Genomic DNA, 72089 nt, shown 5'->3' on the forward strand with positions numbered 1-72089 from the left:
ATCGCAGGTGAAGTAAATTCATAAACCTTCATTCAATTTTTTATTTTATTTTCAGTGAATAATAGTTTGCAACTCTACTGGATAGCATGTGCAGAATTCACAAGGAGGGGGGAAATTCTAACAAATCAAAGAAAACTTACTTTTGAAAAATTTAAAAATAATTCTTCTATACCTGATCTTCCAACTTGTCACTGGCACAGGACTCAATATTTTCAACTCTGCACAAGAGTAAATCTGGGAGTGGTGGAGATTTTACACTTGGGAGGCAGAGAAGAATACGGAGGAATTGTTTCTACGGGACTTTGACTTTGTTTTTTAAATGGCAGCTGTTTGAAGCTGCTCAGAGGGTTGGAATGTTAGAGTGAAAGTGCATAGATCCATGTCCTTTATCATGTAGCTCAGCGGTTTAGTACATGGATATCTACACTACATACAGAGTATGGGTGTTAGAGACCATGAGTACATACAAAAAGACAACCATAAATGCACATAATCTTTAAATGACAGTTGATGTCACCAAACACCCAGCCTCACCTCTCTGACTGTTAGTACAAATACATGCCAATGATCAGTATAACATTTTAAAAATTAGATTAATGCAGACAAGATATTTATTCATCAATCATTTGCAAGACAAAATAAATAATAGTGCCATATTAAAAAAACTAATCTCTTGGAAGAACAGCTAAGAAAGTTCATCATGGAGAAAATATTGGTGCTCAAGACAACCACATTTGTTCTTGGGTATTCTTTTTTGTATGGGAGTAACTTCACATTGAAAAATTTCACTTGGGATTAAGTGGGAGACAAAATTAAATACACAATTTAATACAAAGCAGGAGGATGGATTTTTAGATTTCATCAAGACCACAATTAGTGTAACGAAGATTAATTAGAGTTTATGGTATTACCCATCTGTTGAATTTTACAAAAGCACATCTTATGATATGTGATCTCCCTTTTGAAGACATACAGGATCAACTGATAACATCTCCCTGTATATTTTGGTTTTGCCACAAAATCCAATGGCAATGAGGAATATTATGAATGCATTTATCAGGGTAAAGTATTTTACTTTACCATGTAAACCACAATAATGAATTACACCAACTAATAAAATGAATGTTATACGGAAGTGGCTGACAATTACACTAGCTAGAGTGAAAAGGAAATCGAAGACAAAAATGGTATCTGCTAAAAATGGGAAAGCTTACTAATGTCAAACTCACTCACTCAAACAGCAATAGTTTGACATTCTACTGAGAAGATGAGACTCAAGGCACAGATATGGAAGACAGACAAATCCAGAGCAAATATGGAGTAAGGAGCTGAGAGGAGAGGGAAGTCTAATGAAAAATACATACTTGTACCATATTATAAAACATCTACTTGTGGCAGCCTAAAGTTTAGGATGTTTGTTTAGCTCAGAAGTATGGAATCAATTTCCCTTTAGCCAGCATATCCTTTAAAAAAAAAAAAAGTTTAATTTGTTCCCATTGCGACAGACTGACAATATCCTGAACAAACTTTATGGAATTAAGACAAAAAACTTTGCTGTATTAAGTTAAACCTTATTGAATTAGATTTAACACCTTTGTGGTCCATTGTGTTAAAAATGCAGCTGTGTTTGTGTTATTGTGGAATGGTACATACATAACTTCTCTAGTAGGAAGGGGATGCTAAAGCAATTCCTCTAGTTATTAGCCTTTTGCACACCTCTTCAGGGGATGGCTTAATATATTAGTTACAACTGGGTCCTCCAGGGACCAACAGACAAAAAATAAATTGAATAAATAGCCTGGATTTTAAACAGATGCAAGGCCTTCTTCCTGATCCAGTAAAAGAGACAGGACCTGTAGTCCACAAGAGCCCCAATCCTTATGGAATGGTGGGGAGGACTGGGCCTACTGATGTCCCATAAGATTGAGTGCTTGTTCTGAGCTGAATTTGTGATGAAATTGAAACCACAGGGAATCCCACATGGGTGGGGTATTGAAGGACAGCTCCTGTCAGAGCCCATGTTAGGGTTGGGGTGATCCCTGGTAAGCTGATTAGCCTGCATGTCGGTCCTTTCATTGTTTTTCATGTTTTCTCTGTAGTGCTTATTAACTTAGGAATAAAACAGGCTTGTATAGGAAGTGCTGTGTGGGTAACTTATAACGGCAAGCAAATTCTCTATTAGTCTCGGAGAAGAAAGTAAGCAGATCTGCTTAGGCAGAGCCTCTTGCTGAGAACAACACAGTGAGGCCAGGAAACTGTTCAACCTGGAAATACCTCATCAAAAGGGAGAGAGACATGAGTCTCCACCAAAGAGAGACAACAGCCAGTAGAGCCGGATGCCCTTGCTGCTCCACAGAGGGGGAATACAAGTGCAGTTGCCTTGAACTGTGACACCCATGACTATAGATTACAAGGGAAAAATATCAAAGTTATTTTTGTGAACCCAAAAACTAGTTTTCAAAGTTATGCCTAACTTCAAACTCCATGTCATTCACTACCTCCTGCCCCATAACATCAGGATGAAAAGACCTGTGTTTTACTAAGCTGAAGCATCTTACAGCAGGAACCTGATAAAGAAAACACAGATGACCTATCCCAGCTTAATAAAATAGGATTTCCAAAGTTCACTAAGACAACAAATACAAGGATGCAGGTGGCATGTACAACATTATCTCTGGGATGGGTAAATTACATCAATTTACCCTGTGCCATTATTTCAAGTTTGAAACCCTTGTACTAAAGTAACCACATTCTCAAATGTCTGAGATGTTGCCATTCAAGCCCTGTGTACATGGTATATGCACCACATATTTAAATATACAAAAAGGTTATGCCCAATAAAGATTTGTCTTCCGTAATGATTTTTATAATTATAAAACAGTTGTAAATGTGAGATTAAACATACATACACAAATTTTGTAATTAGATAGAATTACACTAATTATGGAAATACACAACAATCAAGTAAAAATTTACATGGAGAAATTCACAGAGCACATCAACATTTATTCTGTGCATGGCCAGCAACCATTTACATGCATTGTTTCATGGGGGCATTAGTTACAGGAGTTTCAATCGAAAAAATGATAAAGGACAGATTTCCCCCGTCCTCCCCAGTTCACATAGCCAGACAGGTAAAGAACATTAAAGTTGAGAAACAAACAAGGAAATTAAACCTTCAGTGGCTAGCTCAAGAGAGTGTTACAGTAGTGTAGCTTTATCATGGAGTTCTGCATTGTGTGCAGGTTTCATCCTTATCTCTACTTTTCCATTTCACTTATTTCACAGCCTTAATGTTCTTTTAATGTATTTTTTGTTGTGAAAATCAAAACAAAACATGCACACACTGAGCTGCACTGAACAGAAGATTCATATTCCAAGTGAGATACATTACTAAATTCCAATCCTGTTTAGTAATGTATAGTGCACAGCTATTAATGAAACACAAAACAAATGCCCACACCAAGAAAAATTACTTTCCTAAATCAACAAAAACGTATTCAAGGAAACAAAGCACGGAATGGGCTCAAGTACATTTCGGTATGTCAATTTGTAAACAATGCACTCTCAGTAGGAGGTTCGTCATACTCCTCTGATGGGTTTTTTTTTTAAATATGTTATTATGGTACCTTTCCTCCCTCCAGGACAACAGGCACAGCCACTGAGATTGATGAAATTATATTCGGGCATAGAGAACTGACAGCAGTGCTACAAAGCCAGCCAGAAAGGACAAGGCTTTTCTGTGATCAAAAACGCCCTTAGGCTTAACTTTCTGTCACAAGGTGTGAATACCGCTATTACATTTTCACTACTAGTAGTAGTTTTTTCCTTTTCCCTTAGGGGCTGAAACCAATATTGTTTGCCTGTGAGTTGGGCAACAAGGGAGGCTGAGGTAGTGAAATACTATGGCCTGTCACCAGAGTGCTCAGTGGTTTACTGCTTGAAAGCTGAATTCTACCACAGTACAGTCAATGGAGCTACAAATTACCTTCTTCCCTCCCTGCAGCAACACACACTAAACAACTAAGCCCAGTTTTTCCAGGGCTTCCCCCTGATGCCATATAGCAGTTTGATTTGTGAAAGATGTTTGCAAATCAAGGGCAAAGTTCTCCTCTCACAGCCACACAAGAGCAACTCTTGACTAATACAGTATTCTGCTTCCCCTACTAATGTAGTCCCATATCTCCCACAGACAATCAGTGCAAGAAGAGGAAGAGTTCAAGATTCACCAGGAAAATCAAAAAGGAAAACTTTGCTCTAGGGGAAAATCCCAGCCCCACAAAGGGCCAGAACTGGTGAGATTCTTCTGTGCAATAAGGCAGGATATGGCTAGCTGCAGGAAGTGCTACACACCTCTTGCTCAGCATGGAACTCAGTTCCTCCAGAGCAGTACCAAGGCAAGGGCAGGCCAAGAGAATGTGCTTGTATGAAGACCCTCCCTCTCCTGTATCTCACACTCCCAAACACATCTGAAGGGAATGCATAAGGACCACAGAATTATTGCATCTTCGAGGCTGCAGCAGCATCTGCTCTGGGGACAAGGGGAAGTGACAACGATTATTTACCTCCCCATTGCCTGTATATAATCTGCACTCAGGCTGGGAACTTGGCTGAGGATTTGCCCTTACTTGAAACCAATGGGATTTAAGCATGTGCTTAAGCACTTTGTTGAATTGGGGCTGAAACAAAACAAAATTCAAGACCAAGATTGCGTGAAATCCAGTTTTAGAAAATATGCCCCATCCCCACTCCTTTCTAAATGTACAGCTCTGAAACAGTGACGTGAGTACAACAGCATCTCTGCTTGACTATACAATATTTCACTAAAAAAAAAATCATGCATCCTATATTAGAGATGCAGTAGGTCATTTGTCCCCTCCAGTCTGCTGAGGCAGGACTGCTACTTTTGCTGAATATATACTGTTCTTAAGCACTTCATCTAACCTGTTTTTAACATCTCCACATGTTCAGGTATTCCTGATCTCTGTACAAAGAAAAAGACATTCATCACAAATTATGTTCTGCCTACAAACAATATCCATCTCCCCAGGCAACCTAAATATTGATTCTCATCACTTTCAGCCACTACAAGCAATGCTTGGAATTTCTGGATGCCTCGCTTGATATAAATATGCTCTGCTGGGAAGAGAATTGGAAAAAGCTGTGCATGCTAATTAAGAGAAATTCTACCTTGGGTACACGGGACTGACTGCATTAAAGTTAATAAAAGCTGTACTCACTTACATATGGACAGACTTTGGGTCTAAATAATATGTTAGAACAGGGTATGTTACTTAGCCAGTGGCAAAATCCAAAGATCATTGTGAAGGATGAACCTCAAGAGCAAGTGCTTTCAACCATCCAAGAAGTGCCACGAGCACTATTAAAGCATGTTCAAAATCCAATATTTGGATTTTGTTCTGGAACTGGAGGGTTTTTTTTATTTGGCTTGTTATGTTAGAGCAGAAGAATCTGGCCTGATTTTTCAGAAGTCAGGGTATGCTCAGCACTTCTAAACAATGGTCAATAGACCCTAGAGAAAGACAACAACCTTGAACTTTTAAAGAGGAGCGGGTCACTTGCAAAAGAATGAGCACCATCAAACCAGTAATCAGAAGCCAAGAGATGTATTGCATGGTATGACAAATGAATTGTTCACTCTTAAATGGATCCCAGTCTGTTGTTGAAAGAAACCTTATACAAGGTAGCTCAGGCAGGCAAGAGTTGAGTGGGGTATTTGTCCCCCTGGAAGTTTATGACTTAGTCAGAGATTTCTAATTTGTTCACTTGATTGTATAGTGAGGAGGAGATCTCAGCCAGGTACTCACGAGGGGCTGGTACATGGCTTTGATTTTACCAAAAAGGTTCCACAAGCCAACTACAACATGATTTCAGTGTCCAACTCCAACTTACTCTAGTGAAGTACAGTACTGAGCAAAATATGAACTACCAGCACAATAGGTAATATCTTGAGTTACATCAATACCTGTACTAAAAAATTCCCATGATATTAAGATAATTGAGAATAAGAACCTCAACAAATGCTTATTTAGGGACATCTGGCTATTTGCAAAAGAAAAAGAAGCACAACAAGATTCCAAAGAGCAACTAAGATTTAATTGACTACACGATCATTTTAGTGATGCATTTGGACAATGAAATATTGACAACAAATGAATAATTTTATCATAACTGATAAGAGCAATAATTTCTAGGCATAGTCTTAAGTTGTTTCATCATTGTCGTAAGATAGATATTTGGATGACAAGACTACATATAGAATCATAGAATCATAGATACTAAGGTCAGAAGGGACCACTCTGATCATCTAGTCCGACCTCCTGCACAGCGCAGGCCACAGAATGTCACCCACCACTCCTATGAAAAACCTCACCCATGTCTGAGCTATTGAAGTCCTCAAATCATGGTTCAAAACTTCAAGGAGCAGAGAAGCCTCCCTCCAGTCAACCATGCCCCATGCTACAGAGGAAGGCAAAAAAAAAAACCTCCAGGGCCTCTCCAATCTGCCCTGGAGGAAAACTCCCTCCCGACCCCAAACATGGCAATCAGCCAAACCCTGAGCACATGGGCAAGATTCACCAGCCAGATACCCAGGAAAGAGTTTTCTATAGTAAATCAGATCCCATCCATCTAATATCCCATCTCAGGGGATTTGGCCTATTTACCCTGAATATTTAAAGATCAATTACTTACCAAAATCCCATTATCCCATCATACCATCTCCTCCATAAACTTATCGAGTAGAATCTTAAAACCAGATAGATCTTTTGCCCCCACTGCTTCCCTTGGAAGGTTATTCCAAAACTTCACTCCTCTGATGGTTAAAAACCTTCGTCTGATTTCAAGTCTAAACTTCCTGGTGGCCAGTTTATACCCATTTGTTCTTGTGTCCACATTGGTGCTGAGCTTAAATAATTCCTCTCCCTCTCCTGTATTTATCCCTCTGATATATTTATAGAGAGCAATCATATCTCCCCTCAACCTTCTTTTAGTTAGGCTAAACAAGCCAAGCTCCTTAAGTCTCCTTTCATAAGACAAGTTTTCCATTCCTCGGATCATCCTAGTAGCCCTTCTCTGTACCTGCTCCAGTTTGAATTCATCCTTTTTAAACATGGGAGACCAGAACTGCACACAGTATTCTAGGTGAGGTCTCACCAGTGCCTTGTATAACGGTACTAAAACCTCCTTATCCCTACTGGAAATGCCTCTCCTGATGCATCCCAAAACCGCATTAGCTTTTTTCACAGCCATATCACATTGGCAGCTCATAGTCATCCTATGATCAACCAATACTCCAAGGTCCTTCTCCTCTTCCGTTACTTCTAATTGATGCGTCCCCAACTTATAACTAAAATTCTTGTTATTAATCCCTAAATGCATAACCTTACACTTCTCACTATTAAATTTCATCCTATTACTATTACTCCAGTTTACAAGGTCATCCAGATCCTCCTGTATAATATCCCGATCCTTCTCCGAATTGGCAATACCTCCCAGCTTTGTATCATCTGCAAACTTTATTAGCACACTCCCACTTTTTGTGCCAAGGTCAGTAACAAAAAGATTAAATAAGATTGGTCCCAAAACCGATCCCTGAGGAACTCCACTGGTAACCTCCCTCCAACCTGACAGTTCGCCTTTCAGTAGGACCCGTTGCAGTCTCCCCTTTAACCAATTCCTTATCCACCTTCTGATGTTCATATTGATCCCCATCTTCTCCAATTTAACTAATAATTCCCCATGTGGCATGGTATCAAATGTCTTACTGAAATCTAGGTAAATTAGATCCACGGCATTTCCTTTATCTAAAAAATCTGTTACTTTTTCAAAAAAGGAGATTAGGTTGGTTTGGCACGATCTACCTTTTGTAAAACCATGTTGTATTTTGTCCCATTTACCATTGACTTCAATGTCCTTAACTAATTTCTCCTTCAAAATTTTTTCCAGGACCTTGCATACTACAGATGTCAAACTAACTGGCCTGTAGTTACCCGGATCACTTTTTTTTCCTTTCTTAAAAATAGGAACTATATTAGCAATTCTCCAATCATTCGGTACTATTCCTGAGTTTACAGATTCATTAAAAATTCTTGCTAATGGGCTTGCAATTTCAGGTGCCAATTCCTTTAATATTCTTGGATGAAGATTATCTGGGCCCCCCAATTTAGTCCCATTAAGCTGTGGTATACGAGTGCTTGGTCACATGCCACCAGCCAACAGAGCAGTCTTTATGCAGCAGAGAGCTGGGGGTCGGGAGGAGAAATACTATTGGCTCTGCTAATGGGTAAATGCAGCATACTTCCCTTCCATACAACAATCAAGAATTCCAGATGAGAGGTATTTGAATCATAATTTCTTTCCAGAGCTGCTCCTGTGGTGACATAGCTCCTGTTGCAGGAGTCTGCCAGGGAACTCTCCATCTAGCCTTCTGTTTAGTCACAGATTTAATCACAAAGCAAATATCATCCAATGATTTCCATCTAAACGGACACCACCTATTAAATGCTATGCATAACCACTCTTCCTGACCCACTGCTCTGCTCATATAATGTCCATTCCTGCCATGTGCAGTATTCCTACTGGAGCAAAACCGGATCTATACACATGGAAAGGGCTTGCAGGATCAGATGAAGACAAAGGGAGCAGAACTGCATCAGTCTATCAAAATGTCTAACATCGCTCATAAAAATAATATACATTGGAACAGGTAGCCATACTCTTCTGCCAGCTTGTATCTGATTCTGTAGGTGTCTTGTTCTAACACTACCATATAGATTGGTGGAACAGCCATATAGAAAACATGGATGCACAGAGGTACAATCTGTCCAGCAGAAGTGATCCACTTTGAATGACTAAGACAATTCTATTATTTACTTGGTTTCCATCTCTGCTACTTAGGATGGTGTCCATTTTCAGAAACACTTCAGAAATACTTCTGAAGCCTAGGAAGGGTGGTGGGGAGTTTTCCTAGGCATTCTGTGTTATTGATGAGGAACACTGATGTACGACGACTTCTTTTGGATGGTTCAAACTGATGACCTCTACTCACTTCAGAAGCATTAGGTATTGAGAAAAGAATAAGCTAGCAATACAAGTTAGAGTAGATTTTCTTTGCAGAGCTATTTAATGACTTTTTTCCATGCTAGTATTAAAACAAGGATGTGTGCTTGAATCTTGCAAGATAAAGAAAAATCCTCCTTGGACGAAGGAATGTACAAAAGGGTATTCACAATATACTGAATTGTCTTTCGGAGTTACCAAATTATTTCTAGAAGTAGGCATGTGGCCACAAAATGGTTTTGTTTAGCTTAAATCACTTCCAAAGAGATGAGCTACATCAAAAAAGGGTCCTCTAAATCTCAGTGTCCACACAGGGAATTATACAAATAATTGCTCACAAAATGGAAATCTAGCTTACGAAAGCTTACATTCAAATAAATTTGTTAGTCTCTAAGGTGCCACAAGTACCCCTGTTCTTTTTGCGGATAGAGACTAACGCAGCTGCTACTCTGAAACAAATATAATTGTGTAGGCTCTGCCAGTAAATTTCCCCACCTACACAAGGCCTAAGGCTGTGATTTTTTTCAAAGGCGCCTACAGGAGATGTTTCCAAATCCCAATGAATTTCACTGGGAGTTGAGCACTTCACTCCATTAGGCTCCTTTGGGGAAAAAAAAATAATAATAATCACAGCCTTATATGACATTAGATGCTAGTCTGCCAGAAAATGGACAGCAAAAGCAGAACACAACGGTTCCCAAATATAAGCTGTGATCCACTAGCATCATTTCCTGCAAGTCTTGCCATTAACACAGATCTCAAATATGGTGACATAACATGCAGAATATAAACCTCTAAAATTGCCATTGAAGTACTGCACCGAAATGGAACTTTGCCCTAACCTCATGTTTGACATGGGCATTTCCAATAGAACGTGCAGTAGGTGGTCTCGCCCCTCACAAGGTTCTGGTCTGACATGAGATTCATTTAAGCACTATTTTAAAAACTCAAGTATTTCTGAGCTAGCTTAAATACAGAACAGTGATGAGTTTGGGGGGCTCAGAGTGGATTGAAGTACCACTTTGTTACTGGTTTGATCCCCAGTGCCCTCAAATCCCATTGAATTCACTAGGATTCCAGTTTGTTCAGCTCACTGCAGGACCTAATGCCTCTAGAAGGGTTCCTCTCTAATCTGAGGTCTGAATGCTACATTACCATTGGGCAACACACTCCTCTACTGTGCTGGAGTAGGGTACAGGTAGGCTGAAGCCCTCAGGGAGAATTCTCCCTGTGGCAGACTGAGTTCTTCCTGGGGACAGTGGAGGAGAACATTCTATTGCTCTAATATAGCTCTTGGAGAGGAGGGAGCTATTCCATATTCCATACCAGGACAAAGACAGGAGGCAAAGCCATGGCTCTGACTTCACCCAAGCCCCCTTTCAGACAATAGGTACCCAGAAGAGTACTTGCAGGGAGCAGTAACTGTGCTCCCCAGGGGGATGTTGGCCAGTCTATGCAAAGGGGCACAAAATGGGGAGGGGACCCTTGTGCCTTCTTCCTGTCCCCATCTTGCAGAGGCCAGCTACAACCATTTGTCCATTTACATTTTGAAACTGCTACACCTGAAGCAGTGATATTAGGGCTATAGCGTGGGTATTGCAGCTGAACACTAAGAGGAAAAGAATAGCTACCCTAAATATAATACTCAGTTCTGTTCAATTTATTCAGCTAAAAATACACACCTGATATTTTTACTCTCATAAGAAAACAAAAATACCAAGACAAGGCATGATGATTGCATTTACTTGGAATAAACCCCCTTTGTTCCCTTGGTCGGTGGCTAATTGCCAATTTGTTTCAGGAACAAAACCTGACACTGGAAAATAGAATCTAGCTATTAAGTTTGAAAGCTTTCAAAAGAATCAGGCTAGTGTTAAGCTTAAGGCAGAGTTACTCTGCCAGCAAAATTCAACATGCTGAGCAAAATCCTACCTTCTGTATCTTCTGACCTGAATTTAACATTTTTCCATTGGATTAACTCCCAGGAGAGTGAGTGTATTCTAAACATAAGGTCTCTAACAAAAGCCCAGCACTGATCCTGCCGTTGAAAAATATCCCAAATGGAGTGCATTGGTAACATGATAACAAAATCAGTTCTTCAGTCAAAAAGCTGTTTTGCTCCTCTGTTCTTTTCCTTTGGGGCATTGATATGAAGATCAGAGTCATCTGGATGAATAAGATTTAGAATTTGGATGAAAACATTAAGCGATACCAAACACTGTCTGGCCCTCCCAAATTTGTATTCAGCTTTCACTTTTGTTAAAGCTGTAATCACACTCCTATCAGTATTCAAGGGATTTGTGCAAACAAGGTCTCTTCTGTCAAAAATAGCAGTGAGTTAATGCAGTCACAGATTATTGCCTCAGAAAGAAGATGGAGCTTTGAATTTTGACCTGTAACAGCTTTATATATAGATCAGGCAGCCTCTTAGATGATTTTAATATCAGCTCAGCCACTGTAGCTCAAGACCTTTTACCCACACACAACTGAACTGAAAAATAAGGGACAACAGCAGAAGGGATCTGACTTAGAACCGCCATAATGAGGACATGCAGAGATGAAGCTGAAACTCAGCACCTTTGACTTGAGAGCATATGTACTGTTGGTTTAATTTCTCATACATCTTTCAGTGGCCTATTTCCTGCATGCTTGGGGCTGGACAATGATCTAATAAAGATCTTCTATCTCTAACTTCTGTGTCATTGGAACCCACTATTCATGTGTATTACACACTCTCCTCATATGCATGATGCACAGAGGCTAAAAATTGAGGAGCTAACTCGAACACACTATGGAGGCTCATGCTTTTAGCCCTTGTCATCTTTTGGGTCATAATTGGGATACGAGCCTGACAGCAGTTGTCACATTAAGGGCCAGATCCTGCTCGCCTTCAAAAAATTGGCTTCAATAAGATTCCTCAAGTAAAATGAGTAGGGATGGCACTACTTTACCTCACTGTGTTATCTATATCCATAGGAATTTAGGAGGGACAGCCTTATTTTCATTCTCTCACAAAGCAGCATCATATAACTGTTGGTCCCTTTCATGCCAAACTTTAAAATGTGCAATGCTGGATTCCCCCCATGTATAGACTAGTCACTATTGTGAGTCAGAAAAGTAACAATGGATATGCTAAACTGATGAAACAGATAAATAATTAAGGCCCCTCTCAGAACTCCACCCACATCTTTTCCAGCAGGGATATCATGACACAATCAACCAATAAAATACCAGGTTAGAATCAATACATCAGAACAAACTGAGTGGCTGGCTATATTCAGAGGAATTTATTAAAATTGCAATTTCCAAATTAACACTTGATGAGGTGTAGCATATCTATGAAGCACCTTATGAACTTTAACCAACACAATATCCGTTTGAATTAGGGAAGTATCACAGAGACAGGTGAATACTGTTTAAAAATAAAGGTCTGCCAATGTTTACATGAATTGCTTTGACCATGCTCATTTCTTTTATGTTTGCTTTTCACAAATATTCATGTCATTGATTGATTGTTACTGGCATAAATCCTTGCAAAAAATGACAATTTCAGAGTTATATGCTTCAGTGTTTGCCAAAAACAAGTCTCTCTCACACTCATGCAAAGGTTCTTATATAAAATTATATAGGCTATGGACTCAGCCAGCTAAGGAACAGAACGAATATCCTGTAATTTATCACTCCTAATCAATACTGCTCAAGTAGCACATAAAAAATAAATACTCACAGAATTGTCCTTATGATCGTTTCATAAATATAACAATATTTACTGAGTAACAAATACATCAAGAGTTGTTTGTGGATATTCTGCAAGCAGAAAAAGGATAAATCATTCATTGTGAATTATTTGTTCAGGTCTAATATTATTATAGCCAATTTACAAATGAGGAAATTGAAACATAGTAAATAGAATTTCATATAAAGGATTCATATAAAGGTCAATTTAGGCCTGACATTTAATTTTATAAGGGCTCTTATTCAACCTAACTTGATCAGAAATGAATAAGAGTCCTCCTGTTCCCCCACATACACACGCAGCAATCCAAACATTCCAGCATCCTGCTAATTTACTAGAACCAGGCACATTAGAAATGGACTATAAACAATAGCTCATTTTCATTGCCCAAGCTAACTAATACAGTACGACTGAGGGGGGTGATACCCTGCTCACATATACAGACTTGCACTAGCTCCATGGGAACTAGCACGAGTATAAATAGGAATGTAGCCGCATTAGCACTAGCGGCAATGGTACAGTGTAGCCATACAGGGTGCACACACACCTGAACCCCAAGTATGTACTCAGCATGGCTAAGCCCTTGCCACTGCAGCTCCACTGTTCTTTATACTGGCACTACCTCCCATCCGAGTAACATGAGTATGCGAGTAGCCCTCTAAGCTCACCCTGTAGATGTAGCCTTGGGGTATGTCTACACTGCAGTCAGAGACATGATTGCACCACACGCAGACATACCTGAGCTGGCTTTAATCTAGGTAGCACAAGTACCAAATCACAGTGAATGTACAGCAGCACAAGCTTCAATGCAGGCTGTACAGGCCTGCCCAGGCAGCCTGGGTACTTACTTGCACTGCTAGCCTGCACTATGGTCTGGACTACTGTGGCTTCAGTGCTACAGGGATTTTCAAACTTCATTGCACAGTGATGCCCTTCTGATAACAATAATTACAGCATGACCCCAGGAGGAGGGGGGACCAAAGCCTGAGCCCATCTAAACCCTGCCATCTCAGGCAGGGAGGGCCAAAGCCCAAGGGCCTGCACGCCAACAAGACTAACGCCAGCTCTGACAATCCCATTAAAATGAGGTTGTTACCCACTTTGAGGTCCCAATCCACAGTTTTCGAACCACTGAGCTAGATCAAAGCTATCTCGGGTATGTCTGCAGCTGCTACAAACACCCCTTTGATTTCAATGTAGACAAACAGATTTTGATTGTTTTTTGGGGTAAGTTCTTCAGCACAGACACCAGGTTTGAGCACATTAATAAAATATACATCATAAAAATGGAGAAAAAATAAGTAGGTATTTAAATTTTTGTCAATAGTAATAATTTTAGGTGTTACTAGTTAGACTGGTACAGAAATCTGTATTTAAAGAAATATATAAAATTAACAAATTAACTTGACTCTGTCCCTTTAAGTGACTTGGACAAAATTACACAGCATGGGACCAATCCTACAAAGATTTACTTACACGCTGAAATTTTTGTATAAGCCAGTGGAAAAAACTCAGAACAGAACTCGAGAGTTCTCTGGCTCACAGGCCCCTGGTTATTCACTAGATCACACTTAGTCTTTTAATTCATCTTCTACAAACCTAGAGCCCTCTGTTCCCGTTCCCATCCCCATGGCCTTGGTACAGATGCAAAAAACTGTTGCTTTTAACTTTCAGCCTTAATTAGAGAAACAAATATAAGCTGCAGTAAATGGGTCTTAAATTCACTTCATTTTTGTGAATAGAACGTTAGAAGTAGGCGATTGACTCTATAGATCACCGATTTCCCCGCCCCTTTCATGTTCCTGGCTGGCATGCCCTACTATTAATCTTCTTCCACACTGAGAATTAGCAGTTTATTCCCAGTCTGTGTTTCCTATATCAAAACCAATTTTCAATGCACAACAGGGCTCTTCTTCACACACAATGTTTACCCAAGATCCCTTAGCAGTCTTTTGTAAATGAGCATATTAAACGCCTTTTGAAAGTCAAAATAAATTATTTCCACTGGTTGGAATGCAGAGACACTCCTATATTGACCATTATGGAACTTCACAAGTCTTATTGCTGACTGAACTTTAATGCAGTCTTACGATTGAACAGTGGCACAAATGGTTTTTAAACACATCCAAGTTAACTTCATATTCTTCAATCTGCATCTAAATGAAGGTCCTGTGATTTAGAATTAGATCCTAACCATGCCTCTATCCAGAGAATCTTCCATCAAAAACAGGCCTGCCCCGCCAAAAAACAAAAAAAAACAAAAAAACCCTTAATCATATTTTGTTATTTAAGTAAAATCCAAGGGTGAAATTATAGGTTGTTGTAACTCTAAAGTATGAAGCCAACAAGTTGTACGCAGCTCTAATATGTAGATAAGCTGAACACTGTAGCCTGTTAAACTCCAATATGCAGACTTATTGCTAGGACAGACTGCAACTTAATTGAAATCTGCAATGTAATTCCTCACCTAGCCACAAGGGATGCAAGGGAAGCCTAATACAGAATGGAAACATAACATCCAAGGTGAAAACACAGCAATGAAACAGAACCAAAGTACTTACTGGGAAACAAAACAAAAGTGGTTTAGAGTTAGAGTTCAATGTGCAGCTGGGTGAGTTCATGATCAATCTTTATTCACAGTTCCCACACGTCACAAAACCATCACACTATTTGGTAGCCTTTGCTGGGGAGGCACAAGGATGGAATAGCAACAGTTGTTACAGGTCAGCATTAAAAGGGTAACAACAGTGCTTAGCCAATCAGTATAACATGGGGGTGATGGCAGGGGGGGAAATGGGTGAGAATAGTCAGGCACAGAAGGGAAAAAACAGAACAGATTCTAGCTACCTTAGTGGTTCAGACACCTCTAGTATCTCCATCTCATTACTTTTATTGTTAGTTTTACATTTATAGTGTGTCTTTTTGGCAGAAAAGCACCAAAGTTCTTTTCAATTAATATATTCTGTTGGAATCATTGCATCTACCATTAAAATGCAGCCATTTCTAGAGTAGCATGCGAGTGCTCTCTAACAGCACACTGCAATCTGACATAACCATACAGGTAATGAAGTTACAATTTGAACTTCAATTGAAGCTACAGTGGGAAATTTGGGGAAGTAGAATCTAGTCACCCAAACTGAAATTTGACAGTCATGTATCATCACATTGTCCTAACACCCCCATCTGAGCCAAAACAGTTGTGTAATCTACAATGACTAGGAATGAATGGTCAGTGTCTCAGTGTCATGGCTCATGTGAAAGATGGAAGGTCCTGCAGCAGAGCACCCTTAGCACTACAATGCAGAGACTTAACTCTGGCCTACACTCAGTTGCACCAGTTTAACTGAAAGTGTGAAAGTGCACCAATTCAGCTAAGTTTGGCAGCATTGTGTGTAAACGCTATTATATCAGTTTAGCTTGCCCCTGTTATTTTAACAGGGCATTTCCTCTTATTTAACAGAGCCAAGTGAAACAAGTGTAAGCCAGGTTTAAACCAACGTAAGTGTCCACACACAAACTTGTACCGGTTTAGGTTCAATGTTACATCCTTTAGGGTATGTCCACTCTGCAGCTGGAGGCTGAGTGCACAGCATGAGCAGGCAAACTCACGCTAGTTAGCACTAGTACCAAGTGAAGTGAAGCCACAGCGGCTCAGGATTAATCACAGGCTGTACAAGCTTGCCTGGGGCCTGGGTACTTATTCCGGCAGCTAGCCTGTGCTGAAATCCAGGCTGCAGCAGCTTCACTATATTGGTACACTCTAGCTAGAGTAAAGCCAGCTCAGTTGTGTCTAGGTGTACTGCCGTTATATAGCCCCATTGCAGAATAGCTAAACCAGTGCAATTTGTGTGCATGACCAGCCCACGTTTTTAATTCTCACTTAGTGGGAAATGTGCTACTTACTGAATCACCAAGACTTCTTCCTGCGGCACATATCTTCCCTGGAGCTCTCCTATTCAAGTGTTGACCCAGTGAGCCATGTTTAGTTTGTGAGACCAGCCAAGATTAATGCCCAAAGTGGCAGAACTGCTTTAACCTGATACAATGGTAATAACTCTTATGGTGTCATGATGCAGCTTTGTGGTCAAGTGAAGTTGCTGATGATCATTTTCTGACTCCTGAGATACACACCACTATAATAAATATCTGGAATGGCAGCTTGGTTTATTTATCTCTTATCTATAATGTGACTTGAACTTACTAAAAATATACACCCATTTAATATTAGAGAGAAGTATTGTCATAATGCAAATGGTAAAGAAATCCAGAAAAAGTTACTTTATTCTAACCACTGAAAAAGGAACTTTGTTAGAATAAGGAAAATAGTGTTATCCCCAAATTCGCTTCATTTCAGAACCTCTGCCTCCCTTCCTCATCCTGTCCACTTGCCTGGCTCGCTCTACAGATTTAAGTAAACAGTGCTACCTTCTCATTCCAGGAAACATATAAAGAAACCAGGAAACAAATTGTTCCTAGTGGAAACCCTGGTGCTACGTTCCCTCAGTCAAACTTGCCTGCAGAGAACAAAGTTAAGAAACTGCCCAGGTTTCCCACCATCCCATTTACAGAGTAAGTCACACAGGCAGGGATAGCATCTGATGAAAGAAATAAAAATGAAATTGATACACATTGTAACAGCATTAACAGGACAACCGAGAGGGTAGAAAGGTACATTGCAGACAAAGCATGATGTCTCTATAGTTTATTTATGTACTTATTTACTGAAATAGACTCTATCCACAAATGCTAATTAAGCCACAAGTATTTTTAAACATTATATAACAGGGTATAGCAAGAGGTTATTTTCTCCCATTTTCATCGGTCTGATTTAGCCACAGAAAATATTTTGATGCCATGGGAATTACATAATAGTTAAGGTTGTGTTGCCAAACTCAGATTAACAGGAGCTTTAAACCTCTGTTTTGTAAAAGGATAATTGAAATTGAAGAAACCAAGACACACAATATAAACTTTGAGCACCATTTGAATTTTTCATGGCGGTTTGATGAAAAATTAGTTGATGCAGGGAGAATTATACAAGTTTAAATATCACCCTTTGGCAGTTTTCCACTGGATTGTGTCACTTTTCTCAGTACCCATTTTTCAAAAAATTACTTGACGCTGGGACCTGTGTTTTGGCCACATCATGGCTTCTCATGTGTTCATTCCTAGAATATCAATTGTATATAGACAGTGTTTGTCTATAGAGTATTTTATAACATTTTAGCCAGAATGGAATATATGTGCACCAAAGTGAACCTGCCAAATTTAACTACAAATTCTGCTGAACCATGAACACATTTTAATGCAAAACTAACAATGACCTCAGCAGTGCTTAGGCAAAATAACTTCCCAATATCAATGAATGAGTGACAGCCTGATGTACTGATCTGTTGATACAACTGATATAAAAGCATTGGGGTCTACTGGACATGAAACTTTTTTACTACAATATGTGAACTGAGAGAGAGGGTTGTTTCTGCATTTCTTTACAAATTTTAAAACTGAAATCATTTGCTAACTTGGTGCGTGTAAACGCTCCCATTTTCATGATTAGTTGCTGAAATTTGACAGCAGGGTTCATCCTTCAGCAGCTGTCTAATCTGTACCAACAGGTTGACTGTAAGGGGTCAGGGAGAACAGGGCAAACCCCCTTCTGGAGGATAGACAGCAGTGCCAGGTCCCTCAGAGCAAGTGACTAGGGAATTGCTCCACTGGACACTTACAAAGGATCTAGCCCTGTGATGTCCAGATCATGTGCGGGGGGAAGCTAACTCTGTGTCTCTAAGAGCATCTTGGTTTAATACACTGAACTGAAGAGGAGTAAAGAGGAACAGAGGCAAATCCAAACCAATTCCACCTTTAAGGTGGAAGTCAGCATGTGATCTCAAATGCTTCCAGGCTCAATCCTACCCTGGGAACCTTTGCATAGCAGGAACAAATACAGCTCCCTGCCCCCCTGAACTGGCCAACCCTCCTGATTTATCTTCTCTTATGGAGAGGCCTAGATGTGACAAGCAGAAGGTCAGACAATAGGCCCCATTTGCTGAGTATGTGGGGGGATGCTGGAACTCACCATGTGAAAGCTTCTATCCCAGCTTGTAACTTCTAGTGCCCTACATCATGAGACACTAGTTTACTATTGCCTTTAAATAAAATCTGTCTGTAACATAAGCACAAAGGGGCAAAGATAAAGTTGATCTTTCAACCTTAACTTGGCATTCACTGAATTCTGACCCTTTAGTTTCACTGAGCAATAGGCAAGTTCCCAGGTGGCTGCAAACTGAAGTGTTTCATGGGGGACAATTTCAAATTCTGTCTCAACCTCCTGGTTTAGGTAGGAAGAGTCAGGGGAAAGATCAGGTAAGTAGAAGAGAGGGTTCCCAGGCAAGGGGGAGCCATTCCATCTCCAGAGCACTGAAGTTATATAGGCCAGCAATGGCTTTCCTTCATGTTCTGGGCATAGGTGCATGAAGGGCAGGGGTTCCCTGGTGTCTGGAGGCCACCTCTTCATCTCCAGTACACCATTAGCTGTACAGAGGCCAGGACTGATTTCCGTTAGTAGTTGGCTTAGTGGTGCACAAAGATGCAGAGGCCCTCCCAGCTTTCTGTAGGTCTATTACATGTGTGGGGCTCTACAGCACATGAGAACACCAAAAGTGTGTTCTCCAAACCTAGGCTAATAGTGCATAAGAAACTGGGCCACTCAGAGCATCTGGAGGGCATCACATTTCCCAGTCACAAAAGTGGCAGTTTGAAGATTCCTATCAGCCTCATGGTGCCCTAGATTGAGGCTGCTAAATCATTTCTTCTGTTGTGGCTGGGCCAGGAAAGGTTGGGTTGCCGTTGCTGCCTTGTTCACTCTGGTTACTAACTCATCTTCTCTTTGGACAGCAACAACAGAAGAGCCAATCGGACAGTCATTGACATCTGCACAGCAACACAGGTCTGATGTCAAGAACAAGGAAGACCAAGGAGGTTCTGTTGGACTCACTGATGAGTGAATCCCAGAAAAGCACGTTAGGCATCTTGACACCTTTTGGGATCTGGGCCATAGGACCCAATCCCAAAAATATATCTTCACATGTTATCATCAGTGCGACTCCTCCTGTGAGTAAGGGCAAGTCTGGAGAGCAAGGGCTCTCCAGAGTCATCAATGAAAACCAATGTTGGAATTCTACAGGATGTCAACAGACCTAAGATACAGTCCCTTGAAGGTTGCCTTATTAAAAAGGAGCTTGACATAGCTTCAAGGAAAGCAGATTTTAAATTTGTTTTATTAGGATATTAAATAAGGGGAAGGGAACAGTGCTGGACTTCAATTATTTAATAGATTGTGCTGTACATAAATTACCCAGGAAATCAAGCCAAAGGGGCCAAAGGAGAAGGGTTTTTCCTTTGAATGGTTCTTTAAAAAAAAAAACAGCTTTCCACCTTTGCGAGTTCCAGAGATTGCTTGGCCTTTCTTGACAGATGCCCTAAATCACAATTATGTATCAGTGACAGGAGGATGCTGATTAACACAGCTGTTGCTGTGCTGGGAAAGTGCTCAGGAGTGGGCAAATCTCCAGAGTGTCAGAAAAGCACCCGAATGTGCGGAGACTTCTCCGAACTGCATCTGAACCCTTCGTGCCTGCAGGCTCAGGCTGGAAATCCCTGAAGAGCTGGCTGTTCTGTGAGGTTCCTGGGGCATCCCACTTGCAGCCAAGTGGCACTTATCACAGTGAGGGTCTTTGCCTCATGCTTCTGCTTCCTGACTCGGCTGGGACACACAAATCTCAAAAATTAAACTCTACAAAATGTTTGAAATTCAAAACAGGTTCAGCTCCTATAATCAGTGAATGTTCACATTTGGGGTTGATTATTATTAACTGTAATTATTATTTTATCCAAACCAGGTGACCTGCTCCTGGCCCTCAGCCCATATGGTAGTCTAGAGTGCACAGAGTAATAAGCTTCTTCTAGCCAGTGCACCTCGATGAGCCCAGACCGTGTGGTCTCTGCGAATCTTCTGTCTCCCCATAACTGTACTTCTGGAAGGGACAAAGTCTTTGTGTATACTCCCTGTTCCCCACACAGAACCAGCTCCCAGGAGGGGCTGGAGGCTTCCCCGCAGAGTCTGGGTGATCACCACTGCTGAGGTACGGCCTTGCTAATGAAGAAATCATTAATACCATGCCAATGTTCAGCTTAGTCTTACCACCTGGGCTCAGCTGCTCCTAGGACTCCTCCCACAGACTTGCTCAGCCTGTACTCTCTCCATCTCTAGAGAGCCCCTCCCACGTGCCTTGTAGCTGTGGGGTTACAAAGCAGGCCTGGAACTGGGGAGTTCTCTTTGAAGCGCCACCTACAAACCAAACACCATCTACCTGAGGCAGCAAAATGAGAGGGCCACATGTTGCATTTTGCAGATGATCAAAATATGATCCTGAGGTCCCCCAAGGCAGGGCTTAGAAGGCACCTGGATGCCTGGCTGGGCTCCATTTGGCTTGGAGTCCTCTCTCTCAATTGCCCGGTCTCCTCCCCTCATTGTCCAGTCACCAGAGTGTCTTCCCAGGCACACAAGACCTCAACTGATAATGAAAAAAACAAGAAGAAAAACACACATTTAATACTGTAACCAGCCCTTTCCAGGCCCCCTTTATCCATCACTACATGGGAACAGGCACAAGGCAACTTTTCTTCCATCCACATTTTCCCTTTAGGCAGCATGCCCAATGAAGAGCCTCGCGAACCAGCTGAGCGGCAGCGGAGCAGCGGGGACAGCAGAGCAGCTCACAGCAGGAGTTTGCCTGGGACTTCGCCTGGAGTGAGCCCAGTGAGGCTTACATCTTGCCAACGTCTCTGAGGAAGCTCATAGTAGGTAGGTGATATGGAAGGGGGGGGTTCAGCTGTTGTGACCTGCACTGGATGTGCCATGTTTGTCTTTCTTCCACAGGACAGAAGCGACTTTGTCTGTACAAAGTGCAAGCTGGTCTCCATATTGGAAGAAAAGATTGAAGGTCTGGAGCAACAGGTAACGACCCTGCGTTGTATACGAGAGACTGAGGATTTTCTGGACCAAACTCAGGATAGCCTTCTAGGGGCACAAAGCTCTAAAGATATAGAGCAGGTTGCACAGAGGAGCCAAGAGGCCAGTGAAGAAGCTTGGCAACATGTGACCTCCAGAAGAGGTAAGCGGAATGTCCGGGTTCCAGTAACACAGACACAGGTAACTAACCGCTTTCATGTTCTCTCCACAGGTACCAATGCGGAGAGTGGACCAGATGATATGTCTGGGGGGAGAAAGCAGAAGGAGACTCCGCTGGTTGGGAGGCATGAGATGCGATGTCCTGAGGTTGGGGGTTCCACGACCACCACTCCCAAGAGGAGAAGGCGGGTGGTGGTGGTCGGGGACTCTCTCCTCCGGGGGACTGAGTCATCTATCTGCCGCCCTGACCGGGAAAACCGAGAAGTCTGCTGCTTGCCAGGGGCTAAGATTCGTGATGTGACGGAGAGACTGCCGAGACTCATCAAGCCCTCGGATCGCTACCCCTTCCTGCTTCTCCACGTGGGCACCAATGATACTGCCAAGAATGACCTTGAGCGGATCACTGCGGACTACGTGGCTCTGGGAAGAAGGATAAAGGAGTTGGAGGCGCAAGTGGTGTTCTCGTCCATCCTCCCCGTGGAAAGAAAAGGCCTGGGTAGGGACCGTCGAATCGTGGAGGTCAACGAATGGCTACGCAGGTGGTGTCGGAGAGAAGGCTTTGGATTCTTTGACCATGGGATGGTGTTCCATGAAGGAGGAGTGCTGGGCAGAGACGGGCTCCATCTTACGAAGAGAGGGAAGAACATCTTTGCCAGCAGGCTGGCTAACCTAGTGAGGAGGGCTTTAAACTAGGTTCACCGGGGGAAGGAGACCAAAGCCCTGAGGTAAGTGGGAAAGCGGGATACCGGGAGGAAGCACAGGCAGGAATGTCTGTGAGGGGAGGGCTCCTGCCTCATACTGGGAATGAGGGGCGATCAACAGGTTATCTCAAGTGCTTATATACAAATGCACAAAGCCTTGGAAACAAGCAGGGAGAACTGGAGGTCCTGGTGATGTCAAGGAATTATGACGTGATTGGAATAACAGAGACTTGGTGGGATAACTCACATGACTGGAGTACAGTCATGGATGGTTATAAACTGTTCAGGAAGGACAGGCAGGGCAGAAAAGGTGGGGGAGTAGCACTGTATGTAAGGGAGCAGTATGACTGCTCAGAGCTCCGGTACGAAACTGTGGAAAAACCTGAGTGTCTCTGGATTAAGTTTAGAAGTGTGTGCAACAAGAGTGATGTCATGGTGGGAGTCTGCTATAGACCACCGGACCAGGGGGATGAGGTGGATGAGGCTTTCTTCCGGCAACTCACGGAAGCTACTAGATCGCATGCCCTGATTCTCATGGGTGACTTTAATTTTCCTGATATCTGCTGGGAGAGCAATACAGCGGTGCATAGACAATCCAGGAAGTTTTTGGAAAGCGTAGGGGACAATTTCCTGGTGCAAGTGCTAGGGGAGCCAACTAGGGGGAGCGCTTTTCTTGACCTGCTGCTCACAAACCGGGTAGAATTAGTGGGGGAAGCAAAAGTGGATGGGAATCTGGGAGGCAGTGATCATGAGTTGGTTGAGTTCAGGATCCTGACGCAGGGAAGAAAGGTAAGCAGCAGGATACGGACCCTGGACTTCAGGAAAGCAGACTTTGACTCCCTCAGGGAACAGATGGCCAGGATCCCCTGGGGGACTAACATGAAAGGGAAGGGAGTCCAGGAGAGCTGGCTGTATTTCAAGGAATCCCTGTTGAGGTTACAGGGACAAACCATCCCGATGAGTCGAAAGAATAGTAAATATGGCAGGCGACCAGCTTGGCTTAATGGTGAAATCCTAGCGGATCTTAAACATAAAAAAGAAGCTTACAAGAAGTGGAAGGTTGGACATATGACCAGGGAAGAGTATAAAAATATTGCTCGGGCATGTAGGAAAGATATCAGGAGGGCCAAATCGCACCTGGAGCTGCAGCTAGCAAGAGATGTCAAGAGTAACAAGAAGGGTTTCTTCAGGTATGTTGGCAACAAGAAGAAAGCCAAGGAAAGTGTGGGCCCCTTACTGAATGAGGGAGGCAAGCTAGTGACAGAGGATGTGGAAAAAGCTAATGTACTCAATGCTTTTTTTGCCTCTGTTTTCACTAACAAGGTCAGCTCCCAGACTGCTGTGCTGGGCATCACAAAATGGGGAAGAGATGGCCAGCCCTCTGTAGAGATAGAGGTGGTTAGGGACTATTTAGAAAAGCTGGACGTGCACAAGTCCATGGGGCCGGACGAATTGCATCCGAGAGTGCTGAGGGAATTGGCGGCTGTGATTGCAGAGCCCTTGGCCATTATCTTTGAAAACTCGTGGCGAACGGGGGAAGTCCCGGATGACTGGAAAAAGGCTAATGTAGTGCCCATCTTTAAAAAAGGGAAGAAGGAGGATCCTGGGAACTACAGGCCGGTCAGCCTCACCTCAGTCCCTGGAAAAATCATGGAGCAGGTCCTCAAAGAATCAATCCTGAAGCACTTAGAGGAGAGGAAAGTGATCAGGAACAGTCAGCATGGATTCACCAAGGGAAGGTCATGCCTGACTAATCTAATCGCCTTTTATGATGAGATTACTGGTTCTGTGGATGAAGGGAAAGCAGTGGATGTATTGTTTCTTGACTTTAGCAAAGCTTTTGACACGGTCTCCCACAGCATTCTTGTCAGCAAGTTAAGGAAGTATGGGCTGGATGAATGCACTATAAGGTGGGTAGAAAGCTGGCTAGATTGTCGGGCTCAACGGGTAGTGATCAATGGCTCCATGTCTAGTTGGCAGCCGGTGTCAAGTGGAGTGCCCCAGGGGTCGGTCCTGGGGCCCGTTTTGTTCAATATCTTCATAAATGATCTGGAGGATGGTGTGGATTGCACTCTCAGCAAATTTGCGGATGATACTAAACTGGGAGGAGTGGTAGATATGCTGGAGGGGAGGGATAGGATACAGAAGGACCTAGACAAATTGGAAGATTGGGCCAAAAGAAATCTAATGAGGTTCAATAAGGATAAGTGCAGGGTCCTGCACTTAGGATGGAAGAATCCAATGCACCGCTACAGACTAGGGACCGAATGGCTCGGCAGCAGTTCTGCGGAAAAGGACCTAGGGGTGACAGTGGACGAGAAGCTGGATATGAGTCAGCAGTGTGCCCTTGTTGCCAAGAAGGCCAATGGCATTTTGGGATGTATAAGTAGGGGCATAGCGAGCAGATCGAGGGACGTGATCGTTCCCCTCTATTCGACACTGGTGAGGCCTCATCTGGAGTACTGTGTCCAGTTTTGGGCCCCACACTACAAGAAGGATGTGGATAAATTGGAAAGAGTACAGCGAAGGGCAACAAAAATGATTAGGGGTCTAGAGCACATGACTTACGAGGAGAGGCTGAGGGAGCTGGGATTGTTTAGTCTTCAGAAGAGAAGAATGAGGGGGGATTTGATAGCTGCTTTCAACTACCTGAAAGGGGGTTTCAAAGAGGATGGCTCTAGACTGTTCTCAATGGTAGCAGATGACAGAACGAGGAGTAATGGTCTCAAGTTGCAATGGGGGAGGTTTAGATTGGATATTAGGAAAAACTTTTTCACTAAGAGGGTGGTGAAACACTGGAATGCGTTACCTAGGGAGGTGGTAGAATCTCCTTCCTTAGAGGTTTTTAAGGTCAGGCTTGACAAAGCCCTGGCTAGGATGATTTAACTGGGACTTGGTCCTGCTTTGAGCAGGGGGTTGGACTAGATGACCTTCTGGGGTCCCTTCCAACCCTGATATTCTATGATTCTATGATTCTATGATCCTGTCGTAGACGCAACTACCGCTCCCCCAGGAGTGCCAGCTGTCCACTGTCCTGTGTTCCTCCGTTTTATCATCTCCTGTCATCCCCTGTCATTTCCCTACCACGCCACACTGCCTTTGCAGGGCTGCAGGCCAGTCACATGCAGAATGGCGGTGTTTCCTGTATGGGTGCAGCGTGCTAATCGAGCCCTGCCCACCTACGGTGCTGCAGCTGGCTGACCGTACAGGGATGAAAACCACTCCCACCCTGCATCCTCCACCATCTCCACTGTGCACATGAACGCAGGCTGTAGCCGGACCAGAACCAGATCTGCAGCAGCGGATGCCGTGGTGTGTTGATGGGCGCTTACCGGAAGACACTGGACACAAACTGCGCTGGCCCCCAGACATGTGGTCATGTTATCTGTGGGTAACGTAGAGAAACGAATGCTGACTGGTGTCTGGAAGACCTTCAAGGTTAAATTATATCTTGTTGTTTGTGGGTGGTGCATGTTTGCTGAAGTGTGGTTAATAAAGTTGCTAGCATTCAGAATAGCAATGGGGGTGAATCGATGGGTTTAAAACAAGATTCCTTGACCAGCAAGAAGCAAATCAAAATAAAGCTTGGCTCACGAGTCAATCCACAACTCACAATTCCACATGTTCAGGTAAAGAACGAAAGGGAAGAATATAGCGTACAAAAGCAACATAGCAGGGGCACAAGATAAAGGTTCAAACAACAGCACAGATACCAGCAGTAAGACAACCAGTGAATGGCTAAGGTATCATTCGTTTGTTTAAAAGCACATATCCTGCTAAAAAGCAATAAGCCAAAGTGCCCTGTTCATAAAATACACAAGCCAAGCATTTTTGACCCTGGCATCACTGGTACTGGAAACATTGCCAGTAATGGGTCTCCTGTCAGAAACCTTCACACCTCTCCTTCCCAGTCACCAGCTCATATTTCCCCCGGCTCTCAAAAGCACAGTGCAAATTACAACTAACAAAGAAATACGGGGCAGATGATCCACAGCTCATATCCACAGTTTATATATGTCAGACACTCTGTAACAGTGTTGCTTCTCACCACTAGTGCACCTCCTTGTGTCTACGTCTGGAAATTAATCCTTGATGCATCAGATGTCCAGTTGCTGTTCGTTCCTCACTCTGCAATAATTTGTCTTCTGGTAACTTGGGCCTCTGGCAAGGTCACCATTTAGTTCACCCCTTCCAGGGTTCAAAAGTCCAACAGGACCACTAACCAAATGCCTTCTCTAGACAGTCTTCAGTCCTGGCACAGGGCTCTGTGCCACTATACCAGCGGCTGGCAGGAGAACTAGGGCCCTCCTGATGTACCAGGTGCCAGCCCATGGACCTTACAACTAGCAATCCAGGTCCTCAGTCACAGTTTCCCTGGGCTCCTTCCTACTCAGCCTCTCTGATGGGTTCACCCCTAAAGCCTACTCTACTCCTTGTGGCTACGTAACTCCCTCCTAGCCCCTTCTAGGCTTTTTACTGCAGGGCAGGATTCTCTCCCTCCCCCACTTCCTCCTAGTTCTCTAGAGACCTTCCAGGTAGCCATTACAGACTCCTTCCTCGGCATCCCCCTTCTACTCTCAGCTTCCTGGTTTTATAGTGCTGTCCCAGCCTTTCCCCAGCTGGGCTTCGTTCTCAGTTAACCCTGCTCCTCCTTCTCTCAGGTGGCCTAACCAGACTCTCAGGCCCTCGTTAACTCCATCATAGTTGGTGTAGGGCGCACACTCCATCACACAATCCACTGCCCTTAGCCTACCAACAGCACAGTCCTATTACGGATTACTTAAAGGACAACGCAGAAAATCGACCGCTTTGAAGTCTGTCTCCCACCCCTGGAGAGCTGGCTAAAATATTGTTCTTCTTAAAGCCACAGGTCCTGGACTCAGGAGAATTTCAGCCTTCACCTTCTTAGCCTTCACGGTTGCAGAGAAAAGCTCAAACATGTGAGTTGAATGCAGCCTAAAGGCTCAAACACCCAGAAGGCAAAGAAAAAGAACTACACATTTCAAGTTATTTAAGTCATCTCAGGATTGGAAGGGAGCCTGACAGGATTTTTCAGGGCTTGGAGTTGCCAGCCGGGAGTCTGGCGAGTGTGGTGTCAAACAGCTTCCTGCCTCTGCTTCACGCAGGCTGTAGATTGAGGCAGACATCAGTGCATCACTTATACTCATCCCTGCCCTAGCTCTCACATACAAGGCACTAGGAGCCTTAGCACAGCAGCAGCACTTCAGCATAATACTGAAAGCATTTGGACTTCACAGGTCAGGAGCCAACCCTGGAATGGGAGGATCATGGGGAGACCACATAGGTCTCTAGGAAATTAGAAAGAAGGGAGAACGACCACACAACAGGGCGGCTCAGGCATGGAGACAGCTTCTGGGATGGACAGCAGGGTGGGATTTAGCAGAAGCTGGGACAGGACCTACATGCCTGCACCTCCCTCACCAGAGAGAAATATGGAAAACAAAAAACAGAGCCTCACAAAATCTAGACTCAGTGATCGTAAAGGGAGTGGTATATGGAAAACTGTGTTAAATTCACAAAAACTACCATTTCAAGTGGTAGGGGGTGTTCCTGTACTGCTTGCAGGCTATGGAGGCTCTGTAGGGAGCTGTGTGGCCTGAATTCAGCAGTCAGTCTGCAAAGAGCCAGCCTTGAGCAAGTTGGGGTGATTTGTGCCACTCTCCCTTATGGAGTAGCTTGCTTGGTCTCTGTTTTTTGTACCTGTGGGTTAGGATTCTGGATTCTAAAAAGCAAAATAGTATTACACTGCAACCTTCCAGCAAGAGCATTTTGTTTTTATCTAGCTTCATTGTGTGTACGCGGTGAACATAACAGAAAAAACTGGCAATGAGGAAGGGATAATTTAAAAAAAAAAAGAGGAAAAATAACATAGCTACATATGGCAATATGGACAGTTTCCAATTTAATGACAAAGAGGAATATTTTGCAACATATACTCAGATTTGAGCAGTATTTTTATGCAAATGCTATAGAAGATACTGATAAATAGAGGGTGGTTTTTCTAACTTTGGTGGGGAAATCAACATTGACAGAGCTTAAAGACTCCGTTTTCCACAAGAACCTGGTAAGCTGCAGTATAAAGACATAACAGAGTCTAAAGAAACATTATGTGCCTGCCACAAATTTTTATAACAGAATGATAAGTTTCATCTAAGAAACTTAAAGAGAAAATATCTCTGCATTTTTGGCAACTCTGGGCAAAAAAACCCCACACAAGCTGTCTGCTACATGTTTTGGGAATTTTCTGAAAGAGGCTCTCAGATCAATTTGTTGTTGACATAAAACACCTTGAATGAAGTGAGGGGCTTTTATATATTGTATATAAGAAGGAAATGCCACCAGAGGGCACTCCAGACACTACAAAAGAAAACAATAAAAATATGAAAATAAACTGGCATCATCATGCCAGGCCTGAAAAGAAAGGCCTCCACGAGGGGTAGAAACCACCACCACTAGTTGGCAACTCTCACAAGAGCCAAACAAAACAGAAGGAGCCCTGTTTCTATTGTTTAGGGACATCACACAAGCAGGAGCAGTGTTTCCTTAATAAGCTGCAGAGCAAAGAGTGATTTCAGAGGAGACATTCCTCCAGGCTTTCCAGGCTGCACCAGGATACAGGAAAGGATAATGTCAAAAGGAAGTCATACATGCCTATAAATAGGAGCCAGCCGTTGTCCTAGTTATATGACTGTGGAGAAGTCTGGCTCAGAAGCAGGTTGTCCCCTGGATGAAAGCATGCATGAACTATATTATTTCACAGAACTATATGTGGTGGGAAATGGACAGACATATCATCCCCTGTATTATGTTAACATAAAGGTAAATGTGATATTGGTCATTCCTATATTTGCTTCCATTGTCATGTCTGATCTTGGGGAGGGTGGGTGAGCTACAGCTTATGCTCAAATAAATTTGTTAGTCTCTAAGGTGCCACAAGTACTCCTTTTCTTTTTGCAAATACAGACTAACACGGCTGCTACTCTGAAATATTTCCTGGGTAAGACCAAGAGAAACTAATGTGATTTTACAGCATTACAATTAGGGGCAGATAGCTGTCTTAGGCAGTCTCCCGTCACTGTAATTTATAAAGGTATCTGTTCACCATTAGGAGTTAATTGTGAGCAAAGGAAATGGGTCCCCAGTGATGGGCACAAACTGGCAATACAAACTGGCTTAAACTGGATTGGATTGTGGTGCTCCGTATGCCAGACAGAATGGGGGAATTGAAAAATACAAAGCTGTGTGCAGTACAGACATGGGTTTGGAAAGAGGAATAACTGTGAGGCTGGTTGTGTCTGACAAAGCCTAAATTCCTGAAGCCTAGACCTGTGCCATATGCTCTGAAGGAGCCTGTGAAAAAAATAACTGGATGAATTGCAAATAAGAGTATAATTTCATTTCTGAGTTAGATGAATGGACTGTATCAATTGTGTGCATGCCCAAGGGTGATGACAGCACAAGCATTTGTGGGATCTATGAAGTCACCATAAATCCCAAAATGGAAATGAACCAAATCCAATTCCTAAACCACAAGATCTATTTGCAGAACTAGCAGGTGGACTGAAGTTTACCGAACTAGATTTGTCCCAAGCCTTCCAGCAGGTGGCTTTGGAGCCAGATTTCAAAAAATCTGACAGTGAACACACATAAGGAGTTATTTAGGTATAAAAGATTACCCTATGGGGTAGTCAGCACAGCTTCTGTGCTTCAAAGAATAATGGATTGGGTAATGCAGGGGATAATTGGTGGTGTCTGTTATTTTGATGACATTAATAACAGAGGAATTCAGAGGAACATTTTAAAAACCTACAGGAGGTTCTAAAAATATGGTTTTAATGTTGAGATAATGAGCTTCCCCCCAAACCAACATACATACACTCAATATACTTAGTTGGGTCATTGTATAATTGCAAAAGAGGTACACCCAGTAAAAGAGAAGTTAAAAAGCCCTTGAAAATGCACTACTACCACAGAATACTCCGATTTTATATTGTTTCTGGTCATATTAAACTACTATGGATGACTGGATAGATTTAATGTTGATAAATTTGGAGTCAAAGTCTGCCCTGTTATCTAAAAATATCAAGCGAGTTTGGACAGAAAAGGAGAATAAGGTTTCGGAGGAAGAAAAAAATGAAATGAGCAGTGCCAGTCTATTGATACTTTTTAATTTAGAGCTTCTCATAACCTGTAATGCCTCTCCTATAGAAATTGGAGCTGTCATTTCACACATTTGTAAAGATAGGAGTGAAAAACCCTAGCACTGGCTTCCGGAACATTGTCAAAGGCTGAGAGAAACTACTCACAAATAGAAAAAGGTTTTAGGCGTTTTATGGGTTATTAAATTCCACAAGTACCTGCTTGGAGAAAAGGTTACCCTCATCACTGATCATCAACCTCTGGTAAAAATATTGGACCCAAAGGTAAGAGTTCCGCCACTAGCGGCAGCTGGATTGCAGAGATAGGCAGATCAAAGTCCACCAGTATGACATATAGATAATCAAAAAACACACTAATGCAAGTGTATGGTCCCAGTTTGCCCCTTTACACAGGGAAACAGAGGAAAATTCTGGGTATAGAGTCTCTTTCCTAGATGACCTCCCTATTACACCTAAGAAAATTGCTCTGGAAACAAGAAAATACCCCGTTTTGGTTATGGTGATGCACTGTACACTTTTGGGGTGGCCAAATCACATAAAAGAAGAGCAACTTAGCCCTTACTGTTTCAGGAAACTGGAGTTATCTATGGAGAACATTGTCTGCTATGGAGACTGAGCAATAATACCACACAGTTGACAGAAAAGGATGCAAGTGGAGTTACATGAGCAGCACCAAGGAGTAGTAAAAATGAAAGGGGTGTCCAGAAGTTATTTTTTGCTCTGGCTTCAGATCAAGATATGAAAGTGGAAAGTTTCCAGTGTGACTCCTGATATAGCCATTAAAACATGCCAGAAGTGGCACCATGTCACTCATGGAAGTAGGCTATGAAGATCTGGTAAAGGATACACACTGACTTTACATTTGCTTTCCCCCTCCCCTAATAGGAGTGGTTGATGCATGTTCTCAATTGCCAGAGGTGGTGCACTTGACCCCAACCTCTCCTGTAAAGCAAATGAAGTGCTTTGCAATATGTTTGCCACCTATGGGTTACCCAAGCAGCTCATTTCAGATAATGGTCTGCAGTTTAATTCGAAGGATTTTCAGATAGACAGTCTGTGGCAAAATTAAATGAAACATACTAAGCCAGCTAACTCCACCCAGCAACAAATGGATCAGCAGAGCATTTTGTGCAGACACTGAAACAAGCATTAGATAAAAGTGGAGGAAGATCCCACCACATTGCATTGCAAGTTTCCACACACCTAGGCCTCTCCAAAAAGGGGGATTAATTAGAATGGATATTTTTCCCCCTCACAGAGCTGTCAGGGGAGGACTGAGTCTGGAAACATTTGAGATCACACACTGATTTCCACCTTGAAGGTGGAATTGGTTTGGATTTGCCTCCCTAACTTTTCCCCTTCATTCCTCTTCAACTCAATGCATTAAGCCAAGGCAACCAGAGTCAAAGACCCAGCTACTCACTGCTCCCATGTTGAATGTAGGATATCAAAGAGCTAGATATGATGTAGTCCACAACAGAGCCACTCCCTGACTGCTTGCTCCGAGTGACCGGGTACTGTTGTCTATCCTCCATTAGAAGGAATGCCCGTCTTGCTTGTTTCATGAAGTCACTTATGATTCCTGATGATTTGAAGAAATATCTTTCTTGGACTTCTATTTCAGATATTGGAGAAAAAGGTACTTCTCTATTTCAGTCTCTCTTCAGCATCATGCTCCAGCAGGATTGGGGTGGGGCATATGCAAGGTCACCTCACTTTATGAAGTTTTTTTAGCCTGGTCCCAAGAGAAGTTGCACCCATATAGGTCTGGAGAGCTGTGATGAACAGTAGTGGATTCATAACTTCTCTGGGTTAGCCCACTTTCTCCGAACTCTGAGTAGCTCCATCTGAACTTGCAATGTCAGAAAACTGGGCAAGTCCCCCCTCAGGTGCAAGAACGACTCCAAAGACCCAGCTCCAGGATGACACCATGTGCGTGTGTGTGTTCATGGATTAATTACAGCCTCCTGCAAATGACCATCATGCACAGGAAATGTTTTTTTCCCCCCACGATGCCTGCTCAGCCACAGTGGGAAGCTGTTGTGTGCCAGATACACTCATTGGGCTCTTCAAACCCATATGCCAAGCACCAGAGCAGGCCTTTGAGTGAGTGAGCGAGCGAGTGGGGTAGCCTGGGCACAGCCTCACATCACCTTCCTTGACCCAAAGATGGCAGCCCCAGCCTTAGGCAGAACCTGCAAGGCACAGGGGGGACCTGAGGGGTCTGCAAGGGCTGTCAGCACCCTGGAAAGGGGCAGCCCATGAGCTCACGACGCTCCCACCACACCTGTTCAGGGCAGGCAAGCTCCTCCCACCTAGAGACAAGGGGGAAGCAGGGCTGGCACCACATATGGGAGCTGGGCAGGGCAGTTCCTAAGGCACCCCAGTGGTGTGCATGAGACACATGGGCATGTGTAGGGGCAAGCAGCTGCTCCCATGAGCATCAGTCATTCATGGAGTTCCAGCAGCTAGAATCCCAGCAGGGCTAGGCAGCAGCCGCCAACCCCCAAAGCCTGCCCGTGGGGAGATCCATGTATCTCACCCTCGGAGAGGCCCAGACAATCTCCTGGCAATGCCAGGGACTGAACCTGGGACCTCATACAAGCAAAGCATGTGCCCTACTACTGAGCTATACCCCCCAATACAGCCACAGCTTTTTTTCATACACCAAATCTATGAAAGCTAGTGAGAAGGTTTTAAAAGAAAAGAGAAAGAGAAAAGAATGGAGTCTCCAAAAAAATGAAATTGAATGAAACCCTAATATAGACTGTTCAGTGTAATGTACAAAAGAGATGGGCCAATCCAAAGTAATAAAGAAAAGGGTTGAGAGGCTGCTTAGACAGTCCTTGTGGGCACTACCAATATGCTGCAAACCCAGGATGAAACATGGATACTGTCTAGCCTAACATCTTCTGAACTTTTCTGATGTGTTTCCAACATATGGTGTAATATCTGTTCTTTAGTCTGAATGGACAGTATGCACCTTATACAAGAAAACTCAATAGGCTAGAAAGCTAATTAATGTGAAGTGTGGTTTGTGGATTAGGCTAATGCCATGTATCTGATTCACATGGTCATTCTGGTTGCAAGGTTTTTTAGCTCCATTGCTGTGTGCCTGGAAATTGAATATTTGTTTAATACTAACAGCAACAAAAATTTCCGCCAGCAGCTACAGAGACAAATGGACAGTTTACACTGAAATATCAAGGTTTGAGAGAAGCCCTTTTGCTGGGTTATTCTGATCTTGGTATCATTTGTGTTTAAAGGAAAGAAACCTAGATTTCACAACAAGCATTTGAACAAAATGCATTTCTAAGCCACAGTGAAATGGATATATGAGTCTGGCTGGGCTGCTGCTGATGATTTTCATAAAGTGTGTATTTTCATGACAGATCAACAGAGCATAATTTGTACAATGCATCACATTAGAAAGGTCACACAAGTACATATATAATGCTAAGAGCAGTCCCTCTAGATAGACTTTCCTGCTTAGAAAACCTTTACAGAAGGTCCACTTTTCAATAGCTTCTAGTCACTTATACTATATTTCCCAATCCTTTAGCACATAAAGAACAAGAGTGAATTTTTCAGTAGAGAGGATCTCAGTACCAGTTGCTTTTCCCCCAGAGGCCTATTTCTCCCCAGGATACAAATAATTCTTATTTAAACAAACAGAAGTTACTTATCCCTCTGAAGGAAAAATCAGGCCTTGTATTAATTAAGGAAAGTTAGGTGGTCTCCAAAAGCCATCAGATCTTGAAGGATTTCTTAACCATGCTGTGGTAACAGCCACCATGAATTGACATGGTTGTTGTTAGCAGATTTCTAGTATGTTTTCCTTGAGCATTATGCAGAGAAGCTACTCTTAACAGCTGGCTGAAAAACAGGTTACCATTACAGTGAAAATTTCCCACACAAATTTCATCCCTTTTTTTTGTTGTTGAAATTTCAACAAAAAATACATTCCAGTTTAGAATTTTGAGGATCTTTAACCAAATCTACAGCTGGTTGAAAAATGGGATGAGATGTTTGCAAAAATTTTGACTTTCAAAATTCAAATTTTTGACAAAAATGTTGCTCAAAATTACAAATCAAACATTTTCACCTAGCTTTAGTTACTCTATATAAAAAAAAAAGAGTTCACACACACACACACACGCACACACACACAAACATTTTACATTTTCTAACCAGCTCTAACTATTTCTATGCAGCGTGGTGGAAGCTGTGTTGGTCCCAGGATATTAAAAATTCAAGATGGATGAGGGAATATCTTTTATTGGACCAAATTCTTTGGCGAGAGACACAAGCTTTTGAACTTACATTGAACTTTTCTTGAGGTTCACAGAAGATGACCCAATAGATGTCTTGAGTGTCTAATTATTTCTAACACATACATAGGGGGAAAAGAAACTATCACTGCTCCTTGAATCCCGCATAGTATGTGTACAGCAGTGCATTCTGGGAAGGTCCTACAGATGAAAGGAGCGCACAGGGCTAAAGAGATTTAGGAGTGGGAAAAACATTTTACCTCTCTATGAATGATCATATTCACTTATCCCTGAGCGGTGAGTGCTTGAGACAGAATTTTGACATAAGGAAAGACTGAAAAGATTAAAACAGTTTAGTTTGAAGAGCAGAGGAATAAGGGGGGATATTATAGAGGTATACAAAATAAATAGTATAAAGAAGATTGATCTACTTACTAGAGATATTCAAAACTTGGAATTCCCATTCTGTGGGATATTCGGACATTTCAACATGTGTTTTCATTCCAGCTGAGAATGAAAACAAGCCATTTCAAAGTGCCCTGCAAAAACAAAGTTTTTGAAAGTTATATTAGCACTCCTCCACTTACGCTCCCATGCTCATACTCGTCATGTGTTGACCAGACCATCCAGCTCTGGTGACTATAGCCTGTCTCTTACTGATAGTCCAAGTATCTGCAATCTCCATTACAATAAATGGGATCTGCCTCAATTGTTATATCCAGGGCAAATTCATATAGAACCTCATCCAAAAAACATTGAAGTCAATGGAAAGACTCTCACCAACCAGAGGCCTTTGGATGAGGCCCTTCACCTAGCCTTCATTCTAATGGATTATTCACACTTTTATATTGAAGTGTCATTCTTGTTTAATATAAACTAGAGATGGCAAAAAAACCAATAAGTTCATATATGCATCAGTAGGGTTTTATGGTAACTTTTTATGTAACAAAATGCTCTAGATAAGAATTCACTTTCTTTGCTAGATACTTATTACTGATTCAACTCACCATGAAATGGAAACTGCATATATGCTGAGTGGATTGAAATGTCCCCTGGATCCAGTGCAGTTCTCTGTCACCTTTTGACGTGCTGTTTTATAACTTGCTAACTTACTCTTATTCCCCCCACAGATGGAGTACTTTCAGGGACTATTCTTTTTTGGAAGTAAAGAACACAGCAGTAACACAGAATTTGACATATCTGGCCTCTTTTGCCATCTGTCATGGGCGAATACACCCCGTCACCCTGTAGTTTGGGGGTGAGGGGAAAGGGTATTATAGCCCCACGGTTGAGTCCAACTGGCATGCTTAGCTTCAGGACAACATTGCCCAATGACCCGAGTCAATATGCCTGCCCTCCTCCACAGGGCTGCATGGCCTAGTGGCCAGACGGAGAAGTGGGCCCTCCCTACTCCACCGGATCCCAGCCCAGGGCCCTGGCAGTGGCAAACGTGTTCACCACTGAGCCAGCAGGGATCCAACAGAAACACGCTGACTTACAGTTCGGTTCTACAACCAAATCAATGTCTAGTTCCCCTGGGCTACTTCCTTTCATGTCCCTGATGCTGTGGTCCGGGAGACTCTGGGTTCCGTAGTTGGGCCAACTCCCGATGGCTCTAACCTCTGTTGGGCATCCATAGATACCTGAGCATCCATTGGGATCTCAGTGCCTCTGGCTTCCACAGTCTGGGGCATCACCAGCTCCTGGGCTGGAGCCTGCAAGGTGCATCCTCCCTCCTCGGCAGTCAGCCCAGACTGAGCTGCTCCCTTTTTTACTGCTATTCCAGTTGGAGCATGCCTAGCAGGGGTGAGGGGGACTGGCTTCCTTGGCCCACCGTGTGGCATTAACCCAGTCTTGTCCAGTGTGGAATGAATTCACTCCATCACACCATCTCTCTGCATGGATCCCAATCAGTCCTGCTCTTCAACTGCAGTGTGAAAAAAAAATGAAAAAATATTATTTAGGTACACAAAATATAAAGATTTAGAACCTGATATTACAAAATATGAACCGTAGGCCTAAAATGTAACTAAGTGATATAAAGGATTTACAAAACTTAGCAAAATAAGTTAGTGTGACATTTAGCAAAAATAAAAATGTTCTTTGTGGGCGTGCACTTTTTTTTTAAATAAAATATCTCTTATGCAAATAATATACACACATTTTTTAATGTACTGTACAATTAAAATTCACATATTTTACAGAATGAAATAGTCTTTTATGTAAATAAAAATGTGTATATGTATTGCTGTTTGCATAAAAGATGCTTTATTTTGCCCTACAAAATGTGAATTTTTATTTTTATACTTTCTTCATTAGGATAACGACAGCTGGTCAAATTTGTTCCAGATAAATGGGTCTGGTGAATTGAAATCTATTTCCTTTTTAAGAGTCATTTGTGGCCCAATCCTACTTTCTACTAATGTATTTTTTATTTGCAAGTATTCACCAAATAATTTATATGGACAATTTCAGACTATGAGATTGTTTACTTTGACTGTTCCCTACTCACTATCCAAGCTGTTTGACGGGTCTCCTAAGTCACACAATATTACTTCTGTTCCCTAAATGGGTGACAAACTTAAAAAACATGAGATCATCAAATGAGAAATAACAAATCATGAATAATGAACAGCAAATCTTGCTCTCTGTTGAAACCTGAGATGTTTGCTGAGCTCCATTCCTTAGTAGTTGATGATATGGTATATCAGGAAACGTGTGCAAACTCTCTAACTGCAGTATCAGGTCAACATTAAGCATCACCAAAAAAGCAAATTTCATTTAAAATAAGTGTGCCACTTTTACACCCTGGATACCTTACAGGGCAATTTTACATAGCATTCAGATCTATGCCAGAGTCTACAGTCTATTGACTTTTTTTAGTCAATTTTTTGGTTTATTTTTATTTGGCCTTATGTTTCATTCTTCCTGGACCTTTTATTCCACTTTAGAATTACCCTATTATATTCAATCAAAAATGCACATTTGAAAACTCCCTTCATTTTGTGCTTCGTGTAGTTATAGTATATAGGATTTGGGAGTACTATAACGTTAAATAGTTTGTGAGCCTTTCAGTAGCCCTCATGTTGTCTCAGAAGCAGGTGAAAGTAACATAAAAGACTTACCATCCCCCAGAAGGGGCAGGGCCTCAGGCAGAAGGGGTGTGGCTGGGGGGGGGTCAGCCTCCGCCAGCCAGCCTTTCCATGCTGCCCGTCCCATGCCACCTGGGGCCCCAGCAGTGATTTAAAGGGTATGGGGCTCTGGCTGCTGCAGCAGCCAGGAGCTCCAGGCCATTTTAAATTGCTGGGCTCAAGGGCAGCTGCCCCTTTTACACACACACCCCCATGGGCGACCGTGCCAGTAGAGTCCTTACCAGCAGGGCCACCAATGGGTGGGGGGGAAGGGGGCAAAAGGGACAGCAATGTTAAATCACTGCCGTGACAGCGCTTTAATGTTGGCTGCACACGGGCCCATACCGGCAGCCACTTCTTACCAGTATACCATACCGGCCCACTTTCACCTCTGCTCAGAAGCCACCAGATCTCTGCCAGAGACACAGTGCACTTATGTAGCTAGGCCTTGCAAGTTGCATATAGGTAGTAAACAATGTTATTTGAATCCCACTGTGCCCATATTGTTCCCCCATATTATGTATATTGTGGAAAGAGCAACAGTCAGCTATAGTAATGGTGAACCTTGAGAGGATGGGAGTTTGGGTCTTATATGGATAAGCATGCCAAACTTCAGGTGCAGGCAGTTGAGTCCAGAAAACTTAGAGGAGGAACATACAAGAACAAGCTGGCTTCGAAGATTTCCAATGCTTCCATCCCAGTTAACTTGAAGAAGCAGAGCAGAAGCCTCAGAAAATAGATGAAGAAAAAAGTTAACCTCAGCAAAGGTTCAATTTCAGGGGAATGTTTAAGAAGGTCTGGATGGGAATATTACACAATCCAGTTCACCCAGCCACATTTTGAACACAATCCTGCAAGGGGCTGAGTACTCTGACCCTGCAAAGTAAGCAAACACAGGCTTGCTTAAGAATAGAGGAAGTCCCATTGACTTAGACTATTCATATTTTTAAAGCTAAGCAAAGGCTTTGCTGGGTCAGGGCCAGACTGCTCAGCACCTTGCATGATTGAGTCCTTAGTGAGACCAGCAATATAAACTTCAGTTCCCTCTTCCCGTATCCCACCCCATTTTTTAATAATTGGTGCTATGCAGTGTATTGTGGTAAATAAAGAGCTCCTTTCATGGTATTTTTTCAATGTATGAGTGCTCTAGTCTGATTTACAGTATTGTCATAGGCCTCAGAGAAAATTGCTCTGCTATTTTTTTTTTGTAAAGTTCTTTTTTCCTTTGTGTGTTCATGTAATAGAAATCTTTATAATAGAAGTATGTAATAATTCTGATATTGACTTTTTTCCAGTCCACACAAGATTAACAGTCCCTTAAGGGACACACTGACCCTGACTTTTGTTTAGCCAATATTTACCTCTTGGGTCAATAAATCTTGATGTTGAACTCAGCAGAAGTCGATATCTGCTTATTATAGTTAGAATAAGAATTATTGAGCTGCAATATGAATATTATAGTGGTGCTTGCCAACACTACTATAGATAAGGATCTGTCAGTGTTTCCATTATAAATTTGTTTTTGCTGGTGTTTATAACTCACTAGTAAAACTTGTCCCAGGCTAAAGAAAACTGCCTTTCAAAGTCTCAGCTAGGTACCAAGCCTGTTTTTAAAAACACAGACAACACCATATGAAACATGAATTTAAAAGTTCAGAAATAAATGAATGAGATGGTTGAGTTCAGGATCCTCACAAAAGGAAGAAAGGAGAGTAGCAAAATATGGACCCTGGACTTCAGAAAAGCAGACTTTGACTCCCCTAGGGAACTGACAGGCAGAATCCCCTGGGAGGCTAATATGAGGGGGAAAGGAGTCCAGGAAAGCTGGCTGTATTTTAAAGAAGCCTTATTGAGGGCACAGGAACAAACCATCCCAATATGCAGAAAAAATAGCAAATATGGCAGGTGACCAGCTTAGTTTAACAGTGAAATCTTTGGTGAGCTTAAACACAAAAAGGAAACTCACAAGAAGTGGAAATGTGGTCAGATGACTAGGGAGAAGTATAAAAATATTGCTCAAGCTGCATGGGGTGTAATCAGGAAGGCCAAAACACAACTGGAGTTGCAGCTAGCAAGGGATGTGAACGGTAACAAGAAGGGTTTGTACAGGTATGTTAGCAACAAGAAAAAGGTCAGGGAAAGTGTGGAACCCTTAATGAGTGGGGGAGGCTATCTAGTGACAGATGATGTGGAAAAAGCTGAAGTACTCCATGCTTTTTTTGCTCGGTCTTCACAGACAACTTCAGCTCCCACACTGCTGTCCTGGGCAGCACAGTATGGAGGAGGAGGTGAGCAGCCATCAGTGGTGAAAGAACAAGTTAAGGATTATTTAGAAAAGCTGGACATGCACAAGTGCTTGGGTCCATGAGGTCTGAGATGGAATGAGACGGAAGGGCTAATAAACAGTGAGAGGAGATGACTGGACCCTGCAACATAATTGGTGAATTTTTGTTCTCTACTGGGAGGCCCAATCCAAAGAGGGTCCAAGGCAAGGCAAGTCTGTAGAGAAAGGAGAGCCCTATCCACAGAAGGCAAAGAGGCACCTGGAGAAATTACTGTCAGCTTTCATGTTTAAGTAGTACAATTTTGTTCAGCTTCCCAAGCAAGAGTATAAATGGAAGAGAGGGTTGGGGGGCATAGAGTGCAATGGAGACCCTGAAACAATATCCTACTCATCTAAATTGGGTGATAACTCTGAAATTTAACAATGATCATTTCAAATATTTTAAATTATTCCATTGCTGATCAAAGCATACAAAATAGAAGTGAGGCGTTATCATAGATCATGAAATCTGAACAAATCTCCTGTGAGTGGCATCTTCTCAATGTGGCTTTGGAGAATACCACTACCATCTCCCCCCCTCATCATTCAACCCCTAGGTCTGCAGATCCAGGGTTTAGGTTTGGACCCATCTCTACCAAACAGCCTCCAGGCCTGCTTACAGCTTACTGTACAATAGTTTGAGAATCCAATTATAAAGAATCACCTATTTGATCTCTGATCTGGACATTCAGAGCTTGGACTAAGTTTGTGGAGGGGGTCCTTATTTAGACAGAATTAGGCTGTCCACCCCTACTACTCACACTTGTGGGTCAAGTCCAGCAGTGCAGCTGAAGTCAATAGCAACCAACGTTTACCACCTCCATGTTCAGCCCATCCTGCAGTAAGAAGTTCCTACAGGAGTCTCAGAGCAGCGGGTGACAATACAGCCCATATCAAGCACACTACATTCCCTGCAAGTATTTTCAGGCTGGTGATGTCAATTAAGCACAAGCAAGCCTACTTCATGCTAGAGGCAAGAAGGTAGCAATGGGACTCTCAAGGTGCATCTTCACAGCATGCTTCTTTTGGCGGTGTGTAAAGTACACCCCCGCCCCCAGCATGGGTATAAATAGCAGTATAGACAGTGAGGCACACCTTAGGAGAGCAGAGCACAGACACACCTGAAGGGTGCAGATATGCACTCGAGTTCATACCCTACATGGCTCTCTGCTTGCCCAAGCCAGGCCTCCCAGTCTACACAGCTATTTTTAGCAGTCCAGGGTCATGCTGCTGAAGTTTTTCCCCCGAAAAGATTCTGCCAGCTCCCCACTGTTGGAGCCCTTCCCCCACTGCAGGGAGAAGTGCCAGCTGCGGGGAAAGGCTCATCCTTTCCCCACTGCCTCCCCCCTGCTGGAGCCTTTCCCCAGCACTCGCCTCTGCAAAAGCCTCTCATTGACATGTGTAGCTATACACCACACAGTGGACAAAGCCTGTGTTCCAGTGCGCCGTGTAGCTACGCATACATCACATGCCCCCGCCAGTGGCGTGTAGTGTAGACGTAGCCACAGCCCTTGGTACCCAGAGAACAGTTACATGCTATATGAAAACTTCCATATGGAGCATCACAAAAACCTATGGCTGATCCTCTTTGTTAGAGGAATGTGTTTGATTTCCAGCGCGCACTCTATTCTTTTCCTGGAGGGGGTGTTCCTAAGCTGTTTGTTATGGTTAAACATAAAATCTCGGAGTAGATTTTCCTAGTCAGTTAACCATATTCTTAAGGGAAAACATAAGGTAGAATAATTATTAAAGAGCATTCTCAGTAATACTCACATCTTTATTATGTCAGCCCTTTGCCAGAAAAATACGATTGATAGTAAAAGGCACTTACATTTTTTTCTATGCTGAACCAAGCCATCTGCCTCAGATATACTATCTGCCTCAGCTAGATGAATTCACACGTATTTTAAAGCCCCAGAGTAACCATTTGAATGGAAATTGGACACGACTTGTCATTCGCAAAGCTTTCTTAACTGGAGAGGCTTCACATTTGTTCAATTAAATGTGTGTATGTGCAATAGACTTTATGAAATTTATCCCAAAACAGTGAGAACTGGAATAATATTTGAGGCAGATGGCACAGCTGCTGTATTTAGAGAGTTATCCATGGAAATATATGAAGGGAGCGAGGGGACTGAGAAGTGGGAAGCAAAAAATATTGTACTATTAAGAATATCATCCATATACATTAGCCATGAGAAAAAGTTTCCAATTCCAACCTCCTCTCCCCTAATCCAGGTATGTTTGACTCACTCGGGTTGATCCAAATAGAATTTGCAATTTTAATCCAAGAAGCCTTGAATGCTGAAATTTGCAGGGGTCTGCTATGGGGATTCATCCCCTTGCTTTAAATGCTAAAGGGATTTTGAACATCTATTTCAGATCCTTGCTGTAACAATCGTACGTGCCACTGTTAGTAGTAGGGAGTGAATAAAAACTTCTACTTCTTTGCATTTCACCACACAGGACAAAATCGTTATGTTGTGACACAAATAATGTAGGTATCCTCAAGTTGCCACTATGTCTCATAACTGAAGAGTGGCAAACGGGTTTATATAAAGTTTATAAAAAAAAAGTATATAAAAATTGTGTTTAAGACCCTTCCTACCTTGCTGCATACAGTTCCTTAGCATCCTGCCTGGGCAATTCCTTGGGCAGCAACTGGTTAGGTTTCAACAGCAGGCAATCTTCTGGGCAGCCAATGGAATAAGAGGTTATTAGACCAGATACAGCCAAATAATCTAGGAGGATACTGAGAATCCTTCAGGAACAATTAAAAAACCTAGGTTTCTCCTCTATTTCCCTCTCTCTTTTTCTTCATCCATTCATTTTATCCTGCTCACCTTACTTGCTTCCACCTTCATTCATGCAACCCTTCCTGCTCCCCCAAAAAAGAATTCTCAGATGGCCATGACAGTAGACTTCTGCTGGAAACAAATTTGTTTGATCTCAGAACCAAGGAATTTGCTAGGAATTTGTTTTCTATGAAGTCAGGTGAATACATGTCTGCCTCTGAATGTCAGGGGAAATGAAAACAGGCGTCTGACTCTGCCAAATCCAAATTCAGTTTCTTATTCACCGGAGACTCCACAAAAAATTTTACCTGCCATTACGCCTGGATCCATTTTTTATTACAGCTGTGCAATGGAAAATAGAATTTGGTCCAAAGTTTTTATTCTACTCATGCTGCTGTACTAAACCTAGGAGTCACATCCTCTTCCCTTTCTTTACAGCTAGATGGAAGGAAGGAGAGATCCCCCCCACCCCTTAATATGGGGGTTACAGTAGAAAAGGTTAAGAAACATTGGTGTAGCTTATTCCAGGACGCACAGTATCACCCTCATTAAAAACAATTTGATCATGTCACCATTCCGCTGGTTCCTGAACTGATACACCAAAAGTACCAAAGTACATTTTCCTTGGAAGGAAGGAGAGATCCCCCCCACCCCTTAATATGGGGGTTACAGTAGAAAAGGTTAAGAAACATTGGTGTAGCTTATTCCAGGACGCACAGTATCACCCTCATTAAAAACAATTTGATCATGTCACCATTCCGCTGGTTCCTGAACTGATACACCAAAAGTACCAAAGTACATTTTCCTTGGAAGGAAGGAGAGATCCCCCCCACCCCTTAATATGGGGGTTACAGTAGAAAAGGTTAAGAAACATTGGTGTAGCTTATTCCAGGACGCACAGTATCACCCTCATTAAAAACAATTTGATCATGTCACCATTCCGCTGGTTCCTGAACTGATACACCAAAAGTACCAAAGTACATTTTCCTAGGATTTTAAGTGTCCAGTCATACTTGCTCATAATTAGATTATACTGTTGATATGAAATAAACTCTTTATTACTGAGCTCAGAACAAAATATTGAGCGCATAACTTAACAGAACCCAGGTTTCAGAGTAGCAGCCGTGTTAGTCTATATTTGCAAAAAGAACAGGAGGACTTGTGGCACCTTAGAGACTAACAAATTTATTTGAGCACAAGCTTTCGTGGGCTACAGCTCACTTCATTGGATGCATTCAATGGAAAATACATTGGGGAGATTTATATACATAGAGAACATGAAACAAATACCCATTGTTTCATGTTCTCTGTAGGTGTATATAAATCCCCCCCACTGTATTTTCCACTGAATGCCTCCGATGAAGTGAGGAGTATCCCATGAAAGCTTATGCTCAAATAAATTTGTTAGTCTCTAAGGTGCCACAAGTCCTCCTGTTCTTTTAACAGAACCCAACGCTGTTTCCATTGACTCCAATGGACGTTTTGCAAATTGGCTCCAGTAGGAACAAGTTCCTATAAACAATTCTTTTCTGTGGGATTTGTTTGCTAACGTCCCAATTCAACAAGGCACTTATGTAAGTCCCTAACTTTATGCACATGAATAAAGTGACTGACTTCAAAACAGCTGACTGTAGGGGGACTATTCATGTGCTTAAAGCTAGGAATGTGCTCAAGTATCTTGCTGAATCAGGACCTAAACTAAGAGACTCTCTCATTTGCATAAATATTAGAGATCGATCAAAATCAGAAATGTCTATTCACCGTTCAACATACTGTTTTAGAAATTTTGGAAGTTAACTAAAAGTTATAGTTTTCCATGCATATATTTAACATACGAATGGCAGCTGTAGGCAGCATGTTCCCTAATGCTTTGTGATCTATTATAGGAAGAAGGCATTGCAAGGACAACGTTTTGCAGGGGCTTAAAGAAATCCTTGGCTAGGTGAATGCCATTCATTTCCTAGAGCACTGAAGGGGCACTTGTTTGTAGGTTTAGTAGCATGTTACTTATAACAGTATTTTTCAGACCTTGCTGTTTTCATGCGAGTGCTTCTCTCACCCCATTCTGCTAGCAATCCTGTATAAGATATGCCCCAAGGGACAAGTTTCTAATAATGTTCTACTCTTGCTTCGCAAGCATTTATAACAATTGCAGTAGCAATTTTCAAAGAATAAAAAGTAAATTCATTGGACTCAACTTTTTCTTTATTTGCAGGGAACTTTGGCTGTGCTGGAGTTATTGAAAGCTATATCACTGCCATGAAATGCCTTTAGTGCCTAATAATCATCTTCTCATAACTCATAAGCATGCACAGCTGTAAACACCACCAGGCTTGTGAACTCCAGACAAGCTATGAAAAGCAAATATCTTCCCTTACCGCTTTTATGTCCAGGCTTCATTTCATTTGTATCATAAGGGCCAATATCAGCAGGTAATGTCTAATAAATTCTAACATGTAAGTAGCTAACCACAACTAGTTATTTTCTACTAAATGTGCCCCACACCCCTTACATGGAAATGCTCACACAGAGGGGAAAGAGAATGAACTCACAGGGTTTCTGGGGAATGATTCCCTGTGGTGAGTGGGCTTTGAGCAAAAAGGAGCAAGGAGATGTAGCCTTGGAAGCCTGGTGTTGCAGCAGATTTGCAAAGCAATTAGAGCATCTGCAATAAGATCTGTCCTCCTAAATCACAACCCGTGTAGGAGCCATGTTGCCATTAGTTCTCCTGCCAGACCTGTGTCCTGCTCCCCGCTGGGAGTGGGATAGCGGGTGCACAGAGGGAACAAATACTGGTTTGACCAATGGGACATCCACCCATTGGAGCATCCTGTACAGAGCAATTGTCCCTTGACTCTGCCCTGCCAATCCCTCACAGTCGTCCCTCTGCCCACCCTGGCCTGGGACAGGTCCTCCCAAAACTGATAATTCCCAAGCATATGTTACCCGTAAAGGCTTCTGCAAACCCCTGGAGGGGAGGGGGAAAAGAGGGTAGAATTCATCCCTCTGCTACCACAGCTCCCTCCCTCCCCATTCCTGGTACATTCTGCCTGGCACAGGTGGTGTTTGAGGATGGGGCACAGCAGGGCAAATCAAAGAAAGAAGTGTTGGAGCTTGAGCAGATCTGCACCCTGACGATCCCCCACTGCCACAATCCTCATCCAGGTGCTGGCAGCAGGAGGCTCCATTAGAAAGTCACTGAGGCTGCCCTAGCCTGTGCCTTGAGACCCAGACAATGACATAAGAGGCGCAAGCAGCCTGATGCCCTCCATCCCTGCACCAACCCCAGAAGAGGTGCAGGAATGAAAATGGCCTTCTGGGATGACAGGGGATCTGGGCAGTGGCGCTTTCACTCCTGCTTACACGGCTTTGGCCCTCATTTGGGCAGGCTTTCCACTCTGCCACGTGAAGCAGAAGAACCACCCAGCTTGTATTTGGGAATGAGCAGAGCACTTTTGTCCTCTGCCACCAGCTATCGTCAACACATTCCCTGGTGCCACAGCGAAGGAATACACCTGCCATCTATTGTTTTTCCAGTCAAGAAATCATTTCAAGGAAATCAAGGGTCTGCTCCTTCAAACAGTACTGGATTGAGCTTGTCATCACTGCATCATAGATACTAGAGGTGAGGGCGAGGGGAATCTCACCCACCCCCTTTGCATGAGCTCCTGGGGCGGGGGGAGGGGGGGGCAGAATTGTTCCCTATTGGAGCTCAACATTTTTTCTGAGCCCCTGGGTCAAGGGCCAGATCCTGACACCCCCACCCCCACCACAGATGCTATGCCAGCCACAAACCTCAGTTTTAAAGGACCCCTGAGGATTCCTGCGGCATTGACAATTGCTCCAATGGCATGGGGCCACTGTAATGGCTTCTATGCCACCCACCTCCTTGCAGCCAGCACAGGTGGAACAGCTGAGGAAAAGGGTTTGGCCAGGGCATCCCTATGTCCCAATGATGTCTGGCTATCAGAGGGCCATTGGGGCTGGAGGCAGCCAGAACAACAGAGCGGCCAAGCTGTTCTGCATTATTCCAGGGGATCTATTCAAAATCCCTTCTCACCCCAGGATCAAGGAAGTGCAAAGGTATCTCAAAGCCACATGTGAACAGAAGCCGAACCCTAACATCTGGCATTATATTTTACTGAGAAATTAGACCACTATTTGTTCCTCCATGTAGTTAAAAGAAAAACAGCTTCTTATAAATACCATTTTAAAATGTTATTTGAGGATAACCTAGTCCACTGGGACAGGGCACTGGACTGGGATGCAAGATCTGAGTTCAATCCCTGGCTCTTTTATGGGACAGGAAATTACCACTTTGTACCTCAGTTAACCCATCCATAAAATGGAGACAGGGACACTTACCAATCTTTGTAAAATTCTTTATGGTTTACTGATGAAAGAGCACTTACATAGTAGTGCTCAGTGTTCTTACTGTGTATTCCACTTCACTTAGAATTTGCGCTACAGCCTGTTAACTTGCATACAGCAGACAACCTAGTGTACTCTCATCCTGGACCCTATTTTAATCACAAACTGAGTGCATTTCATTGGATTTGGAATCTCTAAAGTTTATTTAAAAATTTTTTAAAAGTGCCTAAGATATCTGGCCATACACTCCTGTACTTTTTTAAAAAGTAACTGTCCCAGATTTACGTTGTGCCTGGTTCACTCCATTACACTCAGCTATACAATAGATACGTCAACAACCCTGCCAGAGTCTCTGAGATCACTACATAAAACATAAATCTTACTCCAGCCACGCTAGGCTCTAATTCACAACCCCTTGACTTTAACTACCCAGGGAAATGAAGAGTTCTGGCTCTTTTGAGCAGTATTTATGTATTCAAATAATTCCCCATTGAAATATTTCTTCCCTTTTCTGGTTATATTTATAGACTTCTCTGATTAAAAGCACCTTTTTTCCCCCAACTCAAAAAATTCATTAGGTCTGTTTGAATTTTGTAGTGAGAGATCAAGACATAACTACATTGCAAGTTTGTAATAAAAGATAAATAAAATACATTTAAAAATGAAATATGAATGAGAGCTGTGTGTGCACAAAACACATGTACTATTGGTATACACAGATCTCTTGTGCTGTTTAACTTTCCTAAGACAAAAGAGATGTTTCCACTCTTCGGAGTTTTACTAAATGAATGGTTATAGGTAGTTTTGAAAAGGGAAACAACCACCTACTAAAATAATTTCACTTAGAATCTCACTCAGACCTATTAAGAAGGTTGAAGACAAGTCCGATATACAGCTGTTAGGTTCCTAAGTATAAAGAAAAATATGAATCAACAGTAGATCTCACAATATGCCAGAAAGCAATATGAATGGCAGAGGTCTTGGACTGGAAGAGGGGCTTCTACCTAGTTAATAATACTTCATTCATCACTATAATATCTGAATGCTTTACAAGGATAAACGGAATCACAGAGCTACTGACTTTGCTATGTAGAAATGAAGACGCAGAATCACATAGGAAGCACTCTGTGTTCCTAGCTTCTGTTGACTCAGGACTACACATGAACTCTCCCCTAGTAGCTACATGTTGGACTGGCATAAAAGTGAGGTCCATGCTGGAGAAAGAAGAGCATGCTTTCCAGAGAAGTTGGAGAGAACAGCCATTCAGGATCATTGTCACAACATAGGCTTCCATGATCAGAGAGCAATCCAAAGCAACTCCTAAATTCTGGACCTCTCTCATGAACCAGTGTCTTGTTCCCTGAGTATGGATGCATGGATCCTCACTACTAATATGTTCCTTGAAACATTTTCCTCAGTCCATGAATGTTATCTCCACTTTATGTGGGTTGAGTTGAATCCAGTTGTCCACCATCCACATAAAATATCTGCCAGAAGGCAAGATAGCTGGAGGCACACAAGGTTAAAATGGAGGGATACACCACATTACAACTACCTCCAAGTAAATCCCAAGTGGACACAGCCCTAGAAGTACACATACACCCTGTACATTTTAGAGTAAGGGGAAGATTCCCCCCCACCACCACGCCCAAGGACAAAGTCAGAAGTATGAGCTCCTAAATCCATTTCTAAACACCTTGGTCAAGTTTTCAGAAAGTTAGTGGGGTGATGAGTATATTCTTCTGGCTAAAATAGGTTACAGAAATTACCAATGTCTTATTAAAATCTGGCTGTGTTTAAGAAGGACTCAGAGTCCAAAATATCCGAAACCTGATTGACCAGCTTGTGTGACAGCAAAGACATTGTGCCTGACCCTGAATGGTTTGTGTCTGACCCTCATTTTTCACCTCCTCTGACTAATCCTGATTTATAATTATCTACAAGTTTGTACGTCCTCAAAGGCTAATATTCAATTTATCTATGGAAATGCAAACCACCCTAGGTAAAAAAGAAAGTTTGTCAGACCTTAATGAGATCATTATTATTCATGTTAAATTCATTTCCACTATACAAATAGCAAAACATTTCCTTTCATTCCCAGAGAACCAGGGACAGAGGTGAAACACTCACAGGCTGTGAGTAATAGCTTAGCAGTTTGCATCTGGTTTATCACACAACCAAACCCATCATTTCCCTTCAGAATCTCAGTGTAAACTTCATGCCACCTATCCAGTTCCACAGAAGCAAAACACAGTACAACCGTGCAGAAAGGTCAGGACAACCTCAGTCCTTCCTTCTGCACCTCTCAGGAACTGGGAGTATTATAGAGAGAGGCCCGGGAAGGAAAGGGAGAGAATTAAAGTGCCTCTTGTGTCACTCCCTAGCGAACCATACACCCCATTTGCCTAGAGCAGGGGTTCGCAAAACAATTTTGCTGGTGGCCACACTGTCACTTTTCCCTAAAATACTTTATTAACTTTAGGAAAAATAAATAAATCATTGTATTTTATTTATGTAGGGTTTTTTTGCAGACTCAGTAATAAAAATAATGCTGTGATAAGTGATATTTGCATGTTTGTTAAACTAAACTTTTCACAGCAAGCCCCAGGAAAAATTAAGCCCTGGATGGGGGAGTTGGAGGGGAAATCAGCAGGGCCCAGGTGTGATGGGGGCCTGGATGCAGGGCCAGGGCAGGAAGTAGGGACCAGGAGCAATGTGGGTGGGTGGGGAGTCCTGCAGCCAGAGCCAGGGATCAGCAGCTGTGCGGCTGGGGGTCAGAGCCCGGGGCAGGTGCTGCACAGCCCAAGTCAGGGCCAGGACCTGAACAGCCAGAGCCAGGGGCTGTGGCTCAGTGCCCAGAGCCAATAACTGCTAGACCCCAGGTCAGCACCTGCTGCTGCATGGCCAGGGCTGGGGATTGGCACCCGGGGCCAGCAACCCCCAGAGCCCAGGCTGGCAACCACGACAGGGACTCGGGGGCCGGCACCTGGGGCCAACAGCCGCTACCGCACAGCCGGAGTTAGAGGTCGGCAGCTTGGGGTCAGAGCCTGCCACCATGCAGCCGGGGGTCTGAGCCTGCCACCAAGGATCTGCACCAAGGGGCCCACTGATGCATAGCCAGAGCTAGGGGTTAGCAACGAGGGCCGGGGATCCACGGCTGGGACGGGCGCCAGGAGCCAGTGGCCACTGCCGGGGATTGACGCCTGGGACAAGCACTCACCGGTGCCCAGGTTTGGCACCTACTGCCACACAGCCAGGGCTAGAGATTGGTGTCCAGGGCTAGTGTCTGGGCTCAGCGACCAGGGCTGGGGGTGTCAATGACCAGGGCTGGGGATCAGAACGTGTGGCCACAGGTTGGTGCCACACACGGCCAGAGCCAGGGATCAGAGCCTACCACAGCACGGCCTGGGGTTGAAGCCTGAAGCCCCGTGGGCTGGGGCCATGTGGCCAGAGCCGGGGGTCAACACCTGAAACATTACAGCTGGAGCCGGGTGTTGGCGCCCAAAGCCCCAAGGCTGCGCAGCCAGGCTCCCTAAGTCCCGCTACCAGAGCCCGCCACCCAACCATCCCAGGGTGTAAGCCTGAGCCCCACTGTGCCTTCTCCCCACCCCCCGCCCAGGAGTAGAGAACTCCACTTGCTCCTTCAGCAGTGTGCCCCACCTGTCTCCAGAGGCAGTGCAGAGCAATGCATCCAGGAGCAAGAGGAAGGGAGGGAGAGGGGCCGATCCTTCCCCTTATCCCCAATCACCATTCAGGAGGTCTGTGGCCACATGTGACCCCGGTGGCCACATTTGAGAAACACTGGCCTAGAGTCATAGCATCTTATGCTTGATCCAGTCTTAGTTCACAAACTAAGCAGGCTCAGGCAGAGTGAGTGTTTGAATGGGAGACCATTAATATAGATGGTAAATTCCTTGTGTCAGCAACAACTGGTTCAATTTTCAAAAGCCCCTCAGTATTTTAGGAACTTAAGATTCATTTTCAAAAGAGATTTAGCCTCATAAGCAACTCAGGGCCAGATTCTATAAGGTTTTTAGGCACCCAGAGATGTAGCTATGCACTTAGTGGGACTTTCAAAAGTGCCTAAGCCGGTTAGGTGCCTAACTCTCATTGAAAATTGGACTTAGAAGATAGCATGGGGTAAAAATGTGAAAAGCGTCTGTCTTTGTCAGCACGCAACACATAAACAATGATATGTGCTTCAGGAAAAGCAGTTTGATCCAATGGGTGGAATTCTTCCCTCTGAGTCAGTAATGAGCTGATGCACCAGCATGGGCTGCTGGAGGAGGACACAAAGAATCTCTTAATACCCATCATAAGAGATTGGGTAGTTACCCTTCTGACCAAATTCCAATTCAGGAGATTACAGTCTGATGACCTAAACTTTCCCTGAAGTTTTAAGTATATACAGTACTTTGTGTGTGTGTAGAGCACAGAGGGCAACAACACACTTTGACCCTGACCAGTGTGTCTCAGAATGACAATGACAAATTTCACATTTTTCTAAAGCAACGACTCTTCAATATTGTGGGTAAAAAATTACTGCTCTGGTCACAGAACTCTGAACACATAAGAAAGATGGTACCTAGATACCATGGTGATGGGTGCATTATAAAAGGATTAGAAGAGCAGCAGCATAAAACCCTAAGAGTACAGAAGATCAGGATCCAAAGTGCAAGCTCTCACCCACTGGAAGACCTAGGGATAGATTAGATCTTTGATAACGGATTAAATGTGACAGCCTCCCAACTCTACTTAACTTTATTTCTCCAATTTACCCCTGGAAAGCAGTCTTTTCAAAGATGATGCTGCGGTGTCAGACAGACCTTTCTGTCTTATGATCTAATCTCTATCTAGGAAACTCTTTCAAAGGTTCCTAGGTAATCTGGGGACATGCACAGAAACCCAGTTATCTGGCATCAACACTCTGTCATCTCAAGTGATGAAGGTCCATTGATGTGGTGTGTTTTCCTAAATCTACCTGTCACATTCAAGAAGTTCAGCACCTTTGAAATAGTCATGATGAGTTCTTAGAGAACCGGTCATGAAAAACCGCAGTGCCAGGCTCCTACATTTCTTGGATTGCACTGCCACCTGGTGGCACTTCATCAGAACAGAAAAATGATAGTGCCATCTACACATCGGTGCTGCTAGAGCCTACTTGCTCTGCAGCAGGCATACTCAATGAGCATTCCATAGCCTTTTATGAAGCCTTCCTCGATTGTCAGAGTCTTCATTGATTATTTTGTGCATTAATCATTTTCCCAGTCACCTGCCTTTAGGCTAAAATGTTAACTTGTGGTTACATGTCGCCCACTTGTTTCATTTTCTTTAGTAAATGGACCCCAAGTGATACATAAAACACAAATTATACTATAGATGCCGATACAGTGTAGAAACACACCATCATCCACATGACTAATTTGCTTATGGATTTTCTAATGGGCCCAACTAATGGGCCCATATTCTAAAGTCCTTACTCAAGCTGGGAATATACAGCAAACAAATATTTCATTGAGTAAAAACTGCTAACTCACCTTTCTGGTGCTCTCAACTTCCATTGACATCCATTTCAGCACTTCCATTGATGTCAACAGGGGAGGATCTGACCATTTTCCCTGAGCACTCTGGTGAGTGAATTTTTATTCTCATGAATGTTCACGAAAGGCAAATGTGCCATGAGAAAGCCAGTGCAAATAAATATTGGCAAGAGCACTCCCCTCTGGCAGTATTCACAGCTCTTCAGAATGGAAGAGATTTAGTAAGCAGCAGCAGACAAATGCACATGAAGCTCCTTGTAGTTGCCAGGCTGAGATGTATTGTGCCACTATGGATGTGCTTTAAATAAAAATAAATCTTCCACTGTGATTCTGTAGAAGAGAACATAAAAGGGGAAAGATTTAAAGACAGTTTACAAACAAAATGCTAATCTCCTTGATTGTTCGAGTAGCAGAACAGCAGAACTACATGATATTTCTGCTCCTTCTCTCATGGCCTACACTCAGTATAGGAATTATTCTGTCATGTCAGAATGGTAAAAGATCAAGGAAAGTAACTTTCTTTTAACCCTGAGCAAGCAACATTATTAGAGTAACATTACTAACATTGTCCCCTTCCCAGTGCCCTTTCTGCCTGAATTTTTGCTTATAGGTTTGAAGTAACAGTGCCCAATCAAGTTCACAGAACCATTGATGAGAATATGACCTACCAATAAAATCCAGTATGGACCAGGTGTCAGTCACAAAGAGCCAACCTAAGCCCTGGTCTACACTAGGAGTTGAGGTTGAATTTAGCAGCATTAAATTGATTTAACCCTGCACCTGTCCACACGACGAAGCCCTTTTCTTCGACTTAAAGGGCTCTTAAAATCAATTTCGTTACTCCACCCCCGACAAGGGGATTAGAGCAGAAATCAGCCTTGCCGGGTCGAATTTGGGGTACTGTGGACGCAATTAGACGGTATTGCCTCCAGGAGCTATTCCAGAGTGCTCCATTGTAACCGCTCTGGACAGCACTCTCAACTCAGATGCACTGACCAGGTAGACAGGAAAAGGCCCACGAACTTTTGAATTTCATTTCCTGTTTGGCCAGCGTGGCAAGCTGCAGGTGAGTGCAGAGCTCATTAGCAAAGGTGACCATGCAGAACTCATCAACAGAGGTGACCATGATGCAGTCCCAGAATCGCAAAAGAGCTCCAGCATGGGCCAAACGGGAGGTACGGGATCTGATCGCTGTATGGGGAGAGGAATCCGTGCTATCAGAACTACGTTCCAGTTTTTGAAATGCCAAAACATTTGCCAAAATCTCCCAGGGCATGAAGAAAAAAGGCCATAACAGAGACCTGAAGCAGTGCCGCATGAAACTTAAGGAGCTGAGGCAAGCCTACCAGAAAACCAGAGAGACAAACAGCCACTCTGGGTCAGAGCCCAAAACATTCCGCTTCTATGATGAGCTGCATGCCATTTTAGGGGGTTCAGCCACCACTACCCCAGCCGTGTTGTTTGACTCCTTCAATGGAGATGGAGGCAACATGGAAGCAGGTTTTGGGGATGAGGAAGATGATGAGGAGGAGGTTGTAGATAGCTCACAGCAAGCAAGCGGTTTTCCCGACAGCCAGGAACTGTTTCTCACCCTGGACCTGGAGCCAGTAGCCCCCGAACCCATCCAAGGCTGCCTCCCGGACCTGCCAGGTGGAGAAGGGCCCTCTGGTGAGTGTACCTTTTAAAATACTATAAAAGGTTTAAAAGCAAGCATGTTTAATGATTAATTTGCCCTGGCATTCGCGGCTCTCCTGAATGTACTCCCAAAGCCTCTGCAAAAAGGTTTCTGGGGAGGGCAGACTTATTCCGTCCACCATGGTAGGACACTTTACCACTCCAGGCCACTAGCACGTATTCAGGAATCATTGTAGAACAAAGCATTGCAGTGTATGTTTGCTGGTGTTCAAACAACATCCGTTCTTTATCTCTCTGTGTTATCCTCAGGAGAGTGATATCATTCATGGTCACCTGGTTGAAATAGGGTGCTTTTCTTAAGGGGACATTCAGAGGTGGCCATTCCTGCTGGGCTGTTTGCCTGTGGCTGAACAGAAATGTTCCCCGCTGTTAGCCATGGGGAGGGGGGAAAGGGAAGGGGCTAGCCACGCAGTGGGGGGAGGCAAAATGCGACCTTGGAACAAAAGCTCATATGCTATGTATGTACTGTTAACAGCAAGGTTTACCGTGAAAGAGTGTACCCATTGTTCTATAAAACGTGTCTTTTTAAATACCACTGTCCTTTTTTTTTCCTCCACCAGCTACATGTGTTTCAAGGATCACAGGATCTTCTCCTTTCCAGAGGCTAGTGAAGATTAGAAGGCGAAAAAAAACGCACTTGCGGTGAAATGTTCTCTGAGCTCATGCTGTCCTCCCACACTGACAGAGCACAGATGAATGCATGGAGGCAGACAATGTCAGAGTGCAGGAAAGCACAAAATGACTGGGAGGAGAGGTGGCGGGCTGAAGAGAGTAAGTGGCGGGCTGAAGCTGAAAGGTGTTGACAGCGTGATGAGAGGAGGTAGGATTCAATGCTGAGACTGCTGGAGGATCAAACTAATATGCTCCAGCATATGGTTGAGCTGCAGGAAAGGCAGCAGGAGCACAGACCGCCGCTAGAGCCCCTATGTAACCAACCACCCTCCTCCCCAAGTTCCATAGCCTCCTCACCCAGATGTCCAAGAATGCAGTGGGGGAGCCTCAGGCCACCCAGCCACTCCACCCCAGAGGATTGCCCAAGCAACAGAAGGCTGGCATTCAATAAATTTTAAAGTTTTAAACTTTTAAAGTGCTGTGTGGCCTTGGCCTTCCCTCCTCCACCACCCCTCCTGATGCTTCTCTCCTCCACCAGTCCTCCCGGGCTACCTTGGCAGTTATTCCACTATTTGTGTGATGAATTAATAAAGAATGCATGAATGTGAAGCAACAATGACTTTATTGCCTCTGCAAGCGGTGATCAAAGGGAGGAGTGGAGGGTGGTTAGCTTACAGGGAACTAGAGTGAACCAAGGGGCAGTGGGTTTCATCAAGGAGAAACAAACAGAACTTTCACACCGTACCCTGGCCAGTCATGAAACTGGTTTTCAAAGCTTCTCTCATGCGTACCGCGCCCTCCTGTGCTCTTCTAACCACCCTGGTGTCTGGCTGTGCATAACCATCAGCCAGGTGATTTGCCTCAACCTCCCAACCTGCCATAAACGTCTCTCCCTTACTCTCACAGATCTTGTGGAGTGCACAACAAACAGTAATAACAGTGGGAATATTGGTTTCGCTGAGGTCTAACTGAGTCAGTAAACTGCACCAGCGCACTTTTAAACATCCAAATGCACATTCTACTACCATTCTGCACTTGCTCAGCCTCTAGTTGAACAGCTCCTGACTACTGTCCAGGCTGCCTGTATACAGCTTCATGAGCCATGGCATTAAGGGGTAGGTTGGGTCCGCAAGGATAACTATAGGCATTTCAACATCCCCAGTGGTTATTTTCTGGTCTGGTAACAAAGTCCCTTTCTGCAGCTTTTTAAACAGACCAGAGTTCCTGAAGATGTGAGCGTCGTGTACCTTTCCCGGCCATCCCACGTTTATGTTGGTGAAACGTCCCTTGTGATCCACCAGTGCTTGCAGCACTTTTGAAAAGTACCCCTTGTGGTTTATGTACTCACCGGCTTGGTGCTCTGGTGCCAAGATAGGGATATGGGTTCCGTCTATCCCCACCACAGTTAGGGAATCCCATTGCAGCAAAGCCATCCACTATGACCTGCACATTTCCCAGGGTCACTACCCTTGATATCAGCAGATCTTTGATTGCATTGGCTACTTGCATCACAGCAACCCCCACAGTAGATTTGCCCACTCCAAATTGATTCCCGACTGACCGGTGGCTGTCTGGCATTTCAAGCTTCCACAGGGCTATTGCCACTCACTTCTCAACTGTGAGGGCTGATCTCATCTTGCTATTCTTGCACCTCAGGGCAGGGGAAAGCAAGTCACAAAGTTCCATGAAAGTGCCCTTACGCATGCGAAAGTTTTGCAGCCACTGGGAATTGTTCCAGACCTGCAACACTATGCTGTCCCACCAGTCTGTGCTTGTTTCCTGGGCCCAGAATCGGTGTTCCACCGCATGAACCTGCCCCATTAGCACCATGATGCCCACATTGGCAGGGCCCGTGCTTTGAGAGAAGTCTGTGTCCATGTCCTCATTACTCTCGTAACCGCGCTGATGTCACTACTCACCCGGTTTCGCTTTGCCAGGTTCTGGTGCTGCATACACTGCTGGATAATGCGTGTGGTGTTTAATGTGCTCCTAATTGTCAAAGTGATCTAAGCAGGCTCCATTCTTGCCATGGTATGGGGTCTGCACAGAAAAAAGGCGTGGAACGATTGTCTGCCATTGCTCTGATGGAGGGAGGGGTGACTGCCAACATGGCTTACAGTGTTGGCTTACAGGGAATTAAAATCAACAAAGGAGGTGGCTTTACATCAAGGAGAAACAAAAACAACTGTCACACAGAATGGCCCCCTCAAGGATTGAACTCAAAACTCTGGGTTTAGCAGGTCAATGTTCAACCAACTAAGCTATCCCTCCCTCTGGTATTTCAAGTAGGACTGAATCTCCATTAAACTTTTCAAGGTGCCCGTGACAGACCTCACCAAAATAATAGTCGGCCATTGATTTCATGGAGGGAGAGGGGAGCAAATGAATACAAAACAAATCTGGTCTATTTCTTGTTTTGATACACTCCATCTATCTTTTACATCTTTGGCTGGCAGCAGATGTTGCAGTAGGACTGCAAGCCATCCTCATCTCCTGCCTGCCCGGCAGAAGATGGTCAATAGGACTGCTAGCCATCCTCATCTCCTTCCTGCTCACCATAAAATGGTACAATAGGACTGCCTGCAGGACTAAAGAGAATGACCTGGTCGAGTCACTCCTAATTTAGTCCCTGTGCCCATGTCTGACCAGGCGCTCCTGACCGACCTTACCGAGGCGGCCAGGAGCACCTCGGACATGATGAGGATGGTTTTCAGGCTTATTGTACCATCTGCTGCCACCAGGCAATGGGTTGCTGTTGCTGTGTAGCAATGCAGTACCGTGTCTGCCAGCACCCAGGAGATGTACGGTGACAGTGATCTGAGTGGGCTCCATGCTTGCTGTGGTATGGCGTCTGCACAGGTAACTCAGGAAAAAAGGTGCAAAACGATTGTCTGCCATTGCTTTCACAGAGGGAGGGAGGGAACGGGGGCCTGACAACATGTACCCAGAACCACCCGCGACAATGTTTTTTGCCCCATCAGGCTTTGGGATCTCAACCCAGAATTCCAATGGGCGGCGGAGACTGCAGGAACTGTGGGATAGCTACCCACAGTGCAACGCTCCGAAAGTCGACGCTAGCCTCGGTACTGTGGAAGCGCTCCACCCAGTTAATGCACTTAATGCTCTTAGAGCATTTTGTGTGGGGACACACACAATTGACTATATAAAAACGATTTCTAAAAAACCAATTTCTATAAATTCGACCTAATTTCATAGTGTAGACATAGCCTAAGAGTCTCCAGCAGTGCCCAGACGTTCATATCCAAGTTCAGCCAGTTCCCATAGGAGCACAGTATCTCCTACACCAACGATCAGCAAGTGTGTTGGTGAGGAGGAAGAAAAAATGGTTCTATGCACTAACAATTATGTTCGTGGTCACAAGCTCCCTACTTTTTTTCGTTCACTTTCATGCTAGCAGCTAGGACAGCCATGATTTAGGAAGGGTACATTGCCACACGCAGGATGTCTGATCTGTGTTTCATCGTTCCTCTGCCAAATAAACAAGTTACACAGAACATGACCTTCTTGCTCACTTTTGCATGCTGATTGTGGAAAGCGGTATTAGAAACACCACTCTAAACATAAAACTGGAATACTGGGATCTTTTCTGAAGACCCTGCAAGATTACTGCATTCAGCTACACATATTCAGGAAGTTATGTATAGGGCCCTACCAAATTCACAACCATGAAAAACACATCACAGACCATGAAATCTGGTCTCCCTCCGTGAAATCTGGTCTTTTGTGCGCTTTTACTCTATACTACACAGGGGGAGACCAATTTTTCTCAAATTGGGAGTCCTGATCCAAAAGAGAGTTGTGAGGGGGGGTGGGGTCGCAAGTTCATTTTAGCGGGGGTCACGGTATTGCCACCCTCACTTCTGCACTGCCTTCAGAGCTGGGCCGATGGAGAGCAGCGGCTGTTGGCCAGGCACCCAGCTCTGAAGGTAGTGCTGCACCAGCAGCAATGCAGAAGTACTACCCTATTCCTATATAATAGATTAAGTAAATAAATGTACGTTTTGGTCTAGTATCTTCATTAGCAACATAGATTTTCACATACATAAGTGCTTAAATGGCTCAGAAAAACTCCAATTAGGGATTCACAGTCATGTTTTAAATGTCCAAAAGGATGATTATTTGTCTTCAGTCTAACTAACTAAAAATGTTGCCAAGAATATAAGTGCAGTTTGAAGTCTCAGGCAGATTTGTATAAGCATTGAGAAAAACACCACCCTGTAAACTGCAGTAATGTTGACAAAACTTTAGTTCTAGTTGTGTAATGTGACAGTCTTCTCTTCCGACTGAGCAACGTAGCACTGTTCTGCTGCCATCTAGGGTACACAGATTCAACTGCATCAGTTTGACAGCCTGCAGATTGCTGCAATCCAACAGTCTCACTGTATAATTTAAAATGAATTTTCTTGAAACTTCTGCTGACATTGCTGTTTCTTGACAGGAGCAGAATCTGCTTCTGCACTGCCTGCAAAACCCAGATACGCTGGGCTGACATGCAGTGTTTTTAAAAAAAAATAAACATGCCGTACAGAATCTCAGTTCCAGTAGCATGACAAAATGGTCAATGCTTCGCAATGCATGCAGTCCGACAATGCAGTCTTTTTATCCGAAGCCAATCCGACCACAGCAAGAGGAAACTCAGTGAAATCGAAGGAGAGCAAATGTAGAAGCTTTGAAAGGAATTATTGCTTTCAACAGCACATAGCCAGCCTGTAAGATTCACTGCCTCAGAAAATCATTAACCTGGCTGCAGCGCCTTAACTTTCAGAAGGGCCAGATCATTTTGTCACCACTAATAACATTTTCAGCTGTACCAAATCCAATAAGGTTGGAATAAGATAAGGATAATCAAATCTCATGCTTCACTGCACAAGCTGATCACCCACTTAGACTAGGAAGTGGGTTTCTCATGCAGGGTTCTGCATAGTTTATTATGGTTTTAGATATTTGTTTTGTTTCTTTGCTATTCTGACTCTTGCACTTGACAATGCTTCAGACAAAGGCAGAGTAGATTAAATTAAGGCCTGATCCAGTATAGAAAATCCTACATAATATCTATGGTGATTCTTTGTTCAGTTAAATAGAATCAGAAAAACTACTCTCTCTCTCTCACTATAAAATAAACTGGCTTTAAGCCTGCGACCTGGAGCACAGAATGCTGGGAAAATTACACTCACTCAAAGAGGAGCTTTCATAAGTTGTCCTTTTTACCTATAATCCTTTCCCCTGAACAGGACTTTTTCCCCCTAGCCACTAGAGCAGTGAACACTAACCATACACATAAACCAAGACAGTTGATTCCAACCGGCCTGTCCTTATATTCACAGCTCAGCACAAGAGGAGCTCAGAGTGCCTAGGCTATTGCTCACAGAGGCACTCGGAGAGCTTCTCCCTGAAGGAGCACAGAAAGGATATGCAGTTCTCGGAGTCTGTCACACATGGTCACCTTTTTGTTCCACCATTCCAATACCCCTTTCTGTTCTAAATGCCATCCCCTTTTCTCCATATGAAGAACATCTGCCCTTTTCCAGTGAAAATCTAATCAGCAGGCTTGGCTTCTCCAGGAGGCAGCTCTGAGGCATATTCGCTGAGTAAGAGCTAGAGAGATTTCATTGAAGTCCATATTTACATACAGTTACCAAGCAGCAGTATCTGACACTAAGGTTTCCCACCATAGTTACAAGAAGAAATAGGTGTAGCACTGGTTTGCAATTGCTAGCTTGTAAATAGCTTCTACTGAACCGGAGGAACAAACAAAATGGAAGGCTGCCTTCTCTCCAGCACCGACAAAGAGCCTTTGACCCTGCACAACTCTTACAGAAGGGGAAAGGGTGCTTCTGTCTAACGAGAAATTTGCTCTCCGATTTCTTACTATGCCCTCAGTGCAGCCAGGGGGAAAAGAAAGGGCCCATTGTGTTCTATCTATGCCACATGACCTAGAAAACTCCCTACGAACATTCTCACTTGGGATCTAGCATAGGGGTGGGGTGACTAACCCTGTCAGAAAGGATGAGTGTTTTAATAAAAATCAAAGATAAAAAATGCAAGTGTTTATTGTTAAAAATATCAGCATATCTGAAAAAAAACTGGGGGATAACATACTCAAGGGGAGAGTCTCAGAAGTGCCTGGGGGCAGGCAACAGGACTTGTAGCAATCTTGCTCTTTTGAGAGGTGCTTTTGAGATCCTCTCCCTAAATTCTCAACGTTACCTCACTCAGCCCCACAGCACCTCTGTGAGGTAGATATATTGTGCTCATTTTACAGAGGGGAAACATAACAAACAGGTAACTTGGCTAAAGCCAGAAGGGGGTTAGCTCCACAGCTAAGATAAGGGGCTACATTGACCTACCACTGTTTGAAACAGCAGTACGCAAAGGGTACTAAGGACTTTTAGTGCACAGCAGCAGTGTCTACAGGGACAATTAGCGTGTGCCATGCTGGCCCTCTGTAGATTTACTCCCCAGCTTGCTGCACACTAAAAGTGTTCATCTAGATATGCCCTTAGAATTTAGAAGGAGCTCCTCCTGATTCCCAGTTCTATGCTCCATCCTCTAGGCAACACCTGTCTCTTTCAAGAGGGGAATTCCCAACCACTAACATGGATTAGTTGTCTACACAGTGAAATGACACAGCCAAACAGATCAGGTCCAGAGCAGAGTACAGCTTTATAAGATAAATTTAAATATATATATACTGTCTGGGGTGCCATCTAGACCAGTGAGTGGTTGTCTCACCACCTTCTCCGGGTGTCTCACAATGCTTTGCTGCTTTAGCTCTCAACCTGGGCTGCTCACAATCAGCCTGCAGGTCATACCCCGAGTGTCTGTGTATAGCCCCTGCTCCAACAGCTCTGTCTCCAGCAGCTTCTCAGCAACACTCCAGCCGCACTCTGGCTTCCACCAGCTTTGGTTACTACTTGTAGGGTGACTTCAACACATTTCCAGTCACAAATTTTCCAAAACACCTGTGTTCTGCAATGTCCAGCCCTCTCCTGGCCAGTTCAGATATTAAGGTTTGATGCTTCTGTAAGGAGTCCATATTCAACAGCTTGTTACTGTAACTGGAGTTACCAAACTGTTTAAACACAACACTGGATTGATTTAAATTAAAAATATTAACAAAAGAAGACAGGATTTTAAGAGAATTTGAGTGTAAGAGATAAAGTTAGAAATGGGTACCAGAAAATAAAAGTGAGAACACACCTAAAAGTCTAAAACTTAGTCTAGCAAATTTTGGTTCAAAGCTTTGTTAAGTTGGCGTCTCTCACCCACACCCTTCCAGAAAGATGGTGACTGACCCTCTCCTCAGCCAGGATCTCCCCCGGAGGCTCAAAGGTGCTGGTCCTTTGTCTTCTTAGGCAAAAGAGGTAAGTTGGGGTTCTCTGGCCCTTTCTTTTATAACCCAGTGAACCTTTGAAGTGGATTCTTCTGAGAGTTACCCTTCAAAGCAACATTTATTCAAGCAGTAAGGAAGGCAACATGTAGTCTGGTGGTGAAGGAAGCGCCATGCTCTTTTCACACTTGTTTGCTAAAATGCAAGTTGTTCTGTTTCCTGCCATCTCTTCCCCCTGCTGTCTTGAGGACTGTCATAAATATAAAGGGAAGGGTAAACACCTTTAAAATCCCTCCTAGCCAGAGGAAAAACCCTTTCACCTGTAAAGGGTTAAGAAGCTAGGATAACCTCGCTGGCACCTGACCAAAGTGACCAATGAGGAGACAAGATATTTTCAAAGCTGGAGGGGGGAGAAACAAAGGTTCTCTCTGTCTGTGTGATGCTTTTGCCGGGAACAGAACAGGAATGGAGTCTTAGAACTTAGTAAGTAATCTAGCTAAAAATGCATTAGATTCTGTTTTGTTTAAATGGCTGAGAAAATAAGCTGTACTGAATGGAATGGATATTCCTGGTTTTGTGTCTTTTTGTAACTTAAGGTTTTGCCTAGAGGGATTCTCTACGTTTTGAATCTGATTACCCTGTAAGGTATTTACCATCTTGATTTTACAGAGGTGATTCTTTTACCTTTTCTTCTATTAAAATTCTTCTTTTAAGAACCTGATTGCTTTTTTCATTGCTCTTAAGATCCAAGGGTTTGGGTCTGTGTTCACCTATGCAAATTGGTGAGGATTTTTATCAAGCCTTCCCCAGGAAAGGGGGTGTAGGGTTTGGGGAAGATTTTGGGGGGAAAGACGTTTCCAAGCGGGGTCTTTCCTGGTTATATATCTGTTAGACGCTTGGTGGTGGCAGTAATAGAGTACAAGGGCAAAAGGTAAAATAGTTTGTACCTTGGGGAAGTTTAACCTAAGCTGATAAAAATAAGCTTAGGGGGTTTTCATGCAGGTCCCCACATCTGTACCCTAGAGTTCAGAGTGGGGAAGGAACCTTGACAAGGACCTTGTTTACAACTTATATGTAAATGAAGATAAACAGACATTCCTTTATTTAAGGATATTTTGGCAGGGCTGTATGGTTTTGAACATGTGCTAGTAACATCATACAGGGGGAATTCACAACTTTACCTATACTTTTGCTACATATCTTTCACCATGATATTATTGACCAGTGTGTTATTAGTTTTCAAATTATACTTCACAAGATGTATTTTGTACAAAAGTTATTACAAAAGTGCGTAGGGTGTAAATATAGGGGTGCTTTCATTCACACCTATTTAGCATTAGGAGTAGATTTCATCCAACAATCTCAAGTTGCTTTACACATCATTAAGCCTAACTACTCTGTGAAGTAAGTTGGTACAGCTGTACACGCATTTTCGTAAGTGTGTGGAAATACAGAGTTATCCGCATTTTTTATTAATATCAAATGCACCTGTTTACTGCTGGATATTATCCTGGCTGCATGTAGTTAAATCAAAGGAGGCTGTTGGGAAACAAAACAATGACAGGTTTCAGAGTAGCAGCCGTGTTAGTCTGAATTCGCAAAAAGAAAAGGAGTACTTGTGGCACCTTAGAGACTAACAAATTAGTCTCTAAGGTGCCACAAGTACTCCTTTTCTTTTTGCGAAAACAATGACAGAAATTAGGTAACACCAGATAAGGACCCTTAGTATTTTAAATGAGCAATGGGGCAGCTATTGCCACTTGTCTGCCTCCAACCAGGCTAGCAAGTACATTTTTCCAAACCTACAAACAAAAGGACATTAACCCATTAAATAACCCAGCCTGGAAAGGAAGTGGGCAGCAGCAGCTGGAGGGAAATGTCTGATCAAAAACAGACACTGTGGCAGGGGTACCCTCTCTTTTCTAAGTCAGGTGGGATATAGGTGGAACTTACCCAAACGTGCAAGGAAAGAATAAAGTTTAGATAAGGCTCAGGCAAATAGGTCTTTTGTTATTTTATCCCTTTGCTCTGCAGGCTATGTATCTTTGGATGAATAAAAAATGCTACATTTTGAAAAAGCTGTTTTGAGTCACTTTAATCAGCTGCTTGTCTCAGATTCCTAGAGGGAAAGGGCTTACACGTGCCCAACACAGTTGGATCTGTCATGTTAGCACAATTGGTGAATGGGGGAGGAGGTTGCAGCTCAGAGATCTAGACCAGCAGGATCATGTGGTTCCACCCAGCAAGGGTGATGACAGTGAAACCTGCGTCATCAGAGGGATGCACTCAAGAAAGACTAAAAGGGGTCTAAAGTGCAGCTTGCCCTCTAACTGGAACAAATGCAAGAATTATGGGTGCCCAGCTTAAGACACCTACGACCTGATTTTCAAGGGTGCGGGGCAGGCACAACTCTCACTGACTGCACTAGAACTCTGAGTGCTCAGTATGTTATATATATTCTAGTCATTTAGACCTGTTCAAAGTGACTGTACTATATTAACAAATCAGAACAATAGTATTATACACACTTTGCACAGGTGTAAATGACCACACCCAGGGAAAGACAGTGAGAATCCAGACCGCCCTTTATCTATGGCATGTGAGGTCTTGTTGAAGTTCAGTGGTTATGATGTCACCAGCTATTGCAGGACAAATTCAGGAGCTGGAACTCTGGTCTTGGCAGATAAATAAACAGACCAATTCACCAATATCTTGTTAGTGATGCAATCACTTGTTTTGAGTAAATTGGTTACTGTGTTGTTCACTACTGCCCTCTACTCAGCACTGCTCAACTTGTATCACAGGGCCATACACAGCTAATAGCTAAAGTGGATTCTGACTTAACTGGAGCGATTAGGGCTTGTGCATTTGAAACAAGAGGATTTACACTCTAAGCTGGTTGTTGCAGTGACAGACATGAAGTCCAAGATAATCAGGTTATTATGCGGCAATCTTGGGTAGTTTTAGGACCACTCAAATGCACAATAAGAATAGAGTATCCTATAACAAGTTACTGAACGTTTATAAGTGAACACATAATAAAGCAAAGCTATTGCTTCCTACAGTTTACTTTGTCCATTTGTTTGACAAATAGGGCTAGTTATAATAAATAATTAGTCCTAATAAATAACACCTTATAGTATTATAGTAGTGCAGTAGCAAGTAAGTTGCATCACCACATCTGTTTAACGTCAACTTTTCTAAGTCCTCTGAAATTGAGATGCTCAGTCAAATTGCTTTGAAATTTGGTGTGCCTCAGGAGGGTGTAGGGTAGCGAAAGTGACCCAAATTTGGAGTAATTTCAGCAAAGGATTGCAGAGAAAAGCCCTGGAAAAAAATAGCTATTGTTTTTAAAAAGTTTCTGGGTGGGGTTTTTTGCCCAGAGCTAGAGATCAAACTACTGATGGAATGCAAGTCAAAATGGTCTCACTTTGTTGATTTTTACCCAAAGTAGCACACAGCACCCACTAAATCTTTAGGGGACCTAAACGAAGAACACTATTTCAGAAAATATACATATTTATAATGCACATGTGCATGAATACAGAAGAACAGTCAACAGTCAGCCTAACCAAAATCTGTGTTATATGGAGTACAGGGGAGCCAGAGGGCTTTGCAGGGGGAAGGGACAAGGGCTGTGCAATGAGGCCATGTGCTAAGCAAGCCTTGGATTGGCTGTTTGAGAAAAATCTGTATTTTACTAGACTAGCTGGGAGCACAGAGACAAGTGGCTACTTCCTGGTCTTGGGGCAGATGAATGTGGCATTTCCAAAGACCCATAACATAGAGATTTATAACTGATAGTGCAAGAACCTTGACTGCTGAGGGGTGGGGGAAAATGTGTGTGCTGCCAGGATTGTCAACATGTGTATTCTGGACAATTCCTTGATCATTAGGTTACAGAAGTTTGTGGGAGAGCAAGGAATACACCATGACATAGGCATTGCCCACTATGGGCTCATTTGGCCCAGTATGTAAGAAGAAGTAAAGAGTTTGTACATTTTAGGAAGTGTGGAAATGGCAGAGTAAAAGTGTGTGTGTTAACAGAGCATATTGGGGCATTGCTGAAAGAGAGCAGAGTTAAGGTTGCAAAAGTTTCAAGGTTTGTTCAACTCAACATTCTGCAAGGGGATGACCGATCACCAAGCAGCCTTAACTCTGCATTAACATAGTTCTTTGCTGATGAATACTAAAAAGTGTTATGTATTTAGTAAACATACCCATGATTTAGTAATGAGACCTGACTACAGCAAGATATAAAAGATTTAAAAAAGATTTGACAGGTCAAGATATAAACCCTCACACTATTTTGAGAGGGGGGGACAGTGTTTTTTGTGTGCGCTAATTATCAAGGTTCTTTGGTATTCATTTTTTTCCTTTCATAGATTTACACAGTTCATCGTTACCACAGAAAGTCAACTGTTCTGATGGATGAATAACTGGGATATCAACAAAGCCAGAACTGCCTGACATTATATAATGGATTATATAATGTGCCACTAGAGGTCATGCTTAGCTTGCTTACTACTCCTTCAATATTTTTAAGGAACATAGAACCAGACATGTAGGACTGGAAGGGACCTCAAGACGCCATTTAGTCTAGTCCCCTGCACTCAGGCAGGACTAAATATTATCTAGACCAGCGGTGTCCAATACGTTCGCCACTAGCCACATATGGCTAATAGGCTATTGAATTGTGGCTAATGCATGTGGCTTTTTTATAATGTGGCTAATAAGAAAAATTTAAAACCACAAGTGTGGCTAGCAGTGTGGCTAGCATCAAATTTCTATTGGACACCACTGATCTAGACCATCCCTGACAGGTGTTTGTCCAACATGCTCTTTAAAATCTCCAGTGACATTACTAATTTGTTCCCATGCTTAACTACCCTGACAATTAGGAAGGTTTATATAATGTCTAACCTAGATCTCCCTTGCTGTAATTTAAGCCATTACTTCTTGTCCGGTCCTCCACTTTATAACAACTTTATGTCCAGCCTCAGGCTTCTCTTCTCCAGATTAAACGTACCTAATTTTTTTCAATCTTTCCTTGTAGGTCATGTTTTCTAGATTTTAAATAATTTTTGTTGCTCTCCTCTGGACTTTCTCCAAACTGTCTAAAGCGTGGTGCCCAGAATTGGACATGCTACTCCAGATGAGGCCTTATCAGTGTTGAGCAGAATGGAAGAATTACTTCTATTGTCTTACTTACAACACGCCTGCTAATACATCCCAGACTGATGTTCTTTTTTTTTCCCCCCTGCAACAGTGTTACACTGTTGATTCATTTAGTTCCTAATAAGTAGAGATTGGAAAGATTTATTTGCCATTACAAGTTTAGATCCACAGAGAAGCTACAGCAGCTGTTACACAGAAACTATGCTGGACCAAATTGCACAGAACTCAGCCAACTGAAGACAGACATCTTTATTCATCTCCACTGGTGCACAAGTCACCATCCAAATCCTACCATTTCCCTTCCCATCACCCCATTTTGCCCCTTCTCAACAGGCAGCCTAAACATCCCCTGTATCCATATGGCCACCTAGTGGTTAAACAGGAGGGAGAGCTCTTGCCAACAGAGCACTGCTTTCCCAAACCAGAGAGGAGACTAGTCTTACTTACATTTGTGGCAGAGAGGAAAATTGGGCCTCAACCCCAGTGACTAGTGAATGCAAAGGAGGTATCAGTATGAAAGGTGTGAGGGCACTGCCCATTCTTCTCCTCTCCCACTTTGGTACAGCTCTAGCCCTGAACACTCCCATCCCACTAATCCAAAATCCCATTTCTTATAACACACTACAATATTCCACAGTAGCCCACACTTTAGCATCTTTCAATAGCTATACTGCACTATTTGCAACTATTATTATATAGACCAATATGGCATTTTTCTAATTAAGTAGGACATATGACATTTGATCAATTGTATATAGACTTGAGATACTGGTAATGGGCAAATCTAAAGAAAATTGGAGATTTAGTCTCTTAAAAAGACAGAGAGAATTTGTTCCATAAGGTAATGCCTTTGGTTAAGAAAAATCACCCAAAAGCAAGAATATGCTCATGGGCTGAAGAGTTGACCTCCTGATAAATGTCTGTGAAATGTACACCCGACAGGAAACTTAAAGCAATTTAACAAGCCCCATTGTATTCAGAGAATGATCTTGAAATATATTTATTTGTATTAGAAGTAGTTCTATCACCTGGGAGCCCCAGTCATGGCTATTACTCCATTGTGCTGGGCACTGTACAAACATATAGCCAAAACAGAGTCCTGCCCTAAAAGCTCACAATCAAAGTGTAAAGCAAGTTACAACAGCCTGGATTTAGACAGACAAAGGATGTTGCATCCAAAGCTGTGATGACCTCCTCAGAGAAGATATCTGTGTAAGTTGTTTTGAGAGAGGCACCTGATTGAATAAGCCAGGATTATGGAAGAAATCTAAAAAATATATTACCAGGGAAGGAAGATGGAAGATGGAACAACAGGGGCAAATAGAGAACAAGGAGTTTGTGCCAGATAAGTGCTGATTGAGAAGGCTGGAATCTCTATGCTATTTACCTCCATGACTGGCCCTAGACCAAATGGCACCTCAGACAAGGAGCAGCTTCAGCACCCACCTCCCCATTTGTTAAACTTTTAAACTACCTTATTTTTTATTGCATTTGTAGCACATTTCACAATTTGGATACATGATTTAGCCCTGTCATATAAGATAATTCGCAGGGTAGGGTTTAGACAATAAAAAACAGCACCCCGAGCTTGGCACTCCCCAAGCCCAGCATCCCAGGCAGTCGCCAGGGTTGCTTGCCCCTAAATCCTGACTTGTTTACCTCCATGATTAACCCTACTTTGCAAAACTCTCCCTCCCAGAGCCGTTTTTATGTTGCTGGGCTGATATAGCAAGTAAGGACACTGAACTGGCCTGCAGAGATTCTGCTAACAGAGCAGTGGACTCATCAGTAGCAACAGGGAGGTGCATGCGTGCAGATTTAGCAGCTGAAGACCTACATATAGTATCATCCACCCTCCTTCAATATCACCACGAGTAGTCTTGTATATTTGTCTAAAGCACGTGTCCCTATCAATTGCCGAAGAAACTGTCAGAAAACATTTGCCTTGCCCTTCAGTGCCAAACACATGTCACAGCAGAGTGTTAAGGACTCTGTGCTTCTGGAGGTGTTGCCTTTCTGATGCGATGGAAACCCAGGTCCTGACCGAGTGGTTACTGGAGAGTCCCTAGTACTTTTCCACAATCCAGTAGCACTATTCGCCCATTTCCTGATCAAGTTCTCTCTTGGACAACTGCATCCAGCTAATTTAATGCCCAGATCCTCAAAATATTTAGGCTCCTAGTTTCCATTGATTTACCTTTATTCCATTGAATACCTTTGAGGATCTGGGCCTATCCAATTCTCAGGTGAAGTCAATGAGATCCTTTCCATTGACTGTAACGGGAGTTGGACTGGACTTTTAAACCTCACCTAGCAGTTTTAATTGGCTACAATATGCTTCTTTGCCTGTCTGAAATCCTTCTGCAATGCTGCTGTGGCACTGGGCAATAGGAATGATACACAGCAATACAATTCACACAGACTATGGATACTTCTGAAGAGCAATTTACTTGTCTTTAGAAAGCAACAAATGAAGGCATGTTGGGTGCATTTAAAAGCTTATTGGAGGGCGGTACCCCTGCCTGTTCTTCCCCAAAGACTTTACAGCCCCTTCACAGACATCCACAAGTCACTAAGAACGCTCACCCATCCTAGTCATTATTGTTCTGGTTATTACAAGGAGCTGTTTGGCACCCGTCACCATGGCATCTGGACTCCTTTACAAGAAAAATGAAGACTGAGGTACGAAGAATGTGATGGTGAAAAGGATATTGGATGGGGAGTCAGACAACCAGGTTCGATTTCCAGCCAATCATGTGACCTTGGGCAAGTCACTCAATCTGCCTTGTGCCTCAGTTCATCTGTAAGATGGGGATAATAGAATTTCCCTTCTTCACCAGGGTGTTATGAGAATACAATCCAGTAACAATTGTAAAGCAAACAGAGATGGCGATGGGAGGCAGGTAAGTAGACAGACATTTGGTATCTCAGTAGAAAAACTGTACACCTTATTGATGTACCTTTTAACGGTCGGAAAGCAAGGTTTAATTAGACAGTAAGGCCTGTCTTGTAGTTTTTTGCTAGAAATGACCTAGTTCATGCTCAAGTGGAGTCAGCTGGGCATAAATTTCAGAGACTTGATCCTCCAGCTCCTCCAAACTGCTCACCTTCATTTTTTTAAATGCCTCTGACCTTCTACTTTAAAGTGCAATTTCTTATGCAATACATCATTTTTATGTAGGAAGAGGTTCTGGGTGGTATAAATAGGCTGTTTTGGCATGTTTAGTGGCAACTAGTTGAAGTAATTTCTTTTTACAATACAGGCTGGATAGAAAAGCAGAGAGTGAGATCGAAGCAACACCCTTCTAGTAAAATTGCTCATGCAGGTTTAGCTCACCACTTCTCTTACTACCAAGATAAATTTTGTTATATGGCATCATAACTAGGGGAAGTCTAGATCCACTGTGTTTTGAAAAGGTATCTTCTTAACACACACCCACACCCCGAAGATTCTTGTGGTATGCTGCAAGATACTTTTACAGTAACATTTTGGATGATCCAGCTAATTTTTTAGTTATAGGGTCTATTAAATTGAAAATTAAATTCCTACAGCATGTGTTATGTAGGAGATCACACTAGGAGAGCTAATGGTCTTTTCTGGCCTTAAAGTCTATGACTACAATCATGTGCCATCAAATCCAATGGGATTAAGAACAAGCCTTTAGAGATCACGTTCTTGTTTTTCCAACTAATTCTGCATAAGCAGATCCAAAACAGAGTCCAGATCCTGCAGGCACTTATACATGTGCCTAACTTTAGAGTTGTGAGTAGTCCCTATTAGTCTCAGCACAGAGGCACTGGAGACCAGCTCTTCTGCCATTACTTCTGACAGTAGTTCTTATTCATGTATTCTATACAGGTTTTTATACCACACTCACCACTGATGTATCTGAGCATCTTCCAGCAGTGCAATAAATAACATTGCTGCACATTG

General features: G+C 43.1%; 1 long non-coding RNA gene across 1 annotated transcript; it reads right to left on the reverse strand.

Moving 5' to 3' along the window:
• Positions 1 to 12808: 12808 nt before the first annotated feature.
• LOC122459350 lies at positions 12809 to 37256 on the reverse strand. The gene is made up of 4 exons (XR_006279968.1): positions 36803 to 37256; positions 35595 to 35698; positions 15379 to 15500; positions 12809 to 12888 (listed from the first exon to the last, which is right to left on the reverse strand). It is a non-coding gene; the product is annotated as an uncharacterized LOC122459350 (long non-coding RNA).
• Positions 37257 to 72089: the final 34833 nt, after the last annotated feature.

The sequence above is a fragment of the Dermochelys coriacea genome, chromosome 1 (assembly GCF_009764565.3).
Source record: "Dermochelys coriacea isolate rDerCor1 chromosome 1, rDerCor1.pri.v4, whole genome shotgun sequence".
Classification (NCBI taxonomy): Eukaryota; Metazoa; Chordata; order Testudines; family Dermochelyidae; genus Dermochelys; species Dermochelys coriacea.